Source organism: Sorex araneus, chromosome 7 (genome assembly GCF_027595985.1).
Source record: "Sorex araneus isolate mSorAra2 chromosome 7, mSorAra2.pri, whole genome shotgun sequence".
NCBI lineage: Eukaryota > Metazoa > Chordata > Mammalia > Eulipotyphla > Soricidae > Sorex > Sorex araneus.
In genome coordinates, this window is record NC_073308.1 from 25,982,042 (window position 1) to 26,054,130 (window position 72,089).

Sequence of the window (72,089 nt, forward strand, 5' to 3'; positions counted from 1 at the left end):
AGAAAGAAAGAAAGAAAGAAAGAAAGAAAGAAAGAAAGAAAGAAAGAAAGAAAGAAAGAAAGAAAGAAAGAAAGAAAGAAAGAAAGAAAGAGAAAAAGAAAGAAAGGTAGGACATGGACTATTGTTGACCACACTCCTTGTTTTTGTGAGGTCCTAGGCTGGATCCCTGACACAGTAAGACTCCGTCCTCCACCCCAGCAATATAGAAGGTGGTCATCCACAAGAATGACACAAAAATGGGGGGCAAGGGAGATCAGACATTAAACAAAGGGTTTTCTAATGATTTAAGATAATTTTCATATTGAAAAATGTTTACTCATGGGCTGAGAGAGATAGGACAGGGGTTAAGTCACTTACCTTGATGCAGTCAGTCTTACACTTGATCTTCAACAAAAGGCTGAGAAGCAATGATGCAGCCCATCTTAGCACCACACCACACCACACCCCGAAGTCCCACCAGGAGTGATCCAGAGCCATGAGTGAGTCCTGACCACAGCTGGGTATGGACCAAAAACAAGCAAACAAACAAACAAAAATTGTGTTCATTGCAATCTACAGAAACACTATCAAATCAGCTCTTTTTAATTTTATGTAACATTTTAAAATCACATTTCATACATAACAGAATTCTGTTCAATAATTCACCTTTTTAAATATCAGATTCAAATTCAACTTCACTTCTAACTCAAGTGTTTTGTAACAAAAAAAATTTGAATGCAACTGTTTGTTTATTCTTAGCCCTTTCCCCCTCTCTTCCTCCTGTTACCATGGTTCCGTTCTCTCCATGAGAAGATAATATTCCATCACTCTATTAGCTCTACGTTCCATGTGTGACTTGTATGGGTCAATTGGATATTCGTAGGCCTGAAAATTGGAGGTTTTCATCTGTATGCTGTGGATGGCTACTGGCCCAAGGAGAATAAATAGACAAATTCAGCAGATCTGTCAGCATGAAGTCTGAAGCAGAACCACCCTTTCCCACCTCAAAGTGCCAGAGTTAAAGAAACTCTTGAGTATTTGTATATAGTTTAATGCTGTCTTGTCACAATGCTGACTGATAAACTATGCCTAATCCACTCCCTGAAAATGTTATCCCAAGAACAAGTACCAACTTTAGTAACACTAGATTTTTTTTAATTTGTCAGATTTTTAAGAATATCTCCAAAATCTAACAAATCTAATAGATGGAAATTTTAAAATAACCTTTAAACAGTTAAACAGCAATGACAATTTTTACATTGGCAATTTGAAGATCATATATCTGCTTTAAAAAAAATTCTGTTAAAATTTATCTGCCTCCTTTTCTTGTTATTCTCTCAGATGACTTTTCTTCATCAGCAACCAAAGCAAACATTGACTGAAAGAGTTTTTCATAAAACTTTTCATGCACTGTAGCACTGTCCATGGCATATTCAATATGCAAAAGACTTTTCATAAAAATATAATTTTTTATGAATTGTTCATAACAATTTTTTTCATATTTTTTTATAAAATGAATGTGTTCCTTCAAAAGATGTGCATGAAGAAAATTTTATAAACTAAATTACAGATGACAATTCAATATTTTTAATGGTGGCCTTCATTTTACGTTTTGAAAAATAAGAAAGTGTTTAGCAGCAGTAGTTTTGACATTACACTCACAATTGGAATTAAGACATGCTTTTGGAAAAATATGCCCAGTTATTATAGACTGTCAGCTCAGCAGCAGGCAAATCAATCATTTAGGAGATAGTCAGGGATATTGGAATGTTTAGTTCTCTTCCTCCCTCTCCCTTCCCTTATGCTAAGTACAGTAAAAGAGTGAGGGAGGGCTCTAAGAACTAGGATTGTCTTGGTCAGAGTAGAGTACTTCTATCAGAAAAGCAAACACAGCCATACACAGGCCCCTTCTGCTCCACTATGAGAACAAAGACAAGGCTGGGTGGATTCAAAGCAGGGAGACTGGACTCTCACCACCTCCAGGAAGCATGCCAGAGTAGCAGGGAGGCCCCAGCAGGAAGGGACTCGATGTGGCCATAGGTAGGCAAGACGTGGATACGTTCCCCGAAAACCCATTCCCTAAAGAAACAGAACACTTTTTGTTTTTTGTTTTTGGGGTCATACCCGGCAATGCACAGGGATTATTCCTGGCTCATGCACTCAGGCACTGCTCAGGGAACCATATGGGATGCTGGGAATCGAACCCAGGTCAGCCGCGTGCAAGGCAAACGTCCTATCGGCTGTGCTATGGCTCCAGCCCTGCAGGGCACTTTTTGGCTGGAAGGACAAATGCTACCTGGTGAACAGGTCCAACATGGTAACAGAACAAACCCTCCTATTTCGTCTGAAGGATCCAGAGGGACTGTTAGGAAGAAATGAGCTTTGCAAAGTTTGCCAAGTTCCTTGCACTCTTTGATTTGTGCCTGAGCAACTTCATTGCAGGGGTTGCCTCTCAGTTCCTATGCATTGATGAGTTTCATGAGAGAGATTCACAGAAATTAAACAGAGATTCATAAGAAGTTCTCCTTTCCCAGACAGGGGAGTTAGAGCACAGACTCTGCAATGAATTCATATAAATATCGACCAAACAATCTGGCTTGATAGTTATATTCTCTCCCTTTCTGTTAGAAGCCTAAAAGGTTTGTTTATAGAATTCCCAGAACAAACATGAAGTTATACAGATCTATGTCTTCTCTGAGGGGTTATTCTCTGCAAATATACATTTACTTAATCTAAGTTTATCTTAGGAGATAGCAGGGAAACTTCTCATAAATTATATTGGGCAAGCAATATTTTCTAGGTCTTTTGCATGCTACTTTGTACATATTATCTCATTTTATCCTTTCTAAGACATTGAGATATGTAACTCATTAATTCCATTGTACAGATAAAGATATAGTGGTCTTGAAAGTTTAATTTCTTTGACTGATATTATAAGAAGACTTTTGACTAACAAATTGCATAGTTCAATATTGCTTTGCATAAAATAATATTTATCAAATTAAAGCTGTCAAAGATACAAAGTAAAGTCTTTGGGCTGAGGTTTTAAAAATTCACTAACATGTTTCATCATTTTTATTTGTCTATTTTTTTCCTTTACTTTACTTGGCTACACTTAAAGTTCAAGTAAATAAATTCATATTTGAGTTCAAAAGTTCAACAGAAAGTGATAACTGGCAGCTATTACTATTTTTTAAATTAGTAAAAAAAACAAACAAACTGAGTGTGCAATAAAAAAATTCTTAAATGTATCACCTATAAAATCTACAGGCATTATTTTCAAATTCATTGCATTTTTTTTCTTTTCTTAAGGTCTGTCTTTGCCCACATGCAAACACATTTTTTTCCATATTCACACACAGTTCCTAAATTTTATTTTTAACTTGGTTTTCTGTAAAAATGTCCCACATTTTAATCTAGCATTTATGATTATAAATACCTGATGGGTTGTTTTAAAAATGTAACATAATTTATCACACCTTCTGATTCCTAAAATGCAAATACCACCAAACATTCTATGAGTTCTTCATGAATCTAGACTTGTGTCTCTCCATTCTTGCTAATTTAGTTCTTGCCCTCATAATCTTTTTTGTGTACTGCTGGAACTGTGATGAACATTAACCTAGCTGTCCTGCTTCTAGTCTCATCTATAAATAGTTTCTAAAGTGCTAACAAAGTGCTTGTCTTTTTAAATATCTCTGAAGACCTATTTAAATCTAATAAAAGGCACCAAAGATAATAGTCTTATTGGACCAAGTACATTTAGATACTAACTTTTCATCTGCCTTCCATTGCACCATACCTTTTTGCTTTATTTATTTTCAACAAGCATGCCAACAACTTTTGCATTCTGCCTCAATATAAAAGAAATCTTTCCTGTCTTCCAGAAATAATGCAATTTACAAAATATAAATAACAATTTTATTTCCCTGAATAAAAGAGGGGTGCTATTTTGAAAAATTCACCAGATCCTGACCCATATCAGGATAAAATATATGAAAATATATTTTATTTAATGAAAACTAAAGGAAGCCAACACAAGTTGAGTGTCTAAGCACTCAACCAGATTACTCATTAATGATGATTTTACAGAGGACTTCAAGTCCCATGCCAACACATGAATAAAAGTCCCAAGAGCTTGCCAGGAGACACATATTCTTGACACTGTTTATCTGACATTGCAAGTAGAGAGTATCAGAAAGAAATTACACCTCCCACCATTATCTGCAGGACAAACTGGGTTCCTATGGCCCCCACTGTATTTCATCACAATAAAGCCCTTTGCAATGTTATGTTCTTAATATATTTCCACTAACCCTCATATTTTTCTAACGCATTCCCCCACTTCCAATAACAAAAGTTGTCGGTCAGGACACACTCTCAGCAGAGTTTAAACCAATCTGAACTCAAACAACATGGATTAGTCAGAGTAGCTCCTTCATACCCTACCACCACCAAAGATTAACATTTATCTAATTAATCCAAAGTGGAATCCTTCATAGTAAAGAAGGTTGTATATTTCACAGTGCAAACTAAGACCAATTATACTTATTGAATAGGAAAATTCTACTCTTGTGATGATTATGCCTCTTTGGAATTGGAAATATTAGTAGAAGTCTTACCTATCACTTGCTTGAAAATGATCAATGAAGAAACTTGAATGAACATTAACAATTTATAACTCAGGGGACTTAGTTCTTTGGCTTCAAAATATTCCTCAGCTTCATCAAAGCTTGCTTTTCTGTTGCTGTTGCATGACTTATGTTTGCAATTCTGGGAATTCAACCGAGGTTCTCAAACAGGCAAGGAAAGTGCTCTACTATGTAAACCATCTCTCTAGTCAAACTTCCTTAACTTTGAGAATACTTACACATCTTGACACATGCGTACATATTCATTTATGCTGGGAGGGAAGCAAGCATGTGGCTACTATGACTTTATATAATTATTTACAGATTTATATTTTTTATAAATTTTAAAATAATTTTGTTTAGAAATATTTTAAAGAATTTTCTTTTATTTATTTATTTTTATCAATTAGTGAGTGGGCTGGAGTGATAGCACAGCAGTTGGGCGTTCGCCTTTCACGCGGCAAACCCGAGTTTGATTCCTCCGCCCCTCTCAGAGAGCCAGGCAAGCTACCGAGAGTATCGAGCCTGTCCGGCAGAGCCTGGCAAGCTACCCGTGCATACTGGACATGCCAAAAACAGTAACAATAAGTCTCTCAATGACAGATGTTACTGGTGCCTGCTCGAACAATTAGTGAGTCACCATGAGGGTACACTAACAGATTTACACATTTCCATACTTGTGTTTCCCTCATACAATGTTCGAGCACCCCTTTCTCTACCAGTGTCCATTCTCCACCACCAGTGAACCCAGTATCCCTCCCACCTCCCAATCCCATCCCCCCTCCCCCACCCCCCCTCCGCCTTTTGTTCTCTCTCTCTCTCTGCTTTTGGGTGTTGTGGTCTGAAATAGGGGTATTGAGTGGCCATCGTATTCAATCTATAGTCTACTTTCAGCACGCATCTCCCCTCCTGAGCAGGTCCTTCAACCAGAGCTTACTTTATGTTCCCTTCTCTATCTGAACTACCTTTTCCCCCAGCATGTGAGGCCAGCTTCCAAGCCATGGAGCCAACCTCCTGGTACTTATTTCTACTGTTCTTGGGGGTTACAATAGCCAGAACCTGGAAAAACACCCGAGTGCCCGAGAACAGATGACTGGTTAAAGAAACTTTGGTACATCTACTCAATGGAATACTATGCAGCTGTTAGAAAAGATGAAGTCATGAATTTTGCATATAAGTGGATCAACATGGAAAGTATCATGCTAAGCAAAATGAGTCAGAAATAGAGAAACAGACATAGAAAGATTGCGCTCATCTGTGGAATATAAATAACAAAGTAGGAGACTAACACCCAAGAATTTTCTTTTAATTTTTTTATATTTTAAATTTTAAAAATTTATATTGGCAATATCAATGAGCAACGGGATGACAGATAATGAATAATGACAGATTGGCAATATAAATGTTAATGTAGAATACCTTTTTATTTTATATTTTTAAATTTTCTTTTAAAATTAAAAAAAAAATTGGGGGGCCACAACCAGCAGTGCTAAGAACTTACTTCTCACTCTTAGCTCAGGTATCACTCCTGAGGACCAGAACCATATGGGCTAAGAGGGATCAAATTGGGGTCAGACGTGTGCAAGGCAAGCGTCGTTCCCACTCTACCATCACTCAGATCTCCTATAGTTTGTCTCCTTGTTGTTTTTTCCTGATAATTTGGGGGTTTGCTTGTGAGTGTTCCTAACATTTATCTCTGTATCACTAGAGATTTTATTCTTTTGTAACTTTATTATTTTCCGGACCTGAATACTATGTCTTCTCACTTAATCTGAGAGAGTGATTAAAAAAAAATAGTACAGCAGCAGACCTGGTTTCAATCTCCAGCACCCCATAGGGTCCAAGAGCCCAACTAGGAGTGACCCTGAGCACAGAGCCAGGAGTAAGCTTTGAAAAAGAAGCACAGCTGATTGTGGACCAAAACTTTAAAAATAAAAAACAAGGAACAATGGTTTCCTGGGAAATTTTCTCAAGTTAAAATACAGAAAGAGGTAAAAATCTAAGTGTCACTCTGCTCTCTCTCTAAGCTGCTTGTGTTTGACTAATAATGGAGACAAAATTCAGGGTCCTTTGCTTTAAAAACTTAGTACATAACTGATTGGAGAATAAATTTGTTCTTAATTTGGTTGTATTTATGTAACTTGATGGCTTTAAGGAGCATGGTGAGAAAATGCCAATCAAGTTCTAGGTTATTCTCCTGGTTTTATGGGGATCAGTCTACTTAGTCTAGGCAGTGATGGTAAAGGGGAAAAAAAATACTTTTGAGTTGATTTGGAAACTTTTATAGGGAAAATATCAAGTCTGTTTTTTTTTCCTCAAATGGTTAAATTGGCATTAAAAGACATTTAAAACGAACATAATTTTCACACTGCACTTCCTCCTAGCTCTTACTGCTTTTTACACAGCACCTTTTCTCTGAGCAGTGACACATGTTTTATAGATGGAGCTACTAATCAAAAGGGTAACTGTGCTTTAAATTTGAATATATTGCATTTATCTGAAAGGTAAGTGCTATTTTGAGTTTTCTTCACTTTCAGATGCTTTCACCTCTAAAAAGTAAGTTAAGTTTCCTTCTGGAAATAAGAAATGGCAAACAATCTGAAACATATTTTTTAAGTTAGGTGCTGGATAGAAAAGATAGGAAGAAGGAGATTACTTTATAAGATATCAAACCTTTGCTCTTCCAGTGTCAAAATCCTCCCTCGGGCCCTGACCATTATCTGATGACTTACAAGGTGAATGGAATATACCTTTATATGAATTTTGATGACTTTGGAGGTATTCTACATGAAGATTTATGTTGCCAATAAAAAAAAACAGTGAAAATATGCTAAGAGAGCTATGTGAGCATGATAGCAACCACACGTATAAAAAATGAAAACATTCCATCAGAATATGGGCCTAAACAACAAAATTACAATGAATGCTGGCACTATACAGGTTAAGATATTAAATAATTGCCCGAATTTTCCTTTTCTCTTGTTTTCCAGCAGATTTAAGATGGACCAGAGACCCGCATACCTCTTTAAAAGACAGCACATACAAAATCATTTCTAAAAGGCAGTTTTGGTGAAGAAAGATTTTTAGCATAAGTAATCAAATCAGAGTTTTTATCTCATGATTTGTTCTTTTTTTAATCTGCAACCTTGACTGCGTTTTTCAGTTTTTAATTTTGGGCTTACCTAAGGGCTCTAGTTAGATTGCCAGGCTGATGGAGCCCCCGGCTCTGAATATCTTCCATTGGCACAATGAACCTCATCAGTACATGCTGGATGTGCAGGGTGATGTTGCCCTCCAATTTCTGGGACCTCTCTGGTTCATTTTTGCTGACTAGAACTTTATCAGTATCTCCAGTGAACATTCTTTTCACCAGAGCATTATGTACCTGTGTGTGAACATACTTATTGGGCTCCATTACTTTTAATTTGCTAGTTTGGTCTTAATTCTGTCTTCTTTGACCCACACCTTTTAAATTATAAATACAATTATAAAACATAAAGGCCAAGTACTTGTCAGTGAAATCTGTCTGCAGTACACTTTGAAAAGGCAGAACTTTCTTAAGGGCCAAACTGCAAATAGATCTTGGACAAAAGCAGGGAGTGAGAGATTCTGACATCTTCTTGCTCAGAGAATCTGCCCAGACATAAAGGGATTGAATGTGATATATCTGTATAAATTAGTGGCAATTTATCGATGATGAGATTACCTGATGAAGAGGAGAAAATCAACTGGAGGAGCTGAACAGTTGACTTGACAGAAGGTAAGACAATAAAAATAGTTCATCTAGATCACTTATGTCCCACTGAGGGAATAGACCTGGTTCCGTGACCTGCAGGTATGAGCTATGTTTGTCTTATTGCCAGAGGGATTTGCCAATTATGTGCTCCCTGATTATGAGAGGGTCTCCAAAAAAAGAAGGTGATAAAAGAGTATAAATCACTTCTCAAGCTTAAGTGATAACGAGGTGTTCCAAGAGGAGATGGAAGGAGTCATCTAGTAAGGCTAGTCAAAAGCAAAGAAATTTATTATTTAAGAGTTGACAAGAATAAACCAGAGAATAAAGGTTACAGAATATATTGCAAAAATAGGGGGGATAGGAAAATCGAATTCCCTGAATGTTACAATTAAGAATGTAATTATAGAGATAGTTTCCTGTGGTTGCTAAACTTTTCTGAACCACCAATCTTACTAGGACAAAGAAAGAGAAAGACAAAATTTCACACACCCTTCAGATACTAAGAATTATCTCTTAAACCCCACAGTTTGGTGGGGGTGGGGGTGAAGGAGCATGATCTTGCCAGACCCTGGCACCATAGGGTTTGAGCAGTACCACATTCTTGAACTGGCATCCTAATTTAAACAATGTCGATTGGTATAGCGAACACCACTTTGGAGGTTATATATAAAAAGTAACAATAGTTTTGTGGGTGAAGAGATAGTACAGCAGGTAAGGAACTTGCCTTGTGTGCTTCCAACCCAGGCTTAATCCCTGGACCCGATATGGTCCCCTGAGACCACCAGGTGGAATCCCTGAGCACAGTCTGGTGTAGCCAAAAAAAAAAAAAAAAAAGAATTGACAACAGTTTTGTAAACCAGGAAACCAGAGTGCCTAAAATAATTATTCTGTATTCTGTGTCACTGTATCACTGTCATACAGAACAATTATTTTAATTGTTAAATGACATAAATACTTTGATAAACAATATATTGCTAAGCAAAAAAAAAAACACTTTTTTACTATAAATACTTGAGTATTTTGTTACAGTATCAATCCAAATTTCCTTTCTAAATAGAGTGTGTATTCTGGTATATGAGTCTGAGATTGACATGATCAGTTTAGCGAAATATGATTAGCTAATAGTATGGTTAGATTAGAGCACTTTTGTTATTTCAGACACACCTATTATCAGTCTGAAGAGCAGTTGAACTGATAATTTGACAATTACCTTCAATGTGAGGTTTCTTAGAGCAAAATTTTTAAGAAACTTGTCTTGGAAAATTTTATTACTAAAATTTAACAACAAAAACAACCACAATATAATTTGACTTAGCACAGACGTCACTAGTATTATGTGCACCATTTATTTTTTTTAATTTCATTGAATCACCATGAGATAGTTACATATGTGCACCATTTATATAACAAACCTTTGAGTATTATTTCATTTTAAAATAAAAAGTAATTATTCATTGAAGTTCTAATATTTCCTTCTTAAATTCCAATGGATCATTTTCAGAACTCATGAACATGCACTCCATTTTAAATCCACTGATTCAAACAATTACAGATTGTTTTATCATATACTAGCAGTTTGAAAATGTTTAGGCTAGAAGTAATGGGAGGGGTGTGGAAACTGGAGAAATGAACCTTTTAATGGATTAGACATTTCACTTATAACCAGTGAGGTAGGTGTTACTCCACTGATGAGAAGCCTGAGTCCCAGAGACATTAGGGACATTAAAGAGCCACACAGTTATTAAGAATCTTTAGAACTCTGCTCTTTGGGAAATACCAACCTCATTAGTGTCTTTCTGAGAATAGAAGACAGATCTCTGAATATAAAACTGATGTAAATAATGAGGAGTCTTCCTTGAGGAAAAAGAGACTTGTTTTCATAACCACAATTTAAAGGTTTCTGATTAGATTCAGTTGAACAGAAAGAGGAGCACTCTCACCTTTAAAGCCAACAAGCCAAACTTAAAAAGACAATGAAACAATGGACTCCAAGTACAACACTTGCCAAAAATAGGGGACAAAAAGGCCTCATTCAACCATTTCTAGTTGGTTTGGATTTTGTGCTCAGGGTTTGACGTCGGTGGGCCCCACGGGTGACTTTCGTGAAGCGGGGAGGAGAAAGACGGTCACTTTCTCTCCAACCGCCTCTAACACCCGGGACCCAGGGTAACTGGGTTCTTGTCTCGCTCGCGGAAAAGAATTTCAGGAGTAGACAAGCAGTGAAGTAAATAGATTTTATTCAGAGGTTTCTGAGGGAGGGAGGAAGGGATAAGTGAGAGAGTGATAGTAAGAATAACTCGCTCAAGGGAGAACTCGGGCTTCTCCAAGGGTGGAGGAAGCTCTACACACATCCTAGCACTGGACACGAAAGCATGAAAGTACACATCTCGAGGGGGGAGATGCGGGCGACACATGTGCTCGGCCACATGGCACAAGCAGCACATGGGCTCAGGCAGCATATGCGCGCACTTCCTTTGTTCAAGGTAGCCTTTATAGGGTTTCTCCAACTTGCCCCCATGTGGGGGCTTCTTCCCAGTTAAAAGTCCGTTGCTAAGGAGGTTACCAGGGAGGTTGGGAGTAGTGATGGCCTTCTTTGGGGAACCCCCTGGGGAGGGGTCTATTGTCCTCAGGGTCTGCTGATGGTTTCTTCGGGGTCTTTTGTTTTCTTGAATCTGCACATCTTAAGAGTCCCCTTCCCAGAGACTCTGTTAAATCTCAATTTTCATTGCCAAGGGCCTTTTCCTATCTACCTGCCTACATCAGGTTCACTCGTGTCTCTAAACTCAAGCATTACTCCTGAGGGTCTGGGGCACTATATTCAGTGGCAGAAAAATTGCAGCCAGGTCAGCAGTGTGCAAAGCAAGCAACATACCCCTGCACTTTTTATGTAGACTCAATCAAATTTTCTTTCATCTGAAACATTTCTAGGTGTCAGGCACTCAAGAAATAATGAAACAAAAATGGACATAAATACAAGGAATCTGTTTTTGTTCTTCAAAAGTTGCATTCATCACCCAAATGAAAAATAGCTGTTCAATTGCAAACAAAAGCAATTGTTTTTGAAGAGAAGATCCAAAATAAGGAAAACTGGCCTAAGGTACAGGTCCTAGGAGGCTTCTATAGGACCAAAGGATGATGGAGTTATCAAGGATATGTGTGGAAGGACGGATACTGGGGCAGGAAGAATCTGTCAGTTTTCATGTATATTTGGACTTGATCCACAGTTTAAGGAATTTAAAGCCTGGGAATCTCTTAAGCATTAAGTAGTAAAGGTATCCATTGTTATGTTAACGGAGAAACTATTTTTGGAAGCAGAATGTTGATTGCAGGGCAACCTACAGGAAGGTAGGTCTACAGGTAGATCTTTCTCTCCAGGAAGGGCAGTGGGAGAGAGGTTGAGTTTAAGTGCTAAATCACCAACATGCTGACTTAATCACTTAGACTTATGTAAAGAAGTCTCCATAAAATCCAAAAAGGAAGGTCTTATTTTGGTAAACATTTGACAAACACACACACACACATAAATTAACAAATGTTTATACATTATATATCAAACTATCATATTGCATATGTTACATTCATAAAAGAAGTTAATTTTCTTAACAAACCTTCAAAAGAAAAGAATTCTAAAATTAGTGGCATAAATAGAAAGGGTCAATGAATGGTTCTGCATATCTTAACTGTAGCACTGTAGAGCTGTCATCCTGTTGTTCATTGATTAGCTCGAGCAGGCACCAGTAACATCTCCATTGTGAGACTGATTTTGGCATGTCAGATATACCATAGGTAGCTTGCTAGGCTCTGATGTGCGGGAGAGATAATCTTGGTAGCTTGCCGGGCTCTCGGAGAGGGACGGAGGAAATGAATCTGGGTCGGCCACCTGCAAGGCAAACACCCTGCTATTGCTCCAGTTGCATATCTTAACTACGCAAGAAAAATAGCCAGTTTATGGAACTTACAAAAGAGAATAACTGGAAACGTCCTCTGAAGAAAGCAACGATTTTACTCACACATATTCACTTGTAGGTGATATGTACTTTACAACACATGTCAGTTTGAAATGAAATTTTATTGTGAACTATTTTATAAGAAAATTTCCTTTTTATTCATTGCTTCCCCCTAATTTCATAAATCAAGTTTCAGAAGTATTCTAGTTCTAGGTAAAATTTGATAAGAAAAAATGGTAATCTTATGTGAATATCTTAAATTCAGCAAAGAAATCTGGCATGCAGGCCGTTTTCAGTTATTATTTCTTTACAATTTTACTTTAAAACACTTTTGTACAATTTTACTTTAAAACACTTTTGTTGATTATATGAGTTTTCTGTCATCTGAAAGCAAATGCTGCAGCTTCCAGAGCTAGACATAGGGCAGTCACTGCCAAGGTTGCCATTGCACCATCATCCACTCGCCATAACATGTCATCAACTCAAATTTATTTTGGGATGGGCTATAGAATGTCAAAGCAAGAAAAAGGACATTTTAAAGGTTAGTGTTATAGCATACTAAAGGACACATTGAGAGACTTTCTTTTATTAGACAAGCATAACCAGGGGTTATGGCAATGTTACTGTTTCTTTTGCCACTTATTCTATTTTGCTATTTGATTTGATTAGGGAAAAAATGGAAATAGGTCACGTCTGTTGCCATTTTGCTCTACAGACAAGTGATAGTTAGAAAAATTAGATTTAGCCTATCAGGACAGCCATCAGCATAACAAATAATCCTGCATTTGCTATATTTTCTTGACAAATCTTGTGAATAAATAGATTTTCCACAAAGTTAATTTTCTATAAACAAGTAACATTACTTTAAAAAATCTCATTTAGGATACTAGAGAAAAACTGACTTGTTTATCTACCTCTTGCATGAGTTTGTTGTAAAGTGATTATGTGCCAAAAATTTTACCGGAAGCAATAAGTAATTTTCTCTTAAGTTTTCATTACTTAGTTGTTAAATAAGAAATCTCTGACTAGTCCTCTAGTCTTTTATCATGAGCAAATAACACAGCTTGTTACTTACATTAAGAGTTATATCAAAGAGAGGGGAAAATAATTTCTGGCACCCTGCAAATAATAATTAGGCAGTTCCCCAGCTAAGTACTAAAATACAGCAACACAAATTAAACTCTAAGAAATGTCAAAATGTTATTTCATGCTATATTATTTTCTGTAATAAGAGTCCAAGAGGTAGGGTTGGCTGCAGGGTTAGAGCTCTGATTGTCTTTTCTGATACTCTGTCACACTAGATCCCTGAGTGATAACCAAGGAACGGACAGCTAGCTAGACACATGGAATGTAATAGCTTCAGGTTTTATAACCAAATATAGCAGGTCTAGAAAAAATGGCACTTTAATTTCTTAGAATGAAAGAAACTTCACTTTTGGAACTGAGATTTATACCTAACCACTGGCAAGCAAAATAAGATGGCCAGAACTAGTTAAAAATGCTTTAAGGTCTTATGCTGACACTAATAAGATCATTAAAGAAAACTGAAATCATAAAAAGTAAAAAGATCTGGGATCATTTTTGTTGTCATGCAATAAATTAAAGCATTTAAATAACAAAGGTTCAATTTTAGGAAGAAAATATGCATGAGTATGTTTTTGATTGTATCCTACAAGTAGATTAGATTCTATGTTTAAAATATACAGTTAAGTAAATATGCCTTTTCTTAAAATAACAAAAATTATCATAATAATTCTGCATCCCTTCCTAGGGAAGCCTTTTTTTCCTATCTCCTTCCAGCTACCGAGAAGCAAGAATGTTTCCTGAAGAAACAAGCAGAGCGCTCAGGTCATAAGTGTTATTCTTCCAGAAAGTAATGACTGAGCAACAATTTTCAAAGTACCTGCTTCGTAGCTATGATGTTGCATCAACTGTGAACTTTGAGCTACACATATCCTAAGACTGTAACTCAAACCTACCTAATGAGAAACTCTGGGTTTGAGGCCAGGTATTTAAATAGGTTTTGTTCTTGACAAGTAATGCATACATTTATTCATTCAATAATTATTGAACATATAGAATATTCATTTCAGACTCTGTTGTCAGGTATTTTTTTAATTTTTATTGAATCACTGTGAAATAGAACCTTAGAAAATTGTTCATGATTGCATTTCAGTCACACAGTGTTCCAACATCCATCCCTCCACCAGTGTAATTTCTCAGCACCAGTGTCCCCAGTTTCCTTCCCACAGCTTCAAGCCACTCCCCAACCTCCTATGGCAGGTACTTCTCTCTCTCTCTTTCTGTCTCATTTTAGAAACCATGGTTTCTGATGCAGGTGCTAAAAGGTTACCATCTATATCCTTTTACCTGCTTTTAACACTCAATTCTTGTCCAGAGTAATCATTTCTAACTAGCACTGTCATAATGGACCCTCCTCTATCTTAACTAACCTCAATCTACCACCCCTTGGGCCCACCATTGACCATTCCTCCTGGCCCACTTTCCCTGGCCTAGGATATTAGATTTATATATTTTTAAGAATATCCCACAAATGAATGCAGTCATTCTATATCTGTCCTTCTCCTTCTGATTCATTTCACTGGAACTCCAGTGGTGTAATCAGTTAGTGTGTGGTACTTATATGACAGTCAGGGATTTTTTTTTATCTCTTGGTCTTAGTTTGGCCATAACTCTATTTCAGGACTCTTTCACATTATTTATTTTCTTCTCCTTCTTCTCTATTTTCTTCTTTCTTTCTTTCTTCTTTTCTTCCTTCCTTCCTTTCTTTCTTCTTTTCTTCCTTCCTTCCTTTCTTCCTTTCTTTCTTCCTTTCTTTCTTTCTTTCTTTCTTTCTTTCTTTCTTTCTTTCTTTCTTTCTTTCTTTCTTTCTTTCTTTCTTTCTTTCTCTTCCTTCCTTCCTTCCTTCCTTCCTTCCTTCCTTCCTTCCTTCCTTTCTTCCTTCCTTCCTTCCTTTCTCTTTCTTTCTTTCTTTCTTTCTTTCTTTCTTTCTTTCTTTCTTTCTTTCTTTCTTTCTTTCTTTCTTTCTTTCTTTCTTCCTTCCTTCCTTCCTTCCTTCCTTCCTTCCTTCCTTCCTTCCTTCCTTCCTTTCTTTCTTTCTTTCTTTCTTTCTTTCTTTCTTTCTTTCTTTCTTCCTTCCTTTCTTTCTTTCCTTCCGTCCTTCCTTCCTTTCTCTTTCTTTCTTTCTTTCTTTCTTTCTTTCTTTCTTTCTTTCTTTCTTTCTTTCTTTCTTTCTTTCTTTCTTTCTTTCTTTCTTTCTTTCTTCCTCTCTTTCTTTCTTTTTCTTTCTTTTGATTGAGGTTCTGTGGATTGCAATATTATTATTGGTGGTTTCTTATGTACATAATTCTAACACCACACCCATCATCAGTGTACCCACCTGACTTCTGGCAATAACCCAAATGTTCCTCTCCTTCACAGCCCCCACCAACTCAAAATTGTAAACAACATTTCTTTCATTGTGTTGTCTTTGTCTTTTTCTATTTGGTTGTGTATCTTTAAGTCCCAGAAGTTTGAGAGATCACTCTATATCTATCCCTTTCTCTCTGACAGACTCCACATCCGTGTTAGTTCTAGCTTCATTAACACGGCTATTTTCAGAGGACAGGGATTCTGTATTTGTAATAGTCCTGCATGTGATTATGATCCTGGTAACTTTTGAGAATTATGGAAAACAACTCTCTTGTTTTTCTTTTTTTTAATTGAATCACCATGTGGAAAGTTACAAAGTTCTCAGGCTTATGTCTCAGTTATACAATATTCAAACACCCATCCCTTCACCACTGCCCATACTCCACCACCAAAAACCCCAGTATACCTCCTGCTCCGCCCCCTACCCCCAACTGCATAATTGATGAATTTCACTTCATTTTCTCTTTGCCTTGATTAGATTCCATATTTTAACACAAAACTCACTATTGTTAGAGTTTTCCCCCAAGAAAGACAGCCCTACTACCAAGGAAGCATTTGATAATTAGTTTTCCATTGCTGAGAATGAAGAGAGATGCAGCACCACTGCTCCAAGTACACAACTCTTTTTTTTTCTTTTTCCTTTTCCTTTTTTTTTCCCCTCTCGTCCCCCTTCCCGAGCCTCATAGTATAGTGGATGGCACGCCGAGTTTCTCCCCGAAAATGGGAAACAACGGGGAAAGAGTGATATTTCCTCTTCTCGGCTTGTGTGGGGCTGTTGCTTAGTTCACAGTCTAGAGAATTGGCTGCTATTTTGATTACCTTCAATATTTTCAACAAAAAACTCACTGTTATTATTTGGAGTTTCCCCCCAAAGTCAGACCTGCTAAAAAGGAACCGTTTCACATTGCTGACAATTAAGCGATGTTAAATTGCACGGTTTTGGATTTCTGTATAAAGTCCAGGGAAAATTCTGCCAGAAATTGCATAACCCATCTCACAGTCCCAGTGTATTGCTGTAAGAAGCTGCACTGGATGCCAAAATGTGTTAGAATGTCTCTGGAATCAAAGTCTTTAGTTGCAGATGGTCTGGAAAATAACTCACTTGATTCTAAGTTTTCCATTATCTGAACTGTGGGCCTATATCTCAGATCCCTGAATAAAGACCCCTGATTCTAGAGTTTTCATTTCAGTATCTTCTTGTGCCATTAATTCTAGGATTTATGTCTATATGATAATTCTATAGAATTTTTTCTAAAGCATTACAAATCCATGTTTATAACTGATGCACACTTTATCTAACAAGAATTAAAACTCACTGCCTGTATATTTAAGTAGAATCATACTGGAATATATTCAACTGTAGGATAAAAATTTACTCTAACTCATCTAAATATATTGACTTTCAATCTTTCAATTTTAGGAATTTCGCATTCAAGGTATTTTGACATACTGAGAAAAAACAGTTTCTCCCCAAATTAGTATATATGTATATACGTATGTGTATATAGATATAGCTATAGTTCTTGAAAAATAAAACCAGTTTATTTCACTGAACAATAAGCTGGCAAGAAGTTAAGGGTCAGATTCTTTAATTTACCTGCAAATTTCATTCTTAGAAACATGAATACCAGGTTTTAAGAGCAGTTGAATAACTCTAGAGAAAGATTTAGGTGAGACATGGAAATTGTGCTCTCTGAAACTTTGAAACAACTGAAGTCTACATATCCAATGAATAAGCAGTCAGAAAAAGAAAATAGTTAAAAAGATTCAGTATATTGTATCATTAGGGCACCTTTTCAAACTGCAGGTCTGCCTTGACAGAAACAAGAGAATGGAAAGTACCATCAAAATGAACCAGTGAGTTGGTTGAGAAGTTTTTAGGCTCTGTGGCAAATACAAATGCAAATTATTTTTCCAGAGGTGCAAATTCAAATCAGTCTGCTCAGAATGCCTTCATAGAACCTCCCCAAACTCACAAGCAAACATGTTCTCTTGGCTAAGTAGGTGATTATGTATGATAGGTGTGTGGTAGGAGAAAAGGGGCTCAGTGAGAGGTAAGAGAGAAAAGGATTGATCACAGAGGCCCAGGTAAAAGGAATTATTCTTTTACAGCCCTGGAAAATGAATACCAATAAAAAATAGCAAATAAAGAGCAGGAAGATCAGGGATTTTTTATTTAAAAAAAAACTTTTTTTGAATGTAAAAGATGATTCTGACCTTTGTTGTTACTTTGGAGAAAGGATTTGAAATTTTCAAGCCCTACAGGCTGTGCTTAGACAGAAATTCAAGTACTACTATAATATGTGGGGGACGCCTAGTCCACCTTTCAAAGTCCCATTTTCAGTTTAAAAAATACAGTGTATTAGACCATAGATCATGCTTTTAAAGTGAACAATGTAGCTGAATCATAAATATTTCTGCTGCCAATTTCTATAGAAAATGTTCATGCTTTTTAATAGAATTTGGGGACAAAAAGCACTTTTCAATGAATTATTTTGTCTTTCATTATTCATTCATTGAATATTCTGGCTCTCTAATAAGTTTTACCTGAATCAAATTGGTAAGATATCAATATAGGCTTTTATGTTGGGTTAAGATAGGGCTTACTCAAGTAGTAAAGGATATGCCTTGCACTTTTTTCTTTTTTTTTTTTTTGTAGTTTTGTCTGTTTTTTTTTCTAACATTTTTTTTTCTTTTTTGGTCACACCTGGCGATGCTCAGGGGTTACTCCTGGCTCTGTACTCAGGAATCACTCCTGGTGGTGCTCAGGGGACCATATGGCATGCTGGGAATCGAACCCGGGTCGGCCATGTGCAAGGCAAACGCCCTACCCACTGTGCTATCGCTCCAGCCCCTGCCTTGCATTTTTGAGACTGGTGGCCACCTCAACCCTGACTGAGTGATCCTGAGTATTGCCAGATGGGAAGTGGTCCTCACAGCAACTAACAAAAATACATATCTATAGTCTTTGTTGTAGAACAGAACAACAGCACACACACACACACACACACACACACACACACACACACACACACACATCCCAAACCACCTGGATTAGTCTTTTAAAAAAAACACTTAGTCTTTTCTTTGTGGTATTCCAGAGACTGTTTTGTCTCTGTTCATGATCAAGCAAAAAATTAATGAAATAAGAAAGCATGTTGGAATCAAACATCCCACCTTTACAAAAACAAATCTATGCTTGAATTTTTCAATCAATGGTCAATCTCTTACTCAAATGTCAAACTAAAAGTTACCTTTTTATTTTAAGGAATAGTCTGCTGACAACTATGCCCTTTCCTGCCAGCACTACAAACACTAGTTGAAATTTCTTTAGTTGAAGTTTCTTCCACTACTACTTACTTTCTATCACCACCCGGACATTCTTTAAAATCTATAAAGCCATTTTACTCAAGACTTGAAAAATTTCTTGCCAATGACTTCATATTTTCTTCTGAACATTCCTTGACTTATTAACACTGGAATTACTAGCTGGTTTTATAATATTGAAGAGACATTTAAACCAAAACAATTATTTTTCCATCATGACAGTTTGCATTATTAAAACCATTGTAATTTAAATTAACATAAAGTATCATAGATTATTATAATGGCTAATTATATGAGGCTGGTGGTTAGAACAAATTGTCTGAATATTTGCTCAGAAATAATTTTGAAAATTTCTGTCAAACTGTTTTCTGGAGGAGATTAACAGTTTATAATAAGTCTGTGGACTTTGAGTAAAACAGATTAAGATATATTATTATATTATTACTTCATAATTTATATATGACATACATATTTTATAAATGAAATCCCATTTGTTAATTCAATATATACTTAATGAAAATATCTCTAAGTTAGAATCCTGCAGGAAATCAAGACCATAAAGAAAATCATAAATTTTCCTAGTAATCTCTCAAGAGTTAAGAGTATCAGAAAGAGATATAAATGAACATAGTTTACAATTTGCACGTTTTAAATATATCATACAAAAATAAGTATTATTATGCTTATGCCAATAATATACAATTCAATTAATACAACCCATACAGAACAATGTTCAGTTCTTCCGAGGCTAAATATATGGTAGGTTCAAGAAATTCTTCAGGACAAATCTTGCCCATGTTTTTTCATACTCATCAGATAATGAACCAATGACTTTTTAAAAAACTAGAAGACTTCCAGGCTAAAGATATATTGCAGCAAGTAAGAAACTAGTCTTTTTGCAAGCAACCTTAGATCTATTCCCAGTGCTGCATACTGTCTCCTGAATACCCCTGAGCTCAGAGCCAGGAGTAAGTTCAGAGCACATTTATGGTCTCCAAATCAAAATAATAATAATAGAAAATAATAATAACTAGGAAACTTCTATCTTTAGTTATTTTCCCATCTTAAAAGTGTTCAAGTTAGGTATGTTAGTGTGGTTACTCATTCATCTATGAAGAGATACCCAGGCAAGATAACTATTAAGCATGAAGGACATCCTAGGATCTATCTCATCAAATATGCACTTCAAAACTGTTGGAAAGGCTTAGCAGAATAATTTGCATTTGTCCTGCCTACAGATTTTTACCTTCCCCAAATAAACTAGTGTCTGAGCAATAGCACAGCAGGTAGTACACTTGTCTTGCACATAGTCCACCTTGGTTTGATTCCTGGGTACCCCATATGGTCCCCTGAGCACGATTAGAAGTTATCCCTGAGCAGCACAGAGCCAGTAGAAAGCCCTGAGAACCTCTGGGTGTGACCCAGAAACCAATAAAATAAACAAATAAAGGACAAGGACAACAACAAAAGCTGAACAACCTACTGTTCCTAAAAAATATTTGCAGAGAGATAATTTAGGGGTTATGGTTCATGTCCTGCATATGGCCGACCCCCCAACACCACAGTGCCAGAGCTGAACCACATCCTTGGACCGTCACATTGAGCCACTGGCCTAGTTGGACAAGAATACTAGAATCATCAGGCCCCCAGGCTTCCCAAGTACTGCTGCTGCTTTTTGCAAAAAAGAAGGAAAAAAAGGGGAAAAAAGAATATTTGCAGAGTGAACTGCTGAAACAAATGATTTGATGCCAACAGATTTGCTTGCCTTTGCAAACTATCTTATATGTCTTGAAAAATTATTCTTGGACTTCTATGAGAAAATAGAACAAAGTGAGTGAATTTGAGGACTGCCAACAAAATAGAAATGTCTCAAGAATGGGAAGAAATTTCAGAAATACCAGAGATATGCTGACGAGAGGACAGATGTTGTTCCAAATGCTATAGCTCTTTAGAGAGGCAGAAGACACTCAAAGGGAGGTATCTAGTCCACATAGCTGGAAAGAATCTGGGGATATAGATGCTTAGCATTTTCCAAGGGACCTAAATCCAGTTGTGACAGGCTCAGAATGCCAGTATCTCAAAAGTAAGTAGTATGTGTCTAATAGTAGAGAGACTTGCTGACTACTGATTTCAAGCTTTGATTCCTTGACTTCTTCCATGCTGGTATGTGGGAGACAGGTTGTGAAACTATATATGAATAGCATTATACTGTTCAATAGCCCTTGAGTGGAAATCCCATTAGTAAATAAAATTATTTAAAAAAAATAAAAGAGATGAATTGTTATGATACAAAGTGAATTTAATTGGATTACTAGAATCATATTCGGTATGTTAGGGTTACTGTTTTTAATTTTTACATGTGATCCTGGGAGAATAAATACATTTTAGAGAGTGCTTTTCACTCCCAAATCTCCCTGAGTCCAGACTGGACTCACTGTCAGCTTGTTCCATTGCTTATCGTCAAACTATATTTCTTCTTTAAATTCTTGTCTCAGGCTGAAGTCATGAGATAAACTGAATTATAGGTATAAGATTTCTAAGTAATAATTTTTCAAGACAACAATTCTATAATAATGACAGTTTATTGAGAAGATACAAGAAATTATTGATGTAGATATTTTATCAACTTCAGTTGGATAAAGATTTATAGAATGAACTAATTAAAAATTAATACAATAGGGGCTGGAGTGATAGCATAGCAGGTAGGGTGTTTGCCTTGCACACGGTCGACCCGGGGTCGATTCCCAGCATCCCTATGGTCCCCTGAGTACTGCCAGGAGTAATTTCTGAGTTCAAAGCCAGTAGTAACCCCTGCACAACGGCGGGTGTGACCCCCCCAAAACAACAATAGTACAATAGATAGCTCTTTTGATTTCTCTTTCGAAATCGAAAGAGCTATGCTTGGAGTATCACATTTCACTCAAGTGAGAGAAGGAATCCGGAATTCTGACCTCCTTCAATGAACAAAAATCAGGGACTCTGTCTTGTTTGCCAAGGTGTGGAAAATCAGATGGGCCAGACACATAATGCGATTTAGAGATGACTGCTGAACTAGAGCTGTTACCAACTGGATTCCACGGGACGTCAAAAGACTTCGTGGCCCCCACCTCGAGATGGTCAGACTTCTTCATCAAAACCCTGAACGAATGGTTTGAGGCTCTTCATGTTCCTGGAGTGAGCAGATACCATTGGTCTACACTAGCATGTGACAGGGAGGAACGGAGACATTACTGGAGCCCGCTTGAGCAAAAAAAAAAAAAGATCAATGGGATGACAAGTGATACAAGTGATACTACAATAGATATGTACCTTTAAATGTGGGATTCACAGCATTTAGTGTAGTTAAAATTCTCCTCACTTTTTTCATAATATAGTTTAAAATAATGGATAATTTCTTTACTGACTATGAAGTGTCTATTCAGATCTAAAATGTTTGTCCAGATACATTTCTAAAAGTATATTCTTCAGAAAAAGAAGACTTTTTGTTATAAAAATTAAACTGGGTTCCATCAAATAATGCCTATACATTTTGCTCCTATTTCAAGTGGTAAAATAATGTACAATTTAGTTGATTGAAAATATTTTTTTTTGATTTTTTTTTTTAATTTTTCTTTTTGGCCACCCCAGCAGTGCTCAAGATCACTTTTGGCAGGGTTCAGAGGACTGCACGTGGGGGTTCAGGAATCTAACATGGGTTGCCTATGTGCTGTACTATCTCTCTAGCCCAAAAAGCTTCTTTCATTAATTAAATTCCATGGGCAAAATACATCAAGATACCACTTATAAATTTATAAATCTCCCCATAATTACAGAACTAGTGGACTCACAAACGAATCAGAGAATCAAGCGGCTCACTTTAGAGATGTCTCCAGACCTTGTGTCAGGCTGATCTTCGAAGGAGGCAGGCATTATTCCCCCACCTGCTCCAGATGAGCCCTGACAGTCACAAATCTCCAGAACCCAATTGCCACCACCCTCATGGCGGATCTTCACAGGCTTTTCCCAAGCCCCCCATGTAAGAGAATGAATCCGCTTTAAAAAAGCAGGTATGTGGGACTAGTGACTGAAAACTCCAGGCCTCAAGAAGCCAGAAATGGACCACCCCTTCCCATCTTCTGAGGTCCTGGCAGTCACACCCTTCAGGTGCCATTTAAGTGCACTAATTGCCACGATACAAAGGTTCACAAATGAATCCTGGAATCTCTGGACCCCAATTATTTAAAATTTTAGATTCCAGGAGCTCATGGTTGTGAAACATAGCTTACTGTTTTTTTTCTGCTTTTTTAGAATCATTGTGAGATAAAACCTTACAGACATCTATACTACTCATAATAAGTAATACAGAATAATAACAATAACGGGTGGTGGGGGTTGGGGTGGAGATGGTGGGAGAGATACTTGGTATATTGGTGGAGGAGAAAGGGCACCAGTGGAGGGATATAAACCAAATGCAAACATGAAAGTTCATAAGTTTGTAACTGTGACTTATGACACTCACAGTGACTCACTAATAAAAATTTAATTAAAAAATAGCAATAATAATAATATTGGTGGAAGGTGTAATGCTGGTGAGATTGGTGTCAAAACAACTTTATGAAAATAAAATTTTATTTTTTTTAGAAACCTACAGAATCATATTATTAAGAAATATTTCAAAATATTTGGTGAGGTCTAACAATATATGTGTGCTCTCATTCCTGATATCTGGACCTAATTTAATTTAGGACATATATTAGAAATATAAAGCTTTAGAAATGAGAAAATATCTGTATATATATGTCATAATAAGCCAAGACAAAGTAAAAATTAGTAATAGTAGAGGCAAGGGATGCAGCTTGGTAGCAGAACACTTGCCTTCTATGTGGTTGATTGTATGTGTTGACCCTGCATTTGATTCCTGCTACCAAAAAGAAAATTAGTAATACTAATTCCATCTTTACTAAAATATATTTTGATTTAGTACAATTTTATCTTGAGCAGAGTTGTTTTATTAATAGTTGAATGAGTCTTACCTTCACCGGAGGCCCAGAGCCACTTTCAGCAGTGATGGTGGAGGAGTGCGCCATCGGGACTGAGGGAATCTATGTGGCACTATGATCAAGGCCAGCAGGAGCTGGGGTACTGAATGTTCAGAGGGATAATAAAGGGCATTGAGTGTATCTGGAAGGTAGGGGAGGGCTTCTGTTAATCGGCTTCAAGAGGGTATATTTCCAGGTGAATAATGAGCAATTTATTTCAGAAAAGGAGAAGGTAGGCCAAATAAGTTCGGGAACTTGTAACATAAAGAGGAAAAATATAAATTACATTTTGGGCTATGAAAATCTATAAAATACAGCATAGAAGTATGTAGGACCTGAGTAATAAATAACAGATAACTAACTTGTGCATTATTATTATTTTTTTTGGCTAGAGGTTCATCCCCAGTTGCTCTCTCTCATACACGCAAAGAAATAGACAAGCTTATTAACTTATTTTTAGAGTTAGCAAGATAAAAAGAATCTTGAAATGTTTTGACATTGTTTTAGCTTTTCCATTATTGCCCATTTAGGATTTAGATATTCTCCCCACAATAATTTACTGAACTATTGATTGCAACATCTGAATATTCATTATTTTTGTTTTAATAATTCATTAAAAGTCCAATTAGCATCTGTAGTTGGGATTTTTTAGTTAGATGGCAGCTGTAAAGTATACCACAAGGAACTTTGGAATTTTTTTTTATTTGTAGACTTAAAAATGATAATGCAAATACCTTATTATATAAATAGCAAGTTTGTATGATGGGACTTAAGAATTCATACCACTCAGTTACATGTATTCTTAATAGTCACAAAGAAACAAAAGATTTTTACTCTACTAAATAAACAAAGTAAACATCTAACCACAAAAATATCATGCTAAAATCTTTATGTAAAACTATATTTTGAGCGCATTTAATTACAAATAATATTATGAATTTTATAGAATTGCAAGATTTATAAATCCCTCTTATTTTTCCTTACTCAAGAGACATAACCATTTAAGAAAGCAAATTGTATTGGTATACTATCACAATTTTGTTTATAAGAAGGTAAGCATAATAGTTCTCAAAATGTATATGAAATGGGATACAGAAATTTCATATACAAAATGTATATGAAATGGGATACAGAAATTTTATTAGATCCATGCACTGTCTTACTTACAGATTTAGTGAGTTCAGCTGATTCATTATCCAAATCTAAGGAAGAAAGGTCAATATTTGGTAAATAAGAAATACACATAGGAAAACATAAGGATTAATTTACACCTAATATAGCTTCCTTATCTCTGTCTGTCATCAGTTCTAAAACCACCATCATGTGAAAGTGATTAAATAGTAGAAAAGGAAATTACAGGCTATAAATGTTGCTGGCTAAATAAGAATCTTCCATGAAAGTAAAGAAGTAAGTCCTTATCAAGTCTAATAAAATTAATATAAGTTGACTTATGTGGTTATATAATTGCATCTTGAAATACCAAGAGAGCAAATTGGAGCAGTGGAAATGAGAAGGCCCTGGCCTTCAACAGCATGGAGAAGAGATACAAAGGACAATCATATATGCAATCTTTCTGATTTTTAGCTTTTGGTTTCTGGTTTGGGAACACACCAGGCAGTGCTCAGGAGCTTCTCCCGACTCTGTGCTCTGGGTGGTGGCCAGGGGACCCAGAGATTCCGGAGATCAGCTTCAAGCTGTGCAACCTCATTTGGCATTTCCAGGATGAAGCACAAGTTAAGGACTTTGCAGGAGTAAGGACAGTCACTTGATAACAAGGCAAAGAAAATAAAGGCATCATCTGCCAACTTTTGCAACTTTGTCAAGTAGAAATGTTATTTCCATACTTGTGAAAAACTAAAGCACGCCGAGGGGCACGTGCACTCTCGGGCTCTCTGGGTGACTGTCTCACCACCCGTGTTCTGTGCTCTGGAACCGCTGTGTATGGGCTGTCGGTCAAGGGCAGGCAACAGAAGGAAGAAGGCCAAACTGGTTGCTCGATCAGTTTATTTCATTCTCTATCTCTGCTTCTCTTCCGGCTCTTGATCTCTGGATCTGGCCCCCCAACATACTCTTACAGCCTAGTTAAATCCCCCCAGCATGAGGGGGTTGGGGCGTACACATAGGTGTGTTCACAATCAATAGCGTAAGGTTCCTTTCCCTCAGGGGATGCTTCTCCTAGGATTGACTCTCTTTCAGCAGGAGGATCCACCCAAGGGTGGAGTCCCATGAGTGTGTTTCTCCTCTCCTCATCCAGCAAACATATAAGGATTCATAATATTAATCATTTTGTATGGACACAATAAGAAATGCATTAAAGCTTATAGAATTGCTCTCCTGGGGCCATCTCGATCTCAGACTACAGTGCTCAGGCTGGATCAGTCTTTCCTATCCCTGGCAGGGTCCAAATCTAGTTATCACTGTTTGGATCATGACAACATTTGTCCATTGTAAAAAACTAAGGCTCGCCGAGGGGCGAGTGCACTCGCGGGCTCTCCGGGCGGCTCTGTCTCACCACCCGCGTTCGGTGCTCTGGAACCGCAGTGTGTGGACTGGATCGGGACGGCCGGTGGTCAAGGACAGGCGAAGGAAGAAAGAGGACCAAGCTGGTTGCTGATTAGTTACCATTTATTCAATCTTCAAAATTTCTCCTCTCCCGCATTCCCAGCTCCGGCCTCTCTCTGGATCTACCACAGCATCTCTCTAGTCTCTCCCCCTACTTGTCTCTCCCACCTTGCCCTCTAGGCTACAACCAGCCAGGTAGCCAAATCAACATAAGAAAGCCCTTCCTGAGGGCAGGGCACTCCAAAGCCCTTCCTCACTCTTAAGGTTTTTTTCTTTTCCTTAGTCCAGGAACTCATTAACATCTCAATACTAGTTATTTTTGTATGGACATAGCAAGGGATACATTGAGGTTTGCAAGGCAGCTCTCCTGGCAACATCTTGCCACAGGCTCAGACCACAGCACTCAGGCCAGATTAATCATTCCTCACCCTAGCAGGGTCCAAATCTAGCATCACTGTTTGGGTCATGACAGCATTTGTCCATGATCAAGCTCTTAACATATAGTTAAGCATTAGGCGCTTTGGCCAGGACCATCTCGATGCCAGGGTAGCACACAACCCACCGCTTGCCCTGGGTCCATCTCGTCCCTCGTTGGGACCCTGCTTTTGGGGTTGCTAGGAAGTAAGGGCAGCTGAGGCTTAGGTCGAGAGAACAGATGCCCTGGAGGAAAATATCATGTAGAGCCAAATGACTCCCAGGTTACAAAAGCATAGCATTTACTAAGTCTTCCTGTGTCCATACAAAAAGGACATGGCTCTGAATAAACTATGCAAAGGACTCAAGGAGAAGAGAAAAGCAATATTTACAAGTCAACAGAACACTAAGAAAGAAGCTACAAATAAACAAAGAGGAGTGGGAGCACTGTAACGGGAGTAACCCAATAAACCTAAACTACCTGAGGCTATGTAATCCTACACATACTCTGGAAATCAAATCCTCTAAGATATTTGCTATATTAACTTAAATGATTATTGTAGTTCTCTTTAAACTCCTTCTAGACACACATATCCTTTCTTTGTAGCCCTGAGAAAAAACAGTTGTTTCTATAAGCTTAATTCTTTTTTTGTGGGGGGAGGAGGCATTTCCAGCCACACCCAGAGATACTCGGGGTTATTCCTGGCTTTGTACTCAGGAATCACTCTTGGCAGTGCTCAGGGAATGCCAGGGTAGAACCTGAGATGACTGAGAGGGATGCTAAGTGCCCTATTCACTGTGCTATCACTCCAGCTATCTAAGTTAAATTCTTGTTAGTCTACTCTACTTCAACCTGAGTTAGAAGATCTATGCTTATATAAATTAACTTTTCTTTCCAGTCATGGAAGTTTGAATATCAAGTTCTTCAAAGTTGTTTCCTTTGTTTTCCAAATAATATTTTGTTCTATATATTACAACTCTATACTGATTAATAACAGTATTCGTAATACCATTATTATAATTCAATGCCATCATGCCACTATAATAAGCATCTTTTCTTGCTTTCCCAGATCCAGTTTAAACACAACTACCATATTTTCTTTCTGAAACATAATTAGTCATGTCATATCCGCATTTAGAAAGACTATGCAATTTTCCCAATAAGAAATGTTCAATTGTAGTCTTGCATTTAATGAACTTTTCAACTGGACAAGTTGATTTTTTTCCATCTTTCTTTCTGCCTTGTACTGTGCTCAGGATAAACAAAATGATTTATCTAAAATTATAAAATCTCATACATTTCCTCATTGGATTCAATATTTCTTGATGTCCCTTTGATCTAACACTGATCAATTAATTCATGTTAACACTCATCTCAAATGTCATTTGAAAATGATGCCATGCCCTATGATCATGCCTCTGAGCTCCCTTAGTATCTAATTTATAGAATATGCCACTTCCAGTTTTATTGCTATAACACATGATTGTTACCAATTATAAATTATTAATGAGAAAAATTTGCTAAATTACTTTTCAGTTCTCATTATGCATCCAACAAAACCACAGAAATTTAAGAATAAAGTAGTATAATTTAAACTTCTAAACATATAACTCATGACATCATAAGTGACTTGATATAACCAAGGTGATTTCCTTGAAAAATCACATGACAAGAATCTTATGTAGGTTGTCCTTCATCCATATATTTGTTGAGTATAGAATACTGTAAAATTTATTTTTCCTTTAGTTGGTAGTTTGGGCCCACACCCAGGGATGCCAGCTGTGAAAACCCCTCTCTCGGAGCTGTGAAAATTCCTTTGCTCGGGGATTACACGTTAAAGAATGTTCAATGCCCTCGAACCCATTCCCGCCCCGGGACAGCTGTTGCCTTGGACAGACGAAGGAAGAATGAGGGTCAAGCTGGTTGCTGATTAGTTGCCGTTTCTTCAATCTCTCTCATCTCTACCAGCTCTCTCTCTCTCTCTCTAACTCACTCTACAATGCTCTCCGTGACTCCTCTCCAATCCTCCCAGCCACTCTTACTCTCAGCTCTCAGCCTTCTCTCTAACTCACAACCTTCTCCTCTAACTCTGTGTTTCTTCTTCTCTCCATCTCTGTCTCTCTCTTCCTCAATCTTCCTCGAGCTCTCTGTTTCACTTAATCTACTCCTCTTTCTGTCTCTCTCTCTCTCTGTCTCCTTCTCTCTTCTCTCTGTAACCACACAACTCTTTCTCCCTGCTGTATCCATCTCCTCTATCTCTGTCTCTGTCTCACTCACTCTTCTTCCTTTTACTACTCCAGCCACTATTTTTCTTCTCTCTCACCATGCCCCCCCACAACCAGACCTCCCCATGGGAAGTGCAATCAAAATGTTTTTCCAGTCTTCCCTACCACCTGCAGCCCACGGGGGCAAACAGCCCATAACGTGTGTTTCTCCTCTCCTTAGACCTTCAACTTGATTAACATCTTTAATTCTCCTTCCTAATATTCACCATTCCATATGCACACAGTAATAGACACTTTTAGGCTTGTAGGGTGACTCTCCTGGGGACATCTCACTACAAACTCAGACTGTAGTGCTCAGGCTGGATTAATTATTCCTAACCCCAGCAGGGTCCAAATCTAGTTATTACTTTTTGGATCATGACAAAATTTGTCCATGACCAAGCTCTTAACTTAAGCATTAGGGCACTTCAGCCAAGCCAATTTCGATGCCAGGGTAGCACATAGCTCACTGCTTGCCCTGGCTCCATCCAGTCCCTCATCAGGACCCTGCTTTGGGGGATCTAGGAAGTAAGGGCAACTGAGGCTTACTTTGAGAGAGTAGATGTCCAGGAGGTAATATTATCTGGAGTCAATCAATTCCCAAGCCACAAACTTTTCTTTTTAACTGTCTTCCTGAATCCATACAAAAAGTCATTGCTCTGAAATAACTAACCATGCAAAGGACAGTAAGGAGAAGAGAAAGACAATATTTACAAGTCAGAGTCTGATCAGGAGACAAAGATAATTGACAGGTTGGGGGGGGCAATCAACAAACACAAGCTCCCAGCCGCCAGGGAGGAAGGGCAAACCAATATTATCCTACAGAATATTTTTAAATACAAGTATTCTTAAGGAGGTCACTGTTTAGTAGGAAACAGATACAGGAAGGAAAATAAATCCATTAAAATTATAATTTATACTGGCTATTGAGAAATAAACTAAGACTCTTAGAAAGCAGAGAGCTGTATTTTATTTGCAATATATTATAATTGTGTCCACAAATAGAAATGGGCCTATTTTTAAAATCAAAACATATATAATATCCTCTCTTGAAAAAAGAATTAATGATCAAAATATCCCAATACAAAGAACAGGCAGAAACACTGTCTTTTTATATTCTCTTATCTGTGAGATTAACTTAATCCTGGGACCCGATAGTGCAGTGCAAGTAGAAAAGCAGCAGGGTGGTCAGGAAAAGCTGTTTAGGAAGAAAGCATGATACGTTTTTAGCACTAAGGCAGTTTAATATAATCCCATGTTATATGCCAAGAAGAGAGTTGTGAAGAATAGTAGCATAGTATGACACACTACTCACACACCCTGGGTTAGGAAGTAGAAGGTGAGGACTTGCCACAAGGCAGCTGAATGTGCTTGGGGGGAAGGTGGGGTGAGGGGAGCACTGAAGGCTTATATCTCTGCTTCTAGAAGCACATATACAATTTTTAATATTTTTTCACAGTATCTCCAATAAAATGTGATAAAAATAAGTTGCTCTTGAGGTCAGAGAGAATATAGTTAGTAGAGTACTTGCTTTGCATGTGGACAACCTGTGTTGGATCCCCAGCACTACATACCATACCCTGATCCCCTCTAGAAAGGATCCCTGACCACAAAGCCAGGGGTAATCCTTGATCACTGATCACTTCTGGGTGTGGCCCCAAAACTATGTTTGTATGTATATGTATATATATGTATAAATAACATACATATCTATGCATATGTCATATATATGTGTTCTTTATTCTGGAAAAAAAGTTAACTTTAATTTCATTTTCTTCCATGATTTTCAATTTACACAATTTTTCATTTATTTATACAAAATTATAATGCCATTTCTATATTTTCTTGTATTTTGCTAATAGATTTTTTACTGTTCTTTTATTGATGAGATTCAGTAACCTCTTGGAAGCAACTGGTGTCAAGAAATTTTGATGTGTATATACATCGTTTTCGAAAGGCAAAGTGGCTTAATTATTGATTTATTTGTTTAGATCCCTGTTTTCTTCAAAATAAGCAATTTGGGATTGTAAGAACTCAGAGGTATGCCTCAGCTGCCTTTTGAAGAATGATGCCAAGTTTATTTTATGAGGAGCTTAAAATAAATGAATAAAAAGATAGAAAGTTATCAAAAATGAGGTACACTATACAATTTTAATCAACTTAAAGAATTGGAACAAAATTTTAATTATACATAACTCATTAATCAATTGATAGTTTAAGCTACTTTAGTAAACATATCTAAAAAAATCAAATGGCTCAACCGAGATCACCCATTTTTCAGATGCCAATCTAAGAAGCCAGCCTAGAGTCCTGTTCCCAAACAACATCCAGATGTTCTGATGTCTTTCTCTTATTCTTCAATCTTGCCACCCCACATCAACCAGTAAGAATGAGAGAAAATTTGGGACAAGAAAATTTCTTATGCAATTACCTAGAATGTGTGCACTTGACCAATTCCTAATCACAGACTATGCCTAGCCACAAAGATAATTGTAAAGTATAATTAATAAAAATTCAGGGATTCCATTATTAAAGAGAAAAAGATAGTGACTGCTGGGAGAAAATTTGCAGCCTGTTTCACATGAGTTTAAATCTAAATAACATACACACACACACCAAACTAATAACACCCCTGAGTTATAAGAAGATACAGAAAAGAGTTTTAGATTGTAAACATAAACATAGAGGGAGCTTGAGAGAAACAATGAGAATACTAGTTATATAATGATAGACTCATGAGTTATTGACTTTTACTAGAAAAAGGAAGTAGAAGTTACTCTAGCATGGCTTCTGAATATATTGGTGTTGCATGGTCCTTCTGGCTAAAAAGATTTATAACACCATGAGTAATAAGAAATGGAGTTTAATTTTAACCTTAAAAGTAAAACAACTGAAAGTGAACAATAGAAGTACTAGAAATAGTGATACACTTCAAAATATTGGAGGGAAGATAAGTAAAAAGATAAAAAAAAAAAGATACGCTTTATGTGAAGAAGAGAAAATGCAGAGTTCATGTTGATCCAAAACTGAAAGAAAATGAGATTCTGTAATATTCTCTACACAGTAATGAATGGTAGGTTAATAGTTTATATAAAAGGCAAATTAAGATATTTGGGAGAACTATAGTTTGCATTTTGAGACTGTCATGGGTCTTATGTCCTCAGAAACTTGCAAGAGTATTCCCTTAGTACCAGTGTCAGACAAACACTGGGTTTAGTGAGCCAAAAATATGACAATATATATATATATTACCAAATATATGTATAAATATATGTAAATCGGAGTCCTCTTGGATACTCACCAGTGTTAATAGTTACAATTCAGTGTTTTACAGTGGGTGTAAGCTAAAGAATATAATTACAAATTCAAATCATTCCTCCCACCTCAGTTTGCTTAAACTCTTAATGTTCTGTTAGAAAGATACTATTTCTGTGTTAGTATCTTGACCTCAATCAAACTACCATTTAAAAACTTTATTAGAACAGACACTTAAATAGGGAAGCTGTGCACAAATGTTAATCATTGGAATAAGTTGTAGGGCTGGAGAGGTAGTGCAGCATTACACGTGGCTGACCCAGTTCCAGTCTCCAGCATCATAGCCAAGAGTGATCTCTCTGCACAGAGCCAGGGGTAAGAGCCAGGAGTAAAACTTCACTTCCCTGAGTGAAGCTGGTGTGGTGTCAAAACAGGAACAACAACAATACCAATAATAGTCAATAAATAAATTAGAATAAAGCTATCCTATCAAGGGCTTAGGGAGAAGTCCAACTGTTTGGGCACATTTGCCTGTAGGAGGCCCAGATTCTATCTCTGGCACAGAACAGGCTCTGAAGCATCACCTCAATCAACCCCTGAACAAAGCTGGGTGTGACTAAAAAAAATTAAAAAAATACACAATGAAATTCAAGGGGGGGGGGGAACGTAGATAGTGTTATTTTTTTTCCATCTCGTAAGTAGTGGTATTTGTTCTTTCTATTAACAGATGTTGAGCCTCCTTAATACAGTACATATAATCACGATTCTTTGGAAATAATAGTTCCTATCTCATTTTCCATCACATTGTAGTCTGATCTATTTCTCTAAGCGCTAGCGTTTCCTCTGGGAAGTTATTAAGCTTGCTTTTTGTGTGTGAAGAGTGGCATGCATTTTCAAATAGCAATGGAATAAAAATCCAAAAATATAAAACAATTTTTATTTAATATAGCACCCAATATTATAGTTGTTATCTTCCCAGTGAATCTGTTTTATTATATGTGATCCATTTAATTTCTTCTCCTAAAAAGCCTTCATTTGCTCAAAATAATAGAGCTGGGTAAGACAGAGAAACAGGTATTTTGAATACTTACAATGTAAAACTATAGTGTCAACAAAAAAGTAAAAAAAAAAAGTATCAAATTTTGCTTCCAGAATTCTAAAATTCTATAATTTTAAATAACTGGGGTCCGGAGACATCTCCGCAATGAGCTGCTTGGTTCCAAAATTCATTTATGAGTCTCTGGATCATGGCTGTTAATGTGCTTCAATGGCAACCAGAGATATTTCATGGGCGTGACAGTCAGGACCCCAGAAGGGCAGGGATATGGGAAGGGAGGCCCAGTCCCAACCCCTTGGGACTTGGTGTTTTCAGTCACTGGTTCCAAATACCTGTTTTTTTCAGAGGACTTATTTTCTTGCATGAGGGGCCTCAGGACGATCCTTTGAAGATAGGCCATAAGGGTGGTTGCGATTGGGTTCTGGAGGTTTGTGGCTGCTGGGGTTCATTTGGGGCAGGCAGAGAGGATGCCTGCTCCTGTCTGAGGTGCCCCAGTGACATCAGCCCGGGGCAAGGCCTGCAGACATCTCTGCAGTGAGCTGCTCCATTCCCAGACTCATTTGTGAGTCTACCATCTAAATTTTTTGCCCAACCTTTCCAATGAGTCTTAAGTGAGTGTCCTCTTAACTGTGTTCCACAGAATGGCATAACTAGGGATGGAGTTTATGTTTTCTAAGTCTAGTGAATGTCCCATTAAATTAAATTGCCCCCATGTGAAGTGACGTTCATTAAAGTAGTGTTTTACAACCGCCTTCATGGATTGAAGAGGTAGTACATGGGTAAGGTATTTGTCCTGCATCTGGTTGATCCGGGTTTGATTCCTGGCAAGCCATATTGCATACCTTAATCCTTGCCAAGAGTGATCCCAGAGCCCAAATCAGGAGGAAAGCTTGAGCACCCCTGGGTGTGGCCCAACCCCAGCCCAGCAAATTAAATCAATAAAACTGCATATTGTTTGATAGTTTCTGCCTCCCAGGCTTTTAGTGTCCCTTCTAGCGAGTCTCTAGGTGACACTTTGCCAGAGAGAAGTGAGACGGCTGGAATTTCATAACTCTCCAGGATGCAAGTTTTTTTGATGGGGTCCTGACCATTAAATTACCTTCACTTTTCTTCTGACAAAATTCAAGTTTATTAAGTTTCAGAATGTTGCCCAAGGACTGAGGCTAAATATAAGAGAAAGATTTATGCTTAGAAACAGTTTTTTTTTCTTTATTGTGTAAAAATCCTCCAGAGAAACATCACATAAACCCGAAGAGCAAGAAAATAAAATTTCAAAATAAGTATGAGTTTTTTTAAAATAATCTTTAGTATGTGTATATGAGTATCTGGGTGGGAGACTCATAAGTTTACATAGATATATAAAGTATTTGTATAGTTTACATATATATGTTATGTGCACATAGAGATTCCTTTTGTGTATTTAAATAATTCACCACTATGAATATAACTGACACTTTATAATTCAGCTTTTGTTGGAGAAATCTAAAAAAATGATCAGTCTGTCAGATTTTAATCTCCAGAACAAGTAGAAGTACAACTATTTTCATTACATATTTATCTACTTAGAACTTTTCTCTGAAAATGATTTCAGCTAAAATATTAAATTTGAGGAGGGCAGAGAGATAGCACAGCAAGGAGCTGTTGCCGTGTGCAAAGGTAACTCAAGTTTGACCCCCAGCACCCTACTTGATTTCTAGGCTCCAGTCAAGAAAGATCCCTGGGCACAGAGCCATTGGCAGCAGGAGTAAAAGTAATGATTTTTATTCATTTCATTGCGGCGGGGTGGGGGGGAGGTGGATAACACATGGAAAGTGATTTTTGGCTAAGCCTGAATTCTGTGGTTCTTTTCTTCTGTGACATTATTAAGCAAATAAGACACTTTAAAATTGCCAGATAAACCGAATGTCACCTGCGAAGTATCTGTATTTTTGAGTAAAGTCCTTATGAGAACAGCCTGGGTGAAAATTAATACCAAAATTCTGATGTCCACAGAATCCTATTAAAGGAAACAATTATTGCTACAAGATATTTCAATAAAGAGTTCCTAACTGCAGGGCTGGGAGATAGAACAGAGACCAGTGCACATGCCAGCACTTGCCCAACTTGGGTTCAATTCCTGGCACCACTAGTGACGCCCCCAGGGATGGATAGGGCGACTCTCTTCCCACAGCACAGGACCTGAGCTTATGCTCAGTCACTTGCTCTGCCTTTCTACCCAGTGGGTTGGAAATCACAGCTGGGGTAATCCCAGACCTCCTGAGCACTGCTTGGGAGTACCCCCTCTCCCCAAGAATGTGTAACTTGAAACTCTTGGGTTTGTATATATTTAGTGTACCTACTGGTTATAAATCATTATATTATTTAATGACACTTACAGTTTAAAAAAGAAAAGAAAAATATCATGAATTTCCTCAGCATTAAGAGATCACAAGTCTTTTATTCCTTCAGACACTTTTTGCATCTGATGAAACAAAAGAAAACAAAAATCTCTATTTCCATCATGTTTCTCTTGATCCCTGCAAGCAATTCTAGCACTGTTTTGTGTTTAAAAAGGATGCTATTTAGTACAGGTTCTCAACAGTAACTACTTCAATTCATATATCCCAAAGTTCTGTCCTATTACTCACATGTTATGGAAAAAAGGCAAATGAGTAAATAAGTTATCTGCACATCTTGTGGAGTCTCAAAACAATCCTCTATTTGCAATACACTGTGCTTTCCACAAAGTGATAGCATACCTATGTATCTGCTCAAAACTATGAAAAGAAAGATGAGTTTCATTTTCAAGGTGTTTTGATGTTTTCAATTATTTTAGTGGGTTATAAAACATATACAGAATTCACAATTATTTTGCAGAGTGAATATGGCTGTGAAAACCAAACCAATCAAGAAAGACAAGATTATCTATTATCTATTATCTATTAACACTGCATCACCCCTTTTGATCATTACCCTTCCTAAAGGCACTAGTGTCTCACCTCCACAGACTGGTTTTAACTGCTTTTGAATTTTATGTAAATGGAATTAAATGGTACTTATTCATTTGTGTCTGGTTTCTTTTGCTCATGAGATATATCCACGTTGTTTCATATAGTCATAGTTCATTTTTCCCTACTATTGAATATCTTTTGCATAAATACACCATAATCAACTTATCTTTTCCATTTTAATGGACATTTGGATTGTTTCTACTGTGAAATTCTATCTCCTCAGAACCTGCAAGTGACACTGATGAATTTTACTTGATATACTTCTAGAACAACCATCATAGGCTTGCACATACTCAGTTCTGGAAGATAATTTCAGCTTTCTAATATGAATGAACAATCTTCAGTCCCATAGGTAGTGTATGAGAAATTTTGTTCTCACACTTAGATCAAATGTCCATTTGTTCATAGTACTGCTATGAACAAATAGACATTATAGTGGGTCTTTGGTGACTTATCTATTTCTTTGACAACATTAGTGGCCATCTTTCACACTCTTAGTCATTTGTATAGCCTGTTTCTTTAACTTTTGCTCATTTTGTCAATTGGGTGGAATGCTGTAGATATACATTGATGGCCAGATTGCATGTTAAAAATATTTTTCCCACTCTATGGGTTATATTTTATTGAATACATTCTCTCTCCATATCTCTGTCTCTGTTTCTGTCTCTGTATCTCTCTCACACACACAGACACACACACACTCTCACCAAATACTTGTTTTTTTTGTCTACATTGCCACGGGTAACCATAAGAAAGAGAGAATACATGTTGTTTCTGATAGTGTTAAATAAATGTCTTCACTATTACCATTATTATAAATAAATGGCTTCATTATTGCCATTAATATTTTTGGTTTTCTGGTACAGACTTGGCAGCACTCAGGCCTTATTCCTGGATCATAACTGCTTCAGATCGTATGATCTGCTGAGTACTGAACCAAGGTCAGCCACATGCAAGGCCAATGCTCTACCCTCTGTATCATTGCTCTAGCCCAATCAATATGTCTTTAAAAATTATAACACATATATTTTTATTACTTAAGTTGTGTTCAAATAAATTACTATCAAAATTTTGCCTCAAAGTTTTGATCAACAAAGTCGTAACAGTTTTCTAGAGGGGAAATGATGACCTAAACAAATTTAGAAATATATCAGGGGAGTTGCTGTTAACCAAAATAGGAAAGCTTTGTTTACCAATCATGAAAGTTTCAGTAACTATCAACAGGTTTTTAAAAGCAATTAATCCAAGAGTCAGTGAGATAATATAGTGGAAAGGGTGCTTGCATTGCATCTGACCAATCCAGGATTAATCCTTGGCAATTCATATGGCTCCCTGAGCACCACCAGGACAAGGCTAGGAGTAAGCCCTGAGCACAACCAAGTGTGCACCAAAAGTATCTAAAGGACTTCGCATCACACTGTTTTCACTCTGGGTGCCCCAGATGGGAGGCGGGTGAGAACCCTCCATGCCCCAGGGGACCGAGCTCTGGCAGCTGACCTCCACTGCCCAGCCATTGCCACACTCCAGACTGCTTTCTGGACCACTTGGCAGCATAGTGGCCATATGACACATTATGATACACTCCCTACCCATTTTCCATAATTACCACACCATATTTGATGAGTTCAGATAGTAGGCAACAACTTATATATATATAATATGCATATATAATATATATGTATATATATATATACACATACCTCTTGGACAGCCCGGCAAGCTACTGAGAGTATCCTGCCCACATGAGCAGAGCCTGGCAAGCTACCCATGGCATATTCAATATGCCAAAAACAGTAATGATAGGTCTCATTTCCCTGACCTTGAAAGAGCCTCCAATTGTTGGGAAAGACGAGTAAGGAGAGGCTGCCAAAATCTCAGGGCTGGGAGGAATAGAGACGTTCCTGGTACCCGCTCGAGTAAATAGACAAACAATGTGATGACAGTGACAGTGACAGTGACTGTCATATGAGGATGACAGTCCAGGCCAGTGACAGGACAGTCATATGAGGATCACTGCCTAAGAGCTTTAGATACTGATTTATTTATTTATTCATTCATTCATTCATTCATTCATTTGGTCTGGGGGCCACACCTGGTGGTGCCCAGGGCTTACACGTGGCTCTGTACTTAGGGATCATTCCTGACTAGTCTCAGGGTACTATATTGTGTGCTAAGGAAGACTTAGATTGGCTGTGTGAAAACCAAGTACCAAAACTATAGCATAAAGTAATAAATCCAGGTTAATGCAACATATACTGTTACAGTTTAACTGTTATAGAAACCAACAAAGATCTCTTTAGTGAAGAAGCATTAAAAGGAGAAAATGTGGTAGAATGGGCAAGGAAATGGAAAAACATCACATCTCTGGAGACTTTTCCCTACAGGGAGATGACCGTATAGCACAAAACCAGTTGTTTCAGGTGTTTTCCCTGCCTTAGGATGGGCGGTAACAAGTGCAGGAGGCAGGGAATAGACACATTAGTGGTGTAGAGCTAAGGCACAGCTACATATTTGATCCACACAACCAATAAAACAAAGCGTGAAGTCCAAACTATAATGACAAAACTTAAAAATGTGCTCTGTCAAGAAGCTGATGATTGTCCAAGGAGTAAGGCATGGGCCTTGTATACACTCATTCCCTATTCAATCTCTGACACCACGTATGGTTGATCCCTCAGTCCACAGGAGTGACCCCCAAGTGCACAGCCAGGAGCAAGCTCTGAGCACAGTTGAGTGACCTAAAAAACACAAAACAAAACAAAACAGAATTGTGCCTTCAAAGGGGGTAGGCTGGGGCATGGGAGTTAAACTGGAGACATTGGTACAGGGAAATTGTTACTGGTGATGGGGTTGGTGTTAAAACATTATAAACCTGAAACTCAGCTATAAATAAATGTAAATCACAGAGTCTTAATAAATATTTTAAGATAGGTTTCTTATAAAAACAGTTTGTTCTGGATATGGCCATAACCCATGGCATTTTTTATTATTTAATATAAATGGCGACTGCTTTTCTGGAGATATTCAAAGGCTTCAACTGACCTTACTGTCACAGATCTAGGGGAGTCACAGTGGGAAAAGTCTTCTCTGGACCTCAGGAGTAAAGGTTTTGATCACTTGGGGGAAGGTCAATTCTACAAATGTGACATTCACAATCTGTGAAGGGATACCTATCACAAGCTATGAAGGGATAGATATTTAATCACCAAAAACCACCTAAGACTCTTAAAAAGTGAAATTATCTGCAAATTCTCTGTACAGTGTTCTTTCTGAAGGTTTATATTTTTTTTAAAAAAAAATGTTGCTTTAAACCTCGGTAAAATTTCTCGCAGCAGATTTAAATGTGAATAAAATACTATATACAGAATTGTTTTCGTACACTGAAAGTTGTTTGACTGAAGTAATATACATTAATCTCTATAAACAAAGCACCTTAAAAGACATTTTAATTTTGTGAATGTTTCCTATAAATTTTCAATATCTCGATAGTTGCAATCAGTGAATCTCTTAACATTTCTTATGTCAACTTTATCGGGTCATATATCATTTCCCAAGGTGAAATAATGAAAAGGATCATTTGAGAAAGATACATTCCTGTAAAAGCGAGCCTTTAACAATGACATAAAACAAGTGTATCTGCAATAATTTCAAGAATATGATCAACCACTGACATCTATTGGCAAAAATAAGCAGACAATATTTCAGCTAACACAGATGAGTTGAGCACACAGGATTTTTTAAATGGTTCTAGTTTGATTATTAAAGTTTCATTTAGAAGCAAATGGTTAGTCATAGTAATTTATATAAGGATATCGTTATTTCTAATATACAGCCCCCCAAAACTGAAGTTAGAGTTTGAGCAACCTAAGTAATTGGAATTTTTTCTCTTATAAGAGTATATCACTGTCACTGTCATCCCATTGCTCATCAATTTGCTAGAGCAGGCACCAGTAACGTCTCCATTGTGAGACTTGTTACTGTTTTTGGCATATCGAATACAACATGGGTAGCTTGCCAGGATCTGCCCTGCAGGCGGGATACTCTCTGGAGCTTGCCTGGCTTTCCGAGAGGGGAGGAATCTGAACCCGGGTCCGCCACGTGCAAGGCAAACGCGCCCTACCTGCTGTGTTATGGCCAAGAAGGATTAACTTTCCAAAATGCCTAATTTCCCTTCTTCTCTCCCCCATTTACAGTTTCTTCCCGTCCAAACATAATTGAAATGAGATAGGAAGTTTGTCGTGGCTCACGCCTTGGTCTGGGTGTGACAGCTGAGGCCGGTCGGGAGAGCACGAGTCCCCCGCGTGCGGGGGCAGCACCGGCAGCACCGGGCAGGCACTGGGCAGGCACCGGGATGCCTCCGTTGGCTATTTTCTCAGTCTCGTCCAGGTCGTCCACGTCCAACCTCTCGATTTTCTTATTGAAGTGCTCCTGGGTCCCGTTGAGGATGCCCATGCTGCGCTTGCCGTCCACCGTGCTCACCGCCAGGCCCCTCCTGCCCGAGTGGCCAGTGCGCCTGATGCGGCGCGGGTAGGTTTCATTGCCGGGTTCCGGTCCCGTGAGAGGCAGATTCCTCAGTATGATCATAGAAAAGGGGCGCTGGAGGGGGGGTGGGAACGTGAGAAACGGCTGAACTTGCCTCGTCTCACTCTGGTCATAAAGTTTGTAGAAGACAGCTCAGGCCAGGAAGGATATTTGACTTTTTTTTTTTTTTTTGCTTTTTGGGTTGCACCTGGCGATGCACAGGTGGGAGGTCCAAGTTGGTGACGACGGACACCTGCTCCACATGAATGCTGCGGGCGCACACGTTGGTGGTGACCAGCACCTTCTCTTTGTCCTCCTGGAAGCGCTCCATCCCTGCCCCCTCTGCACAGGGATTACTCCTGGCTGTGCACTCAGGAACCACCCCTGGCAGTGCTCAGGAGACCATATGGGATGCTGGCATTCAAGCCTGGGTCAGCCGCGTGCAAGGCAAACGCCCTACACGCTGGGTTATCACTCCAGCCCCAAGGGATATTTGACTTAACTGAGCTAATTGTCTAACAGTATCATTTGGTGGGAAGCAGCCTTGGCCACGAAGGGTTGATGACTGAGTTAATGAATTAAAGGTACTAACTGGTGTTTATACAGACACGGAGCTGGAAGGACAGGAGTCCGCGCACCTGTGTCTTGAATCCTGTGTCTAACTGATTGTCTAACCGGTAAGCTGCTTTCTTGATGTATGGGAATGCCTTGCTTTCTTGATGTGTGGGAATTGGGAATGACTTCCTAATTGGGAATGTTTTCTTGATAGATGGGTCCTGTATGCTTTTGTTCATTATGAAATATTTTAGGTTGCTTCTGTTTTTTCCTCTATGCATTTGTTGATTATGAAATGTTTGAAGTTATTATTATTATTATTATTATTTTTGCTTTTGGAATTTTTTATCATTGTGCCTACTCCTGAGGCCTGTGTGGCCAGGATGGCTATATAAACCCTCTGCTGTAAGCCCTCGGGGTCGAGCTCTGGCCTCCTGCTTCGGCAGGACAGCTCGGCCCCAGCTAGCTGGAATAATCAAGTCTCTGTGTGTGTTTTGCAGTCCCGCTGGACTTTGTCTCTTTGAATACTGAGGGGTGGTCTCAGTCCTAACAGTCCTTGTCCACTGGGAGGTCCAAGTTGATGACGACGGACACCTGCTCCACGTGGATGCCGCGGGCGCACACGTTGGTGGTGACCAGCGCCTTCTCTTTGCCCTCCTGGAAGCGCTCCATCCCCACCGCCCTCTGCGCCACCAGTGTCTCGCCGCTCAGTAGCGCCTCCTGGTGGCCTTCCTTGGAGAGTGCGGCTGCCGGCCAACTGGCCGTTTACCTTGTCTGGCAGAAGATCACCGCCCGCGGATGGTGATGCCCCGTAGGGATTGCACAGGGCCTGGAACTTCTCGTCGCGGTCACTGCGCAGCACGCAGTACTGCTTGGTGGTGTCCAGCGTCTCCTCCTCGCGCTTCAGCTTGATGATGGTGGGCTCGGGGACCACCTTCTGGGCACACTTCCACACCGAGTCTCGAAGGTGGCAGAGAACAGCAGCATCTGATAGTGCCCGGGCAGCATCCTCTGGATGCCGACGCTCTGGTCCTGGTGGCCCTGAGTCGCGGTCATCACGTCGACCTCATCCAGAGTATGTACTCATAGGAGTACATCATAGAGAAAAAGCCAATTTCGTTTTCCCATACGCACCCAGAAAAATGAACATATTTTTCATTTTTTGGAAAGTTTCAAAAGTTGGAAACTTCTTTCTAATGTATAAAAGTTGAGTCAAACTGACAAAGGGATGCCGTTCTTAACTCAAAAACAGAACGGAGGGGAAAAAGAAAAAAATTAAAAATATATCTCAAATTTTTGAGTATCTGATCATAGTTTCATTTCTCTTTTCTTCATTCTTCATTCTTTCCTTTTATTAACTTCTTGAAAAAAATTTAGGCAATGTAACTTACAACACTGTTAGTGATAGGATTTCATGTGTGACACAGTCCAGCACCACTCCTGGTTGGTTGCAGAACAATGATAACTTCTTTCCCCCTCACCCATCCCAATCCCTCATCCCCATACTGTTCCAGTGACCCCTCACCCATCCAAATCCCTCATCCCCACCCTGTGGTAATCATCCAACTGAAGACCAGTTCTTGGTTTCTGTTGCCATTGGGCATTAGTTACCCCCTTATTTTGTCTCTTTATATGTGTACATGAGAGAACTCGAGATGCACCTACTTCTCCCTAGTTTCACTCAGCATGGTAATCTCCATATCCATCCATGTAGCAGCCAGTTGCTTGGCTTAACTCTAGGAGAGATGAAAGCCATGAGCAAGTGGGAATGTAGGAGGATGTAGGGACAAAGTATAAATTTCTGCCACCTCTCTTGGATCTTCTCCAGCTGGTCAGCAAAAAATTAATATCAGACAGATAGTGGAGAAAAAGAACAAACTGAATTACATGAATTTGGAGAAGATTCATGGCCAAATATTCTAGGGTAATAAGAAAAATCGAGGATTTTTGTTCTGCTGTGTGCGGAAAAAAAAAGTTTGGGGGCCAAAACTATAAGTGGTCAAGGTTTCCTCCTGGCCTTATGCTCAGGGATTACTCGGAGAACCGTATGCAGTGTCAGTGTTTAGAACTAGCATCCGCTACATACTTACCCTCTATAATACTCTGGCGCCAAAGCAGGTTTTTTTTTTAACTTGTTAAAAAAAGAATTTGGGGCTTGATTTCAGAATGTTATCTGATTAATTTATTATACTAATCCATGATATAGAGCACTGTAGCACTGTGAAAATTGAAGCTACAATGGGAGAGTAAAATGGTTATTTATGACTAAAAATAAGAGGGAGGATCAGGAAGAAGAATGTGGAAGAAGAAGGAGGAGAAAGAATGAGAAGGAGAAGGAGGAGTGGAGAAAGAGAACAAGTATAAGGAGGAGGAAATGAAGAACAAGATACTCCGATATTAGGCATTTTCCTTATTCTCCAGAAAATAAATGTAATTTTAGAGGTATATAGATTTGTATTACCTAACCCCCCATGTCACCTAATTCTTATTCTTCTAGACTAAGTAAGACTTCTAGACTAAAGCTGTGGTGACTATTTCTCTTGTAGTAAACAGAGCTTCCATTGCTTGAAATAATCCCTGTACCAAAGACAGACTTTTTTGGAGGCTTGTTCTGGATACCTTGAGGAAGTCTATCTTTTTAGTCACATGATATCATTAACAAATTGAAAATATCACTCTGTTTTTCACAGAGACAAGGTGAGACTAGATGATAATGGCAAATGCAACAGTCAGCTGAAAGAAAATGGCACTCAAACCTGAAGCAGTATAATGGTGAAGAAAGACAGTGAGTACAGTTGGTGGCAGAGAGTTATGGCCATAGAAAGAAAAGGACTGTTGCCTGGGACAACCCAATGAGCTAATCATGTACTTTGGGAGGCCTGGTTTTGACTCCCAGCATTGCATGATTGCAGAGGCACCATGGACAGCACACTTCCACAAGCACATATTCAGAAATAGGACTGATTTGGTGACTTAAAGAGAGAGGAGCATGAAAGAAAAGTATCTAGTGAAAAAAAAAGTCAAACTTGTTTCTTCTCTGCAAGTAGCAAACAAAACAAAACAAAAGCTAGCCAGATTATTGTTTGCTTATTTCCTGTCATATATAAGATGGATTAGTATAATAAATTAATCAGATAACATTCTGAAATTAAGGCATTAAATTACTTCATGCATACGATTTCTGTGGCAATAGCAGTTGTAAGTGAAAAATCAATTGATACATTTTTATGTAGAGATATATAATAAAACATATTATTTTGAGTTATGATACTAGAGTATTAAATTGCTCCCTGTTGGCTAGTAAACTTTTTTCCCTAAAAATGTTTCTTCCTCAAATTCTATGGTGTTTATTATTAGAACACCAATACCACCAACTAAAGAATTCCAATTAGCAATTTTTTTCTAAAGACAATATGGTTGCCTAATTAATCCTGATTATCAGGACTATATCCAGATTTAAATTATTAAGGGAACCCGGACATTCATTGTCAACACATTTCAATTCAATTGAGTTTGTAATTTGGACACTTGATTTGTTCCAAAGGCATTCTGTTGGCCAAGTTACCTGAGCACCACCTCTGCATCAATTACGAGATCCGGATTTGTAATCAGCAACTCCACATGAAACACTCTGGGTGGCATACTCTAATTTCCTTGTATTTCCTCCAACTCATTTTGTATATCTAAAAGTGGTCATAAATCCACTTGCAAGCTATTACTCTTCCTACCCACTTCAAGCAGACCTTTTAAAGGAAGTTATAAAAATTTTCCATCCTTCAGAAAATTTCCCTGAAGTTTTTGGCAAAACGATTTTTAGTTGAATGCCAACTTCTTTACTGTTCCCATTGTACTTTTTCTTTTTCATTTATTTCCTTAGACATGTGTCCTGAGTTCACTCTGCTCTTTTCTTTTTGCTAACTGTGTTCATTATAACTTTATGTGCTTAAATTAGTCAATTTTAAATGCAGTTATCTTGGAAATAAAAACCCTTTAAAATAATCCATTATTTTACAAAGTAATTTGAAATAAAAATAGTCCATGTTAAAACCGTGTGTGTGCCCGCGTGCGCTTGTGTGTGTATGTATAGTGGGTTTTTATAAGAAGCTTTAAAACTTTCTTATCTTGATTCTGACCTTCCATTTTCAATATACTTTGCTTCTTACTGCATTGTGAATGTGCCCTTTCTCTATGTCTGAAAATCTTTCAACCTTCACCATTCATTCTAAGAATCAGCAATATGTTATGTTTTATAGAACCTTTCTTCCCAGGAACAGAGAGTGTTTCATATATATTACCACATTCATCCTTAAAATTTCTCTCACAACACCCATAGCCCCAGCTAAACTATGCCTCAGTTGAAACCTCAATCCGTATCTTTAGTTCTTTCTTCCTTGACTGCTTTTTCTATAAACTCTGTAAATCACATTTTTAGAACCCTGCATCTGTAGAAAATAAACATAATTCTATCACTCAAATGACTTTTTTTTCTAACCCCGTTCTCAGGATCCACCACCTTCATTTCAAAATTGTGCCTTGCTCTGCTTGGTAGGCTTATAAGTAACTGAAATCTGTTTCTTCTCTCTTGAACTGCTCTGTCATAAGAGTAAAGTAGTCTAATTAATAATATATTGTACCTCCCTCCCTCCTTTTTTGCCTTTTTTGACGTGGGGTCATACCTGGCAATGTTCAGAGTTTATTGCTGGCCCTATATTTAGGGATCACCCATAAGGATGCTTGGAGGATTACATGTGGTGCCAGAAATGCAACCTGGGTCAGTCCTGTGCAAAGCAAGTTCTCTATGTATATACAATCTCTGGCACAACACCTCCTTTTTTTCTCAATTATTCCAGTTATCTTTTTTTTCTAAGTTACAGGCATAATTCTTTCAAATTTATTTTCTTTTTCTACTAATGATTAAAGATTGCTATCTCAATTCATAAGATTTGTAATGCCATAATAAATGCATGCTTGAAAATCCCAGTCCTCAGTGTCAACAAACAGCTTGGGGGGAAAGTTTACATAGAGGCAGTCAATTTGATGAATGCCCAGTGGATTGTCTCAGTCAATCCATACTATAAACATCAGACCACAGTCATATTTCCTATACATGAGACAGAAAAATCAAGATTTTCAAAGGTTAAATAACTTGCCCAAGGACATGTAGTTCATACTTGAACACGAGTATAAAGTATAAAGACAGACTTAGCCGATGTATATCACAGTCACTTTAGTTTCACAATTTTCTTAGATTGCAAGTTTATTGAAAAAAATTACTTTTCTCAGAATCCCTCAATTATCTATGAAACACTACATTTGGGATTCAGTTCTCTGTTTAAACTGGTTCAGAAAATCAGAATAAAGTCTTTAGTTTTGCAAGATTTCCAGTATTCATCTGCGAAAGATTTGGGACTTAAAATAGCTGGTTTTCTTTAATCAGACAGATTAATCAATTACCTGTTGCATTTACATTTTTATATATATGTAGTGTACCTTATAAATAAATATAAAACCTTCCAAAATAATGTAAGGAAAAGATATATTCTACAGGGGTTATTTTCCTCATTGATTTTTTTTTGTCCTGCGATCTCTAGTCCATTTGTTTCATTTTTCCAAATGAAGGGGTCTGCTGGAATTATTTAAATAAGGTCAGTTACAAATCACCTACTTTATTACATGGCATTTTTCCTCATTACTGTTTATTCTTAAAACTTAATCAGAATTTCTATGTGAGCTGGTTTCTTCTTATAAAGCTTTTTCTCTATATTCACTTGATGTACCATCTTAGAGACATAAAAAACTGTGTTAAATAAGAAGACACAGAGATACAAATAAAACTAGTAGTCTAAGTTTAGGAAGTGTTTGGATAACTTAATTATTGTGTTAAATACAATATTTTATGAATGCATAATATAACACACAATGTATATTTAACAGAGTAAAGTAAAATTCCAAGTGGAACACCAAATAAAAGTAAATCAATTTATTTCCCTATGTGATGCAATCATCTTATTTCATATGAGGGTAAGTGGCAAATAAAAGAATGAGTGAATTATTTGAACTAAAACTACAAAAGGTCAAGAGTAAAATTGTGACAAACTAATTTCTTTAGTTTTTTGATATTATGTCAGTGTTAACAGCACAGAAGATAAACCATATTCCATAAATTAATTATTAGTGCTTCTAAATCTTTAATAGGGTGGGCATTACAGATGATTTCACTGCAACAGCTGATATTTTATTGATATAAGAAAGATTCCAATGATCAGGGAAAATGAAGTTGTTTTATTTCCCTTCACTATGTTAAGTATATCTCAAGTAAATCTCTCTAACTTGATGTTCATTTCTTCAAAAAAAAAAGAGGACTATAGTATGCCAATTTCCCTTCCAGTCTACTTGACATAATAAAGATGGTGCTTGTGCATAATAATTGTTTCTTAACTAACTGAAACAATAAAAAATAGTCTGTAGCATTTAAGCATTTTAAAATATCCTATATCCTGTGCTCGCTTAAGGCAGCACATACAGTAAAATTGGAAACATACAGAAAAGATTAGCATGGCCCCTGCACAAGGATGACATGCAAATGTGTCAAGCATTCCATATTTAAGAGAGAGGAGAGAGAAGAAGAGGCAGGCTGTAATGGGGCAGAGAACTAGGGACATTGGTGGCTGGAAACGAAACGTACACTGGTGAAATGACAGGTGTTGGAACACTGTATGACTGAAAACAAATCATGAAAAATTTTGTAACTGTGTATCTCACAGTGATTCAATTTTAAAAATTAGAAAAGTAATATATATATATTCTATATCCTATGCCACTGGATTAGTTGTAAATTACCTAAGGGTTATAACCCAGTAGATGTAAAATTAGAGATAAATTTCTTATGCAAACATTCACACCATATGAAAGCCATGCAAATATTCCTTTCATAGAAGAAAAAAAAGTTTTGTTTATTTTTTCTCGAATTAAGTCCTTTCCTCTGAGCACAGTTGCAAAGTACAGATTTACATATTTTTGACTGAAAACTAATTTACATATCACAAGGCTTCACAATGGGAAGATTTCTGGACACTGGCACAGCGTAGGTAGACTATTTAAAAAAAAACAGAGATGAAGAGAGTGAATTATTACTGAGCTTGACTTATTATATGTTTGGCAGGAATAACATGAAAATCCTTTCAATGAATAGTAAACTGAAATCTAAACATCCTGAGTATGGAATGGTTTCAGTGGTGTTTAGATATTAAACTTGATCTAAAAAATAATGCAGTATATGAGGACTGCATAGAAAAAAACTATAAATGAGAAGGACTCTACTGTAGAAAAGTTATCATTCTGACAAAACAATTCATCTAAAAGAAGCACAGATTCTCCCATCCATCCTGTCAGCAAAGAAGGAACAGGAGAGCAAGAGGGAAGAGATTTGCCCTGCATTTCATTTGTGTAAGTAGAAAGGGTTTTTAAGTTTGTTATATAAATGAACTTGCTACAAAGATCAAAATGATGACATTTAAAGGTAAAAATGCCAAATATTAGATCCTATTCATCAAACTCAGCAAGTTTAGAATTTAAAAAGGGACAACTTTTACTTGCTATTCATTTGGTAACATTTGCACAAAATAATATATTGTCACAGATTGTCAGCGAACTGACACTCTGCCAAGTAGTCTTTGATTCCAATTTGTAAAAGAGTTAGATGAACAAAGGATATCGGAATCCACAGGGAGAGAAAGACAGAGGCAAGACATAGGATCATAGAGTCCATAGAATTTTAGAGCTAGAAGGAATGTAAAAAGCGATCTCATCTTTTTTTTCCCTATATCTTTTTAGAAAAGCAGCTCGAACAAGTAATAATAAGACCTTCCTCAAGGGCACGCAGTTAGTAGGTGGCTGATTATCATACTCTAAAGTAATGAATTATTCTAATAAAGCGAATGTGAGAAAGAGGTTATATATAACACATGAAAGCATATTAAATATAAAATTATTTTTTCAATATCTGTATTTATATATAGTTCAAACGGCTTATAAGTCATGTAAAGGAAAAACTTTAAAGGAAAAAAAGTCACTACTTTTCCCATGTTCAAAGTTTTAAAGGTGAACGTGACTAGTATTTGTACTATTCTTTGAACTAATTTTAAAATAATTTGGAAAAATGTGTTTTCTATCATCTTCTATAAAGGTATAAGTCCTATAGATGTTGTATTCTTTAAAAATAGTTCAGACGCTTAAAATTTATCATTTAGTAAACTTGGATATTAAGTACATTCCAAACTCAAAAGTGGAATCACCATATTTGTACAATTACTAGAACCTACACCCAACTGCTACCGTGTGCACATACAATTTCATGTAGTTATTTGCACCATGCAATAAATTTTATGACACCAGATGCCTGACACTTCTTTCCCTTTGCTTTTGCTATTTACCATTTTATTAAATATTATTAAATATTGTATCTTTATTATTTATCTGCCTTTTAAATAAGTCAGTATTTTGCTATTTCTAGATGCTGTCAAAATACTGCATTATCTTAAAAAAAAATAAATCCTTAAGCTTATAAATGTCAAGTATGCCTCTGGGTTTGTTAAGGGGCTACAACAATTTTTCACCTGGTTTAAAAATAAATCAAGGAGCCACAGCATCTTCAAAGTAACAGGATTAATTATTTGCGCTGATTGTCTCAGTGCCAAATGAACACTTGGTAGGGAAGGAGTAAAACAGTCTCCTTTTCAGCTTGATTTCAGGGACATCACAAGTTCTTGTTGCAACTTGTATCCTTCCCTAGCCATGGGACAGGACACAAAAACAATCCAACTTTGCAGAATTATTTTGGTGAGCTCAACTCTGTTCTGGTGGTTCTACAATATTAACCTGTTCGATTGATTTTCTCATAGAAAAATAGACAGAAACAAAGACAGAAAAGTGATTGGAAAGGTGATTGGAGATACTCATCATCATTAGATTATGATGGTTTGTCTTTTTTTTTTTTTGTCACATCCAGTGTTGCTCAATGTTTACTCCTGGCATTCAGGGGACACTCCTGGTGGGCTCGGGAGACCATATGGAGTGCCAGAGATCAAACCTGACTGGCCTTGCCTGTTTTATTATTGCTCTGGTCCTTAAAGTCAGTAATTTTTTTTTTTAATTTGTGGGGCTTGGGAGGTGGGTGAACACCAGTGGTGCTTAGGGCTTACTCCTGGGCCTGCACTCAGGAATTATTCCAGGTGTTGCTAAGGGGACCATATGTAATGTTAGGGATTAAACCTGCATAGACTTTATGCAAGGCAAGTGACCTCCGACTAGACTATCTCTGATTAAAAAGACTATAATATCATCACATTCTTTATTGCTGATGCTAAGGAGAAAAAAATATTAAAAAATAAATTGCCATTCAATAATTTTAGATAGAAGTAATAATATGTCCTAGAACTATTCAGATCCCAGGTAATTCCCTGTTATAATCACCTTCATAATCAGCATGAAGTCCTATAGGTCATTTTTCACTTAGAAGCCAATAAAAGACAAAAGCCGAAGTCTTACATAGCCAGGGTATCTGGCTACATATTCCTAAACTAGAAAGAGAAAGGTTTCAAGTGCTTAAACGGTGTGTGTACAAGAAGCTTTTAAACAAGGGAACTGACTTTCAACTTCGTTATCGACTTAACTTCAAAATGCATGTTATCCAGGAACACGAGTCTCAAATGCATATATAAAGTGTCTATGTCCTACTCTGCTATGTAGGTTAAGGAGAGGAAAACAGACAAGCATGTAGAATTTGGTATTTGCAAAGAATTTCACACAAACTTTTGCTAAGACCAGCTAACATGCCATTTGCTGAGATGAGATAAAATTCAGCAATCAAGAATACTTGCCTCAATCTTTGGTTGTTTTTTTTTAATTTTAAAAGAATAGATTTATCACTCTGAGGTCATGTGACTTTGTCAGAAAATATATATTCAGAACTACACCAATATTGAATAACCTTTGAACTCTACTAGTACCCAGTGGGGAATCCGAGCTACTTTCCTGATTTGTTAGAAATCAGGATCCATTTTAGGTACTTGACAGGGTTCCTAAGTAGTGGATAAAGCTCACCACTGAATGGAAAATGTCTGCTACAATGTCTGACATTCAAATATTGGCAGTTCGCTTGCCACTTCAATTTTGACTAGAGCTGTACAAATCAGCATGTTTAGCTCTTTGTTATATTATAAGCCTTATTACAATGCTAATAGAGTTGAGATTTATGTATTGGTTGCTAAATTATTCTATTAAATCTGTGTGGTAAGGATAAACTGAGGCTGGTGTGGTCATTCTAGACATTTTACAGGTGGCTATATGTATGGAATCTAATACACACACATACACACTCACAACACACACACACACACACACACACACACACACACGGATGATTCCCAATTCCCAACACTGTTTCACTGCTTTGCAAGAATGAAGAGTTCTGGTGAAATCTTGTATGCACTTCCAGAGTTCTAATCCCCATTGTGTGACCCTGGGAGTTTGACTCATCCCTTCAAATCTTAGGATCCTCATTAAGATTCTAATGATAAAATGAAACTGAGAGAGGCAGGTGAAATCTTTGGGGCGGCAGGACAAGCAGGGTAAACAAACACAAGGAAGTGTGTTAAAGCAATGAGATGCAAAGGACTCATCAGAATATCCATGCATCTTTTCAAAAAGCAAAAAAAGACATTAGCAATCAGAATAAAATTTTAAACACAGCACTATTTGAATTAAAATACACATACAAAAAAGGCACTTTTGGCAGGAATATAGGGTTATGAGTTTTTTTGCATGACAATGGTGACATTGATAATATGAAATTAATGGCAAATTAATAATAAGAAAGTAGCATTAATACTAGAAAGCTAGTAAATTGCAATACTCTAGGTCAGACCACAAAAAAAAGAAAATGTGCAGGAGCTATTATAATAAATTTTTACACCTTCGGCTAAGAGAGACATCTGCAATATATAATAGGACAACAAATGATGAGAAAAAAATCTTTATCTAAAAATTTTATTTACAAATTACTATAATTTTAATTCCCTACAGCTATATTAGCAACATTAGAAAAACATGAGAATGAGAAATAAGATGACAGGAAACAAAGCAAACTATGTATTAGGTAATAGATGAAAAATATCAAAAACTTCTCTTTCTGCTTGGTCAATTACAAATTAATCATTTATAAACCCTTGAATCTGACTAGTCAAGAAAAAAAAAACTATAATGAAGGTTAATTATAATGCTTAAGGATTTGCAAAGATTTTAATCTCTATGTAATTTATAAATCTTGCAATTAACATATTTTCAAGAATAGACTGTACAAACAGGTAATATTATCTTGGCTGTCCTAATTCATCTAATTAAATAATATAAAATTAAATTCTCAGATGATGACAAAAATTTCATTTTTAAGCTAAGATGTCACATCTTAAAAGATAAAGTTTATTAATAAAATCATCAATGTTCATAACAAAATTATTTTTTCTTGGATTTATATTTTATTAAGCTCCATTGTTAACTAAAAATTTATTTAAAAGATGAAAGAATATTACATGATTTTCAAAAATAAATACTTTAAAACCGTTCATTTAATGGAATTGCCAATTTAATTACTTTCATATTCTAAAGAGGAGAAAATTACCTAATTTATAATTGTTATGACAAGTGCCTAACAAACTTATAATAATTTGACAGTAGGATTGAATTTTTATTGAAATCAGTAGAAAGTTTTATGACTTGGGGCTTTTCTAATCCCCAGGCATACTAGTAAAATTCAATTTGTAATAAAAAAAAATTCCTGATTCTGACTGTTTCCTAACTATGAAATACCTAATGTTCAGATGCCCAAGACTAAAAATATGAATAATAGCTACCGACACTTTATAGAAGAAAGCAAATTTTTTGTGGTTTTTCATTTTTGCCCTATCATTGTTTTTTATGAACTGTTTAATATCAATAGGTAACATGAATATAGCATTAAATTAAAAGATATGTAAACTATTTATCAATCCTACCTATAAACAGATGACAAAAAGAACATCCCTAATACAAAAAATATTCTTTTCATTTTTTATATCTGAACAAATTCTTCATTTTTAATAGCACATCTTAACAGACTAGGAAATTTGAATCCATCCCAGCCAAAACACAAACCCATACCAACAAACACTTCAGACTTTTACAAGCAAATCTTTTTAAATGTTTCATTTTAGAGAGGCAGTTAGCAGAATTTTTTCTAACGATGTTCTTGTCCCCACACAATATGTTCCCAGGAAATTATAAGTGGGAAGACAAATTCAATCTCCTGCCCCTTGCAGGAGCCTGCAGCTGAGGCTTCCAGGGAGGTTGATAAGCACATGGGCAATGTCCTCAGGATTCAAAGTTGAAAACAGCCAGGAAGCTGTGTTTACCTGTCCAAATCTGAGAATGTTCATTTGGATATAGAATATGGCATTCAAATACTTCGGGGCAAACATCAATTTCTGATCAGCTGAAGTAAAACTCTGTGGAGTGTGGTGACAGTATGAACAAAGATAACCTACAGATGTTAAGTAACTGGATAGAGGATAAGATTAAAAAATGTCTGAAAAAGAAATTATGGAAGGGGCTGGAGTGATAGCACAGTGGGTAGGGCATTTGCCTTGTACGCAGCCTACCCGGGTTTGATTCCCAGCATCCCATATGGTCCCTCAAGCACCGCCAAGAGTAATTCCTGAGTGCAGAGCCAGGAGTAATCTGTGAGCATCGCTGGGTGTGACCCAAAAAGAAAGAAAAATTATGGAAGAAGGAACGATAAACACAGAGGACAAAGAGGGCAAGTGTGTTTATGCTTACATGTGTGTACAAGTCTGAGGGCCTATTAAGCAGAGGAAAAGGGTAAGAAGCACAAAAAAGTGTAAGGTGCAGGTAGAAGTCGAAACTCCTCCTGAAAATGGCATAAGAAAATGGATTGGATATTACCAAGTAGTTATTGAGGTTCTCTGAAGAGATGGCACATTTAGAAGAGAAAAATGTCAAGTGCCAAGTCACAAAAAGTCTTAAAGACTAACTTTAAAATTCTTAAAACCTAATTTTTTGTGAGATTCAAAGAAGTGTAATAAAGGGAACACTGTTCACAAGTAATTCTTCACCAAGTAAATGCTTGTACTATCACAATATATTATGCCCAAGAAATATGCTAATGAATGGATAAAAAAATCAGTGAGTATAATACAGATACAGTTGATACATGTGCGATTGTAGTCATCTTTTGTCACAGAGACCTTCACATTTTTCTATAATCATAATGTAAAAAATAAGCATAATTTCCTTTAATATTAAAGGTCCAAATAACATATCTATTTGTCTATATATACATGGGGTAGGTATAGGACCCATATCCATCAGTGACCGGGACTTATTCCTGGCTCTGTGTTCAGAGATCCCTCGTTCTTTGTGGTGCCAGAATTAAATCGGGGATTGACAAAACAAGTGTCCTAAATCATGTAGTATCTCTCTGGCCCTGTTTCTATATTTGGGGGTGCCTTCCCAATTGTGACAGATGGCAAGAAATTACTCCCCAGCTCTATGGGCCTGTGACTTGCCCCCGGGCCAGCTGTGCCAGGAGCCAGCAGGAGCCAGCCACGTGGTGAGCCATGCAGTGCCATCACTCAGCCATGCGGGCATGTGCGTCACCCTCTGAATTCCTTCTTCAGGGTTTCCATAACACCTTTGAAAGATCCAGTGAAAGCTGGTGTGCTATGCAGTTACATTTCAGGTTAAAATACAGTTTAAAGTGATGGGATGCTGACAAATTTCTAGAAAAAGTTATTCTACGATTATTCTACTAAATCTTTTCACAAAGTTTTCGCTTCAGTTCATTTACTGGTCTATATTCGTTTTGAATTCTACTTCTATAGGTGATTTTGTGAACAGTATCCATTTCACAGTATAACAAGGCATCAGCAGTTGTACTTAACAGGGATTTCATGTTGCACTAGTTGTAAAATTGAACTGAAAGTCAAGAACATGATTTACTGTTCCCTTTGGAACAGTATTTCACCTCAATGTGAAATTATGTTGGGAAAATAGGAATAATGATTATGTTGCACTTGAAAACTGGCACATAAAAAAACCAAAAGTATCCACAGTGGAATATGTATGTGTGTTTATATATATAATATTTTAACATGTAAAATTTGTATACACCAAAATAAAAAAAATATATTGGCTTTATCCATATATATATATATATGTGTGTGTATATATATGTGTGTACATATATATCCCCTTAGGCACACTGAAATTACTCACTACATTCACACACACACACACACACACACACACACACACACACACACACACCCCAGAGTGTCAGTATCCCTCCAATGACTCATGGGCCTGTCTCATTCACCCTCCACAATCCTGCTTGGTTTACACAGCTCTCTAGATCAATTCTAAGTTCTGTTGCCTTGGACATTTGTTATTTCCTTACTACGTTTCTTTATATCTCACATACGAAAGAGATCTTCTGTATTTGTTCCTATTCCTCTGACTCAATACATTCAGCTGCCCTGTAGTTCCATCCATATAGCAGCAAATTGCATAATTTAATCTTCTATTATAGCCCAGTAGCATCCCCTTATGCATATATTCCACAATTAATCCGCTCTTCTTGATCTTGGGCACCTGGGATGTTTCCAGAGCTTTGCTGTTGTAAATAAAGCTGGAGTGAACAAGGAACAGTGATGTCACCTCAAAATAGTGTTTGGGGGCCCTTGGTGTCTAACAAGAAGTGAATTTCTGGATCTTGTAGGAGCTTGATTCTTGACTCTGAGAAGTGTCCGTACTGAGTTCCATATAGACTGGGCCAATAGACATTGCCGCCAACAGTGGATCAAGGTTACTTTTCTCCCTTCACCCCAATAGCATGGCACCACTTGCTTCTTTTTGATGGATGCCAGTTTCACCAGGGCTGGAGCCATAGTATAGCGTAAGGCATTTGCCTTGCACGCGGCCAACCCGAGTTCGATTCCTCCACCTCTCTCAAAGAGCCCAGCAAGCTACCAAGAGTATTTTGCCCACATGGCAGAGCCTGGAAAGCTACCCGTGGCATTTTTGATATGCCAAAATACAGTCAGAACAAGTCTCACAATGTAGATGTTACTGGTGCCCGCTCAAGCAAATTGATGAGCAATGAGATGACAGTGATACAGTGATAAGTGCCAGTTTCACCAGCAGGGAAGTGATTTGTTATCCTTGTTCTGCTTTGATTTCCCTGACCTGACTGCAAGTGATGAAGAGAATATTTTCACGTACTATTGGCCATTTTAATATTTTCTTTGATGAAATTGGTTCAGCTCTTATCCATACTTTTTAAATACTAATCTCTTCTAGCTATAATGTTGAAAAATAAGTTATATTGAATCTTATAAAAGACAATCCTACAAGCCATAAGTCTAGTCTTTGTTTTATTTACAGAAAGTCACTATTCGAATCTAAAATACGAGAAAACATGTTTACAAAGTACACTGGAAAAGTGAGCCCTTTTAAACTATGAAAAACTGCTGTCCAAGAAAATTAGAAGGTAGTTACAAACTTGACAAAATATTGAAAAGGGCACATAAGATAAAGGAGTTATGAAGCATATTGAAATAACTTTTAAAAATTATATGAAAAAATCAACATAACTTACAGAATGAGCCAAAGATCTTGACAGACATTCCCCTGTCCCAATGAAGATACACTGGTTGCAAATAAGCACATGTAAAGTGCTCCATGTCAAAGGTCATCAGGGAACTGCAAATTAAAAGAACAATATGATACCACATACTACCTCTTATAATGGCCAAAAATACACAGAACACAGAAAGCATCAAATGCTGACAAGGAGATGGAGGAACAGAAATTCTTATTTACTGTAGGTTCAAAACAAAATGGTTCTGTGCTCAGGGATTACTCATGGCGGTTGGTGGGGGACCATATACAGAGAATAAATTTTGGGTCAACCACATTCAAGACAACTAAAATAAATGAATCCTTTTTTGTTTTTCTATAAAAAGTAAAAACGTAGCAAAATCCTACATGGAATTGTGTCTTATGTTTTATATTGTATAGATTAAAATATCATTGCTATATAATATCTGATGATACTTATCTTGAAACATAGAAGGACTATGATATGAAGTCTCTATGAATGAGCCAATTTAAGGTTTTGTGGAACTCAATTTAGAAAGATGCAAAGCAAGATTTCAAAATCATGATAGTCCTTTCTATGACATTTGATGGAATAAAAGATATTTTAAAACACATTAAGGCAATAAACAATGGTATTACACCCAGGATTACTGAATTTTAGACAAAAAGGAAAAGACCAAATTAGACTTTCCCAGCATGACTAAACAAAATTAATTTGTTGGTAAGGCATCTGCTCCAATTTTAACTCTATTACAATGGGTTACTTTAGGAACTTGAATGAAGAAATTCCCATGCTTGAAAATTACAGATAGAAACATTTACCTTAAATTTATTTTTAGTAACTTTGAAATAGTACAAGGAAAACACATAGAGATGAAAAAGTATCACTAAATAAATGTATGTATTTTTACTTTTGTCATGTTACCTAATCAAGCAGAATCAGCCAAAAGAGTTGTTTTCAATTTGATGAATAAAATCTAAGTAATTAGTAAGGGGAGCTATGTCCCATATGCAAAATAAAATATGATTTTCTCAATTTTATAAAATGAAGGCATGCACAATCACATGGTTCTGTTGACATAAACTTTAATTCCATATTTAGGATGTTCTAATTCAGTTTCTATTTATAATAGGTATAAGTACAATTTTCAAATATAATATTCTCCCAAAGCTTTAGAAATAGATTCTAGATGTACCGATGTATCTTGGAAACCAAGAAGGATCAAAGCTGTACAGTTATTTCTCCCAGCAGGTGAATGATGCCAACAAAATGATGTAAACACATTCATAATTCTAATATCATAGACAATTAGTGAAAAAAAACTTTCTAAAATGCCGTAACCTTAGTTCTATTTTAGAATATTGTCACAAACAATAGAAGAGCTAAAATTTGCTTAGTCTTCTGATGAAATGATTTTTCAGTGGCTCTTTTCAGAAAACTCACCTTTATTACAAATAATAAAAGCCCTATAAATACACAAATCCTTTCAAAGTGCATAAAACAACATAGATATTGATAAATATTGCAAATTCATCAACCTTAGAAGCTATTAAAAGTTGGTCACATGGGCCAGAGAGAGTACAGCCCTGAACATTTCTGGGTGTGTCTCAAAACCTTCTAACATTTGTCAGATATGTTTTTAATTTTAAAGTGAAAAGAAGTATCATGCTAAGCGAAATGAGTCAGAAAGAGAGAGACAGACATAGAAAGATTGCGCTCATCTGTGGAATATAAAATAACAGAGTAGGAAACTAACACCCAAGAAGAGTAGAAATAAGTACCAGGAGGTTGGCTCCATGGCTTGGAAGCTGGCCTCACATGCTGGGGAAAAAGGCAGTTCAGATAGAGAAGGGAACATCAAGTAAGCTCTGGTAGGAGGACCTGCTTGGGAGGGAAGATGCGTGCTGAAAGTAGACTATAGACTAAACACAATGGCCACTCAATACCCTATTTTGGACCACAACACCCAAAAGAAGAGAGAGAGAACAAAAGGGAATGCCCTGACACAGAGGCGGGGGGGGGGGGGGGAAGGGGGAGGGGGATGGGATTGGGAGGTGGGAGAGATACTGGGTTCACTGGTGGTGGAGAATGGACACTGGTAGAGGAAGGGGTGCTCGAACAATGTATGAAGGAAACACAAGTATGAAAATGTGTAAATCTGTTACTGTACCCTCATGGTGACTCACTAATTAATAGAATAAATAAATAAATAAAGTGAAAAGAAGGGGCTAGAGCGATAGAACAGTGGGTAGGGCTTTTGCCTTGCCCACAGCCGGCCTGGGTTCGATTTCCAGCATCCCATATGGTCCCCTGAGCACTGCCAGGAGTGATTCCTGAGTGCAGAACCAGGAGTAACCGCTGTGCATCGCAAGGTGTGACCCAAAAAGCAAGAAAAAAAAAGTGAAAAAACACATTAGCCAATAGTATGCAGCCATGATAAGGAGATAAATACAGACATCACTTACTGGTACAGCTCACTGTGTAAAACGAAACTATGTACAACGTTTAGTGAGAACTCAAGAAAAAAAATAACAGTACTTTGCAGAAAAGGTTAGAAGTGATGGCAATGAGAGCATTATTAGCAACACAGGTAATACAATGCTAGAAAGAATTTTTTAAAGCTGTATTCCCAAAAAGAATAAATAAGAAATGCTATATTTTAATATTTTTATATTGACTTTTTATTATCTTTGGACTATACCCAGAGGTGCTAGTTGCTTAGTCCTGGCTCTGTGCTCAGAGATCACTCCTGGAAGGGCTCAGAGGGCCATATGTTGTGGCAGAGATCGAACCAGGGTGAACCTCATGCAAGACAAATGCCGTCCCCCTATACTATCTCTCCCAGCCCCAGTGAAATTACATAGTATGTGACCATTTTAGTTTGGGGTCACACTGACATACTCAGGGGCTACTCTATGCACAGGGTACTATGCAGTGTCATGGATTGAACCAGGCACCTTACCCCAAGTACTGCGTAAGATAAAAGAGTTAGAAAAAAATACTTAATTTTTTCTGACCTCTTATTATTTTATATTTCTGAAATTTTTGTTTATAGGACCACATATTTTAGAAAGTTTTGCGTCTCTTCCAATGTATGTTACCATACCACAAATACCACCAAATCCACAACACTTCTCTTCCACAAAGCAATGAATAATCCTCTTTCTGAGCCTCTCTCCCTGCTGTGATAGCCTCAATTCTGCAGGAAAAATCCAAAGGTTTGTTTTCAATTCAGTTGTGCTTGTTCCCCTGCTTTGATTCTTCCTATTCCATATATTAGTGAAACCACCCAATATTTGTCTTTCCATTCCAATGTATTTTTTTCACTAATACCCCTTCCAGTTCCATCACTGTTGTCAGAAATGACAAGATTCTATTTGTGGGAACAGGCAATCTTCATATACTAATCTGTCCTTAGGCACTTGAGTACGTATCTTTCTAATGGAAATGGGAATTGGAACATATGTATCTTATATCTTTTTAGATTAGGTTTTTAATTCTTTGGATAGATACCTTAGAGTAGAATTGAAGGGCCACATGGTAGATCTATTTTTAATATTCCAAGAAGCCTCCATACCATTTTCAATGCAACTAGACACATTTACATTCCCATGGCTGTGAGGACTTTTTTCCTCTCCACACTCCACCAGTCCTCAACATTTCTGGCCACTTTGTTATAGTTTATTTTTATAGGTGTGAAATAAAGGTAATACTGCATTGTCATTTTCATTTTCATTTACCAGATAATAAGTTATTATAGACATTTAATGAGACTATATCTTTGACCAAATTTCTATCAATCTCTCCTGCTCATTTTTGGGTGGAGTTGTTTATTTTTGTTACTTCAGATTTTGTGAGTTCTTTATATTGGGTATTAGTCCTCTGTCAGATGTATAGTGCAAAGGTTTTTCTCTCATTCTGTAGGATGTCTCTTAAAAATATGTTTCTTTTGCTGTACAGAGCTTCTAATTTAATGCATTCCATTTATTAGTTTAGCTTTTGACTCCTGCTTTTGTAGTTAAATCCCCAAAGATATCATTAAAACTGATATTGTGCAGTGTATTGTTTATGCTTTCATCAATATATGTTATTGTTTCAGGCCTAAAATCCAAGACTTAACTTAAAGTTAACTTCTTTACACAGTGTGAAATGTTGATCTAATATCATTATTTTTCATGAGGCTAACCAGTTTCCCCAACATTTTATTTTTTAATTAACTTTGGAAGGAGGTAGTTGTGCTATATCTGGTGGTCTTCAAGTGCTATTCCTGGCTCTGTGCTCAGGCCACTAACAGTATTCAAGACACATATGTGGTGCTTTGAATTAAAGCAGGGTTGGCCTAAACAATCACGTGTAAGGCAAATGACTAATTTCCTATGCTGCCTGGCCCACCCAATACTTTGTAGTACAGATTTCCTTCATTTTATAGTCTTAGCTCCTTTATTATAATTAACTGTCCATATACACAAGGATTTACTTCTTAAATCAGTTTAATTCTATTGTGCATTTTTTAAAAACAAGTTTAATTGCTATAGCTTTGAAGTATGGTTTGTCTGAAGTAAGGGTAAATGCCCAACACTGTTTTGTGTATATTAAACCTTTACAAATGTCAGTAACATTTATTTCTTTAAAGAATGTCATTAGAATTTTGATATGAATGCAATGAATCTATATATTGCTTTTAGTAGAATGACTATTTTTGACTTGGAGTCGGGGGCAATGTTTTCAGTCAGTGGTATAGTTTTCAATGTCCAAGTTTCTTTTCTTAGCTCATTAAATTTATTCCTAGGAACTTCATTATTTCATGCATTTGTTAATGAGATTGTTTTCTTATTTTTTCCCTCTTCTAATTCTTTGTATGTAGAAAAACAACAGAAAATAAAGTAAAAAAATGCAACAGATTTTTGCACATGGACCTTTTCTAGTCTTCTACTTCTTCTATTGTATTATTTCTAAGAATAATAAATGAATCCCCTGTTTTTCACCTTTGAGTATGCCACTACTGTGGGTTTGTCACATATGGTCTTTACTATGTTGATAATACTTTCCTTCCATGCCCATTTTCTTGAGCATTTTTAACATAAGGGGAAGTTGAATATTGTCATATGCTTTCTCTATTTTATGATTATGATTTTTATCTTTAGTGTTGATGTATTGTATTCCATATATTGGTTTACATATGTTTGCCCATCCTTGCTAACAAAATGTGGAATAAGATTACATTTGGCCATAATACATGATCTTTTATTGTATCACTGAATTTGACTCATTTATATTTTGTTAAAGATCTTCAATATCTTTTTATCTATGCTCATTGGGAATATTGGTCTGTAGTTTCTTTCTTGTGTTATTTCTGTGTCTGCTTTGGTAATAAGGTAATTTGGGACTCATAAAGTGTGAAGTGTGTTTGGAAGAATTATATCTTAGATTTTGTGGAAGAGCTTAAAAATAATAGGTAATAGGTCATCCATAAGTTAGCGAAGTAATTTGAGCTTAGACCTTCATTTGTGGAGAGTCTTTTGATTGCTATATCAATTACCTTGCTTGAAATAGGTCTGTTCAGTTATTCTACTTTGTCCTAATTCAGTCTAGGGAGATTGTGCTATTTTAAAACTTTGTCTTTTTTCATCTAGGTTTCTAATATAGTGGTATAAAGTTTTTCATACTGATCTCTTATGATCCTTAATATTTTTCTGGTATCTGGAGTACCTTCTCTCTTTTTTTAGTTTCTGCTCCTATTTATATATTTCACTGTGTTTTCTTTAGTGAGACAAGGTAAAGCTTCATCAACTTTATTTTATCCTTTTAAAAAAACAGTCTTTCATTTCATTATTTTGTGACTTTATTTTTAAATTTTTTTATTTTATAAAATAGTTCACAATATTTTATTACATTTAATATTCAAATACCAATCCCACCATCATTACAACTTCTCACCACCATTATTTCAGATGTTTCCATCCTGAACCTCAACCCCTGCCCCAAAGCAGAGCGAAAATTATTTTGTATTGTTTATTATGAAAAGACTCTGAAGATGCTCAAAAAAAGTTTCCTTAGAGGAAAGAATGTGAAGATTGTTGTATTTCATCCAGGGGCCATTAAGCCCTTCTATAAGAGATCACTAACATGTTAAAGGTTGAGCCTTGTGTGTGTGCATATATATATATGTATATATATATGCACATACATACATATATATGACATTGTATCACTGACACTGTATCACTATCATCCCATTGCTCATCGATTTGCTTGAGCGGGTACCAGTAACGTCTCCATTGTGAGACTTGCTGTTACTATTTTTGGCATACCAAATACGCCACAGGTACCTTACAAGGCTCTGCCCTCCAGGCGAGATACTCTCAGTAGCTTGCTGAGCTGTCTGAGGGGGCGAAGGAATCAAACCCCGGTCAGCTGCATGCAAGGCAAACCCTCTACCAACTGTGCTATTGCTCAAGGCCATATGAATACATATGTATGTATGTATCTGTAAAAAAAAAAAAAAAAAACTATTCCCTCTAGGATTGGTTGCCTCTTACTTTAAACCCCATCAACTGTGGTACTTTTGGAGTATCCGTGGTGTGATTTGCGGCCGTGCAGTCCAGGAACACTCACCTGTGGGTGAGGTTTGGCCTGAGTGTGTGGAGTGCAGACATGTGCATGGCAGCAGTTGAGTTCTGGAGGCTTTGGCCCAATTCGGGTCTCTTGGGGCAGGAACGAGCCTCACCTGCCCCACTCCGGGCTCTCCCCTTTTCCAGTGAAACAACCTTTCTCTGGCTCTGGTGTCACAGTTATGGGATGTGCTGTGTTACGCTCCCTTCAGATAGAGAAGAAAAATACAACTCTGGGTCAGGGCTGATGATGAAATTATCTGTGACTTTATGTTTTTATTTTGTTTCCTCCCACTCTAATTATTTCCTTCCTTTTATTGGCTTTGGGATTCATTTGTTCTTTTGCTTTTCAAGTTCCTGCAACAACGAGAATGCTAATGTTACATTGTTTGAGATACTTATTTTCTGATGTATGATGTAGGCTTCTATTAGTACTTCTTTGTTGGACTATCACATATTTTTTGATAGCTAATGAGTTTACTTTTGTTATAGGGTATTTAAAAAATTTTTCTCCTTGATTCCTTTGTAAACTCAATAGCTATTTAATATCATGTTTGTTTGTTTTTAGTTTGAAGGCCATGAAATAAAACTGTCAAAACTTTTTTTTTTTTTTTTTTTTTTTGCTTTTTGGGTCACACCCGGCAATGCACAGGGGTTATTTCTTGCTTTTAACTCAGGAATTACTCCCGGCAGTGCTCAGCGGACCATATGGAATTCTGGGAATCGAACCTGGGTCGGTCACATGCAAGGCAAACGCCCTACCCACTGTGCTATGGCTCCAGCCCCAAACTATCAAAACATTTTGTTGAACGGTTTTTACTTAAAATTATATTTAGAACTGTTAACTATATGTTCACAGGTTAAAATTATGAGTCTAGATATAAATATCACTTTATAAATAAATTAATCCTAAAGGTATTATAAATTTAAATTTGCATAAAAATTAACATTTTAAAACAGTAAGAAATGTTTGACACCTACAAAATTATCAGACAGTATTTATAATATTAAAATTATAATAATACATTAATAATAATTAATAATTAAGTAATAATTAATAATAATCGACTAACAATGGTATGACAGTGACAGTGATACAGTGAATAACATATTTGACTACACTATGGTAATGTGCCTCTGAGGACTACACTGAGTAAACCTTTATTTAGAGTAGAGAACAGTCAAAGCTGATTAAAATCATGCTATTTCATAACACTGCTTATAGGCAAAGGCGTACACCAGGAAGTTGTGAAGAAAGACAGCTGGCTGCCCGACAAACAGCAGCCTGACTCTGTCCTCTCACCTCCTTAAGCTGTTTGTTTAACCCTGCATGGAAACAGATTTCCTGGTTTGGCTATTACACTTCCAGCTTCCCCGGTCTGATTTATTGATAAGGTGCCCATAAATACGTCTCAGAGTTTTCCACATTGAGAATAAAATTTGAGATAGCAGTTCTGTTTCTTGCTTCAGGATTTTGTGCTACCTTAGAAGAATGGAGGGCTGGATTGATAGCACAATGGGTAGGGCATTTACCTTGCACACGACCAACCCAGGTTTGCGTCCTCCTCCCCTCTCAGAGAGCCGGGCAAGGTACTGAGAGTATCCTGGCCCCACGGCAGAGCCTGGCAAGCTCCCCATGGCATATTTGATATGCCAAAAATAGTAACAACAAGTCTCACAATGGAGTTACTGGTGTCCATTTGAGCAAATCGATGAACCATGGGATAACAGTGCTACACTATATCAAAATGTAAAACTTGTGCTCTATACAACCCTGTAAGATTATAAATTGTTGGAAAATAGAATTTAGAATCTATGTGTCTTCCAAAGTACTTATTCATCATAATTTTTTTCTCAAACTCAAAAGTTTTTAGAAAAATAACGTGGTTAAATTTGAAATTGGTCAAAAGGGAGAAGAACATAGCCTAGGGATAAACTAAACATCTTGCATGTGAGGACCCCTGAGTTTTATACCCCTCACCATTAATTATCTCCAATGACACAGGATGTGGCCCCATATCCCCCACTCAAAAAATAGAAATTGGACAAACTGATCAAACAAAAATGTAACATAGAGAGAAACACTGGATTTTACACATTAAAGGTGAGAATATAAAATGGCAGCTTCTCAAAACAGTCTGACATATTTTTTCAAACCTGTGTACTAATATAATTTTGTGTTTTAGTATATAGATCTATTTTACGTACACATACTTGCTTTTTTTCAAATGACCCCATAATGGCAATATTTGGCATTTATTTCAGGTAAATATAGTTTATGTCCACACAAAATTTGCACAAATTGGTCAAAATTCTATTTGTACTATTCTATATACTGTACAATTCTAGTTGTGCTAGTCTGATAAATGCAAAACCAAAAATGTCCCTATATAGGTGAATGGTTTAAAATAATAGTGTATTAGTTATCTAGAACATTATTGATGTATTTCATGGGTATTCATAGTGAAGTATTCATACAAGAGAGATCTCAGGAGAAGAGTGCTAATTAGAAAGAACCATTCTCAAAAGCTCACATATTATCTCATTTTACTTATATGATGTCATCAATAAAACAAAATAAAATAAAGCTTAAAAAATTCATGATTTCCAGAGGTTAGAAATAATGCAGAGGGTAACTATTACGGGGAAACATGACGAATATTGTTGAAGCAACAAAATAGTTCTCTGCAATGGCATCTACCTGAACATATGCGTATATAAAATGACAGAATTAAACATATGCACAATTGTCAATTTGATGGTTTTGATATTGCGTTAACATTATATAAAGGGTAACCATAACAAAACATTGCCCTGGGTTCTATTTGTGCATTGTTCTAAAAATTATAATTATATTAAAATTGAAAGCATTAAAATTCAAAAGAAAACATATTCAATGGCTTAAAATATAACTCAAAATTCTATCATTAATCTTGTGAAGAAAAGAGAACTACTTTAACATATGGCTCCTTAGACACATCGTGCTTATAAAAAGATGGACTTCCTGCAAATATAGCATTGTCTTTGGGTCTGCATGTCCTTTGCTAATCTAGGCTGTACTTTAGAGCAGGGAACTTCCCATCAGAAGTGCAGAAGCAGGAATATTTAGACTTAGAAACACACAAGTTTCAATTAAAGATCCAGATATTATTTTAAGACATTTACTAGTTGTGTAACCATAACGAAATACATGAATGCATGTTCCAAGCTTCAGTTTGTGATGTTTAAAGGGGAAACAACAAGTAGTCCTTTATATTTTTGTGACCTAGATAAAATGTGACATATGAATTTATTTCTAACAACATTATTCCATTTTAGTTTTAGAATTAGCATTTCCTATCTTGGAAAGTACTTTACATCCTTTTGTAGAACGATTAAAATAACATATTTTTATAATCACATCATGAAAGTTTTCCAAACATTTGCTTACTTATAATTTAGAAACTATATTAAATAAGAGAACAATGACATCTGAAGTATGCTGGAACATATGTAAAAAATTTCAGACACCACTCCAAACAATAATTAAGAAAAGACAAAAGTTAAAGAGGGAGGAGGTATTGGAATAAAGTATGAGTTGAAAAATCTTGAAATCTTGAAATATGTGGTATTTATGCATGAATATTTAGCTTACTAGGAGAAGTCATGTAATCAAGTATATGTAGTATGTGAAATCCCTGTGTTAAAACTGCAAGAGAATATGTGTTCCACACCCCCTTATCTTTAGCTCATGTCTTCTTACTACAGTCAGGACTGACATTATGCAGCATTTCTTTTAAAATAAACAATAACTTATACTCTATTTATATAACAAAACTTAAAAAACTGTAAAAAAGTGTTTGCAAAAACCTCTTGTCTTCATTTCATATATTCTAACTATAATTTATATACATGTATATGTATGTATATACTCCTAAAGTAACATTATTGGAATATGATCTTAAATAAGCCCATTTATTATATTATTTTTATAGGTGTCTTTTATAAAAAGACTAACTTCAAAAGTCACCACAATAATGCTTGACAGTTTTGTTTTAAATTTATGACAAATAATCTGTATCTTCACATATGCAATAAGATTAGAATTCATGTAATAATAAAATAATATATGAAGGTACATATGGGAGTTACTGATGATAGTCACTCTAGTTGACTGTTACTTGTTAACCTCCTCTTCACTCTTTTTTTTTAATTCAATTGTTCTTTTAATTGAAGCACTGTGATTTACAATGTTATTCATAGTTGAGTTTTAGACATACAATGTTCCACATCAATCCTGCCAGGACACTCCAGTGTATCACTTAAGTTTTACTTATTGGCTTCCTAGCATAATCATTTCATTTGTTATTTTTCATAAATATTTACTGAACCTTCTTTCAGTGTGATGATCATTGTGCCATGTGCTCTAAGATGTCCCAGACTATACCTCTGCTTTGGGTAAGTTAGTAGGACTGAGACACAGAATTCTGACACAGACAGAATTCAGCTCCAAAAGTAGTATTAGCAGCACTGCAGAGCTACCAATGGGAAGGTACTGATATGATGGTTCTTTGGAGGATATCAGAAACTTTAAGGCAACTCTTCAGCTAACATTGCAGATATTCCAAACCCCCCCCCCAAAAAAAAAAGAAGTGGTAGAGAATTTTAAATTAAAAGAAAAATATACATGGTTAAGAATTGAGTGGTAAGAGAAAAGAGAATACCAGGTCATCACATGATGAAACAAAACACTGTGCTTTAGAGGAATCGTTTATATAGTGCCATAGATCAAACTGTGAGCTACGGACTTACTAGGGAAGCAATGAAAACCAGAGCTGCTTGCTGTTGTTCTTCAGGAAATTACACTTATTGCAATAGTAGGCAGCTTAGTGCCTTATATAATATCATTCTGTAGTAGACATATTGCCGAAAAATCAATTGATTGAAAATTAATGTGTGTGTGACATTTCAGAATTTCCTGTAGCCAGTCTATAAGTCATGCCTAAGCACCAGGCATCTGAAGATTAAAGGGCTCAAGTAGTCAAGGAGTGATCAATTCAGTGGAAGACATCGCTGCTGTCTGCTTCCCGGCAGCGCACACACTTGATGCCTTCCTGCCTTCTTTATAATGTTGAAAAGAGAGTTCTTCCAGCAATGATCTACAAATTAAGAGAAACTCATTTAGCCTGTCAAGAAACGAAATGGCTGATTATCCTTAAATATCCAGCGTGATATATTAATAATACTTGCCTGAAAGAGTGAATAATTTTTCATACATTTTTCCCTTCTCTAGTCAAAAATAAAAATTCACAAGTTCTAAAAGTTATACATATATACTTATATATATAACACGTACTTATTTTTATTTGGGGGCCACTCTCAGACATGATAAGGGCTTACTCCTGGGTCTGCATTAAGTAATTACTCCTAAAGTTCTTGAGGGGACCATATGGGAAGCCAGGTATTAAACTGGTCAGCCATGTGCAAGGCAAGCACCCTGGCTTACTATCTCTCAGTCTGTGTGTATGTATATATATATATATATATGTACATATGTGTGTATATATATAAATATATGCATATACATATACATATATAATATTTTAGCTCAAATTGCCCAAAGATTCCATAGAATTTTTTAATCATATTATTTAGTTTTATCTCAGATATATTCTATAGTGCTGTCCTACTTAGATATATTTTACAGTGACTACTGTTTGCTGTTGTTCTTATCAAAGAAGTGAGAAGAGTTAGGGTGGCTCAGGCTGAAACTTGAATAGATGCTGTGGGTACAAAATGGAAACAGAAATTTAAAACATGAAGGGGAAAATAAGGCAATTAAATGATTCAGGGATCCTGGAAAATGCCCCGTGGCTTGAATCAGTAACTTGCCTGGCAAACACAAGGCTTGGGGTTCAAACTCCAGTGCAATCTGCACACCATGAGGTGATTTTGATAGTGCTGGTTTTAAAGAGTCCCTTCAATAAAAAGCCTCATTGATGAGTAGTTGACTTAAGAAGCTTGATCTTTAGGGCTGCTGGGCTGGTTCCTTAGCAAGTGGACAATACATACATCTAGACATAATGCTTATTTTTCTGTTGTCAAAAACTCTACTATAAAGAAAAACTAAAAGTACTAATTTAATAACAGATGCTATGAGATTATAAAATGTATTAAATATCTCCCCACCTACCTATCCAACACTGCAAAAAAAAATCATCTCTTGATTTGGAAACTTTCAACTCATTCATTTATACCATTCAAACTTTGTGCTAATTAACTTAAGCAAATTGGATGTTAATAGGTAATTCATTTTAAAGGGAAGATGCTTGCTAAACGTCTTAATATTTCAGCTGATGGAGGAATACATTTCTCTGATTATCATTAAGCTGGAATTTAAGGGCAACACAAAAAATGTACATTAGAACATAGAATCCTGAGATGTGACTAGCAAGTAATGCAACTGATTTGTCAACAAGCATAAGAACAAAACATCCAAATGAGCATTATATTTCTAAGCGGCCACTTTGGAGATCAGACACATTTCAGTGGTGTTGCCATTACTCAAAATATTTCAAACTTCTCCAGAATGCTCTCAGAAATAATTTATGAGCCATACAAAACTCAGGCTCATTGCTTTATGAATTGCACCTCATATAGCAGTAACTTGAGGCAAAGCAGAATTGAAAACTATAATTTTCTCTTTTCTTTACAGAAAAAAACTTCAATTTTAAATTATTTAAACTGTTTAATAATTCTATTATAAACCAAGAAAAATAACAAAATATTAAGAATATTTCTTTACTGATTATGAATTAAATGGGAAGAGATAATCAACCCAATTTTTTTTTGTGAACTGTTTTACTCAACAAGTGCCATTATTATTATTTTTTTATTTTTTTATTAGTGAATCACTGTGAGGTACAATTACAAACTTATGAACTTTTGTGTTTGCATTTCAGTCATACAATTATCATTTACCCATCCCTCCACCAGTTCCCATTCTCCTCCACCAAAGTTCCCAGTATCCCTCCCACCACCCCCACCCCATTCCACCCCACCCCACCCCACCTCTGTGGCAAGGCATTCCCTTTTGTTCTCTCTCCTTTTGGGTGTTGTGGTTTGCAATAAAGGTATTGAGTGGCCATTGTGTTCAGTTGATAGTCTACTTTCGGGCACTGATCTTTCAACCCGAACGGGCCTTCCCAATATCCCTTACTTGGTGTTCCCTTCTCTGAGCTGCCTTTTCCTCCAGCATGTGACTCTGATTTCCAAGCCAAACCAGCAGATCTCCTGGTCTTTATCTGCTACTACTCTTGGGTATTAGTCTCCCATTTTGTGAAGTGCCATTATTATTGATCCTATTCATTCTCCTTAACTTTAGTCCTCTTTGCCCCAAACACTGAAAATGGTGCTCTCAAACAAAATTCCCTATGCCGTTCTGCAATTTTTATCTTTCCTACTCTACCTGTACTATGTTCCCAGCTCATGCAAATGATGTTACATACAGGATATATTATATTATTGAATAAAGTTTGCCCCTTAGTTTCCTACTCTATTTTGTTGTTGTTTGGTTGTTTCAGGCCATGGCAATACTCAAGGTGTTCTTACTTCTCCCTCTGCAACCTGAAGTTACTCTTGGCAATGCTCAAGTAACCATATGAAATGCCAGGGATTGAACCCAGGTTGCCACGTACACTGCAAATGCTCTACTCATTGTAATATTGCGCTGACCTCTTTCTGCTCTATTTTTCTGGTTCTTTTTCCCTTGTTAAACTAAATTTTGCAGTTTTAATAAGTCAGGTACTCAAATATCAACTCACACTAACTTTTACTCTATCCCTAGCAGTTTCTAGCTATGTAATCATAAGCAAAATACTTATCATCCGGAATCAGAGAGATAGTAAAGTGTGCAATGAGCTTGCCTTGCAAACAACCAATCTGAATTTGATCCGGACACCCTATATAATCACTCAAGCCCATCAAAAGTGATCCCTGTGCACAGAGTCAGGAATAAGCTCTGAACACAACCAGGTGTGACAGCATCCCCCTCAAAAATAATAAATAATAATAATAATAATAATAATAATAATAATAA

At 36.7% G+C, this 72,089-nt stretch overlaps 1 non-coding gene and 1 pseudogene across 1 annotated transcript; one reads left to right on the forward strand and one right to left on the reverse strand.

Annotated features, from left to right (window-relative positions):
• Positions 1 to 40,774: 40,774 nt before the first annotated feature.
• On the reverse strand, positions 40,775 to 56,584 carry LOC101542250 (ATP-dependent RNA helicase DDX19A-like; annotated as a pseudogene).
• Positions 48,189 to 48,296, forward strand: LOC129406741 (U6 spliceosomal RNA). Its single transcript, XR_008631200.1, has one exon. It is a non-coding gene; the product is annotated as a U6 spliceosomal RNA (small nuclear RNA).
• Positions 56,585 to 72,089: the final 15,505 nt, after the last annotated feature.